A 67,249-nucleotide genomic window follows, 5' to 3' on the forward strand; every position below is an offset into this window, starting at 1 on the left:
CACACACACACACACATATATATATATTTAATTTTTTTTTGGAAATAGGTGATGTCACAGTGGTTTTGGATCAGAAGTGGGCGGAGCTTATACGGCCTTTTTAAGTAGTTGCGCCACCTAACACTCTCACAAGTCCGTCTGAGTGGTTGATTGATCGCTGCTTTTATTGATTGTATCTATTTCTTCAACAGAATCGTTTTAAACAAGGTAACTTTTGAATTAGTAAATTCATAAGATGCACGATAAGCAATATATTAAAACATAAACCATGTAATTGGATAATGCAATAGTTCAATTATTAAAATCGATTTATCACCTAGTTTACTGCTCCTAAAACCATTGAGACCATTAAACAGCGTGAGTCGTTGGGTTTTGTGCCTGAGTGAATCATAGGAAATGTAGTTAGGAAACAAACTCACGCTTAAGATGAAACGCGCATATGCTCTCACATAAAAACTACAAATACCACTAATCCTGACCATAACAACAGTGTTCCTGACCTTTTTATTCCCACAGGCGATTTTTATAAACTTAGCCTATAGTCTTTATTTTCGTTTTAGTTTTAACTATTTGACGAACTTCTAACTCCTATACACACACACACACACACACACACACACACACACACACACATATATTTAATTTTTTTTTGGAAATAGGTGATGTCACAGTGGTTTTGGATCAGAAGTGGGCGGAGCTTATACGGCCTTTTTAAGTAGTTGCGCCACCTAACACTCTCACAAGTCCGTCTGAGTGGTTGATTGATCGCTGCTTTTATTGATTGTATCTATTTCTTCAACAGAATCGTTTTAAACAAGGTAACTTTTGAATTAGTAAATTCATAAGATGCACGATAAGCAATATATTAAAACATAAACCATGTAATTGGATAATGCAATAGTTCAATTATTAAAATCGATTTATCACCTAGTTGACTGCTCCTAAAACCATTGAGACCATTAAACAACGTGAGTCGTTGGGTTTTGTGCCTGAGTGAATCATAGGAAATGTAGTTAGGAAACAAACTCACGCTTAAGATGAAACGCATATGCTCTCACATAAAAACTACAAATACCACTAATCCTGACCATAACAACAGTGTTCCTGACCTTTTTATTCCCACAGGCGATTTTTATAAACTTAGCCTAAAGTCTTTATTTTCGTTTTAGTTTTAACTATTTGACGAACTTCTAACTCCTATACACACACACACACACATATATATATTTAATTTTTTTTTGGAAATAGGTGATGTCACAGTGGTTTTGGATCAGAAGTGGGCGGAGCTTATACGGCCTTTTTAAGTAGTTGCCACCTAACACTCTCACAAGTCCGTCTGAGTGGTTGATTGATCGCTGCTTTTATTGATTGTATCTATTTCTTCAACAGAATCGTTTTAAACAAGGTAACTTTTGAATTAGTAAATTCATAAGATGCACGATAAGCAATATATTAAAACATAAACCATGTAATTGGATAATGCAATAGTTCAATTATTAAAATCGATTTATCACCTAGTTTACTGCTCCTAAAACCATTGAGACCATTAAACAGCGTGAGTCGTTGGGTTTTGTGCCTGAGTGAATCATAGGAAATGTAGTTAGGAAACAAACTCACGCTTAAGATGAAACGCATATGCTCTCACATAAAAACTACAAATACCACTAATCCTGACCATAACAACAGTGTTCCTGACCTTTTATTCCACAGGCGATTTTTATAAACTTAGCCTAAAGTCTTTATTTTCGTTTTAGTTTTAACTATTTGACTAACTTCTAACTCCCATACACACACACACATATATATTTAATTTTTTGGAAATAGGTGATGTCACAGTGGTTTTGGATCAGAAGTGGGCGGAGCTTATACGGCCTTTTTAAGTAGTTGCCACCTAACACTCTCACAAGTCCGTCTGAGTGGTTGATTGATCGCTGCTTTTATTGATTGTATCTATTTCTTCAACAGAATCGTTTTAAACAAGGTAACTTTTGAATTAGTAAATTCATAAGATGCACGATAAGCAATATATTAAAACATAAACCATGTAATTGGATAATGCAATAGTTCAATTATTAAAATCGATTTATCACCTAGTTGACTGCTCCTAAAACCATTGAGACCATTAAACAGCGTGAGTCGTTGGGTTTTGTGCCTGAGTGAATCATAGGAAATGTAGTTAGGAAACAAACTCACGCTTAAGATGAAACGCATATGCTCTCACATAAAAACTACAAATACCACTAATCCTGACCATAACAACAGTGTTCCTGACCTTTTTATTCCCACAGGCGATTTTTATAAACTTAGCCTAAAGTCTTTATTTTCGTTTTAGTTTTAACTATTTGACGAACTTCTAACTCCTATACACACACACACACATATATATATTTAATTTTTTTTTGGAAATAGGTGATGTCACAGTGGTTTTGGATCAGAAGTGGGCGGAGCTTATACGGCCTTTTTAAGTAGTTGCGCCACCTAACACTCTCACAAGTCCGTCTGAGTGGTTGATTGATCGCTGCTTTTATTGATTGTATCTATTTCTTCAACAGAATCGTTTTAAACAAGGTAACTTTTGAATTAGTAAATTCATAAGATGCACGATAAGCAATATATTAAAACATAAACCATGTAATTGGATAATGCAATAGTTCAATTATTAAAATCGATTTATCACCTAGTTTACTGCTCCTAAAACCATTGAGACCATTAAACAGCGTGAGTCGTTGGGTTTTGTGCCTGAGTGAATCATAGGAAATGTAGTTAGGAAACAAACTCACGCTTAAGATGAAACGCGCATATGCTCTCACATAAAAACTACAAATACCACTAATCCTGACCATAACAACAGTGTTCCTGACCTTTTTATTCCCACAGGCGATTTTTATAAACTTAGCCTATAGTCTTTATTTTCGTTTTAGTTTTAACTATTTGACGAACTTCTAACTCCTATACACACACACACACACACACACACACACACACACACACACACACACATATATTTAATTTTTTTTTGGAAATAGGTGATGTCACAGTGGTTTTGGATCAGAAGTGGGCGGAGCTTATACGGCCTTTTTAAGTAGTTGCGCCACCTAACACTCTCACAAGTCCGTCTGAGTGGTTGATTGATCGCTGCTTTTATTGATTGTATCTATTTCTTCAACAGAATCGTTTTAAACAAGGTAACTTTTGAATTAGTAAATTCATAAGATGCACGATAAGCAATATATTAAAACATAAACCATGTAATTGGATAATGCAATAGTTCAATTATTAAAATCGATTTATCACCTAGTTTACTGCTCCTAAAACCATTGAGACCATTAAACAGCGTGAGTCGTTGGGTTTTGTGCCTGAGTGAATCATAGGAAATGTAGTTAGGAAACAAACTCACGCTTAAGATGAAACGCGCATATGCTCTCACATAAAACTACAAATACCACTAATCCTGACCATAACAACAGTGTTCCTGACCTTTTATTCCACAGGCGATTTTTATAAACTTAGCCTATAGTCTTTATTTTCGTTTTAGTTTTAACTATTTGACGAACTTCTAACTCCTATACACACACACACACACACACACACACACACACACACACACACACATATATTTAATTTTTTTTTGGAAATAGGTGATGTCACAGTGGTTTTGGATCAGAAGTGGGCGGAGCTTATACGGCCTTTTTAAGTAGTTGCGCCACCTAACACTCTCACAAGTCCGTCTGAGTGGTTGATTGATCGCTGCTTTTATTGATTGTATCTATTTCTTCAACAGAATCGTTTTAAACAAGGTAACTTTTGAATTAGTAAATTCATAAGATGCACGATAAGCAATATATTAAAACATAAACCATGTAATTGGATAATGCAATAGTTCAATTATTAAAATCGATTTATCACCTAGTTGACTGCTCCTAAAACCATTGAGACCATTAAACAACGTGAGTCGTTGGGTTTTGTGCCTGAGTGAATCATAGGAAATGTAGTTAGGAAACAAACTCACGCTTAAGATGAAACGCGCATATGCTCTCACATAAAAACTACAAATACCACTAATCCTGACCATAACAACAGTGTTCCTGACCTTTTATTCCACAGGCGATTTTTATAAACTTAGCCTAAAGTCTTTATTTTCGTTTTAGTTTTAACTATTTGACGAACTTCTAACTCCTATACACACACACACACACATATATATATTTAATTTTTTTTTGGAAATAGGTGATGTCACAGTGGTTTTGGATCAGAAGTGGGCGGAGCTTATACGGCCTTTTTAAGTAGTTGCGCCACCTAACACTCTCACAAGTCCGTCTGAGTGGTTGATTGATCGCTGCTTTTATTGATTGTATCTATTTCTTCAACAGAATCGTTTTAAACAAGGTAACTTTTGAATTAGTAAATTCATAAGATGCACGATAAGCAATATATTAAAACATAAACCATGTAATTGGATAATGCAATAGTTCAATTATTAAAATCGATTTATCACCTAGTTTACTGCTCCTAAAACCATTGAGACCATTAAACAGCGTGAGTCGTTGGGTTTTGTGCCTGAGTGAATCATAGGAAATGTAGTTAGGAAACAAACTCACGCTTAAGATGAAACGCGACATGCTCTCACATAAAACTACAAATACCACTAATCCTGACCATAACAACAGTGTTCCTGACCTTTTTATTCCCACAGGCGATTTTTATAAACTTAGCCTATAGTCTTTATTTTCGTTTTAGTTTTAACTATTTGACGAACTTCTAACTCCTATACACACACACACACACACACACACACACACACACACACACACATATATTTAATTTTTTTTTGGAAATAGGTGATGTCACAGTGGTTTTGGATCAGAAGTGGGCGGAGCTTATACGGCCTTTTTAAGTAGTTGCGCCACCTAACACTCTCACAAGTCCGTCTGAGTGGTTGATTGATCGCTGCTTTTATTGATTGTATCTATTTCTTCAACAGAATCGTTTTAAACAAGGTAACTTTTGAATTAGTAAATTCATAAGATGCACGATAAGCAATATATTAAAACATAAACCATGTAATTGGATAATGCAATAGTTCAATTATTAAAATCGATTTATCACCTAGTTGACTGCTCCTAAAACCATTGAGACCATTAAACAACGTGAGTCGTTGGGTTTTGTGCCTGAGTGAATCATAGGAAATGTAGTTAGGAAACAAACTCACGCTTAAGATGAAACGCATATGCTCTCACATAAAACTACAAATACCACTAATCCTGACCATAACAACAGTGTTCCTGACCTTTTTATTCCCACAGGCGATTTTTATAAACTTAGCCTAAAGTCTTTATTTTCGTTTTAGTTTTAACTATTTGACGAACTTCTAACTCCTATACACACACACACACACATATATATATTTAATTTTTTTTTGGAAATAGGTGATGTCACAGTGGTTTTGGATCAGAAGTGGGCGGAGCTTATACGGCCTTTTTAAGTAGTTGCGCCACCTAACACTCTCACAAGTCCGTCTGAGTGGTTGATTGATCGCTGCTTTTATTGATTGTATCTATTTCTTCAACAGAATCGTTTTAAACAAGGTAACTTTTGAATTAGTAAATTCATAAGATGCACGATAAGCAATATATTAAAACATAAACCATGTAATTGGATAATGCAATAGTTCAATTATTAAAATCGATTTATCACCTAGTTTACTGCTCCTAAAACCATTGAGACCATTAAACAGCGTGAGTCGTTGGGTTTTGTGCCTGAGTGAATCATAGGAAATGTAGTTAGGAAACAAACTCACGCTTAAGATGAAACGCGCATATGCTCTCACATAAAAACTACAAATACCACTAATCCTGACCATAACAACAGTGTTCCTGACCTTTTTATTCCCACAGGCGATTTTTATAAACTTAGCCTTTATAGTCTTTATTTTCGTTTTTTTCCACAGTGGAGGACGACTGCACAATGCAGGTTGATGGGATGTCAGACAGTGGCTACCTGGAATCCCAGGCCAATGACATGGAACAAGTGACGGTAAGATGCCTGCACTCGAAAACAAAAGCATGTACATCCTTTTTAAATTATAACCCTATGTGAACTTATATTACATAACAATAGAGATTTTTCAAATTTTACATTTGTAAATAATATTTGAATATCAAATTGAAGGAAAAACCACTAGGAGCATGTGTACTGTGTGTAAATATATATATATATATATATATATATATATATATATATATATATATATATATATATGTGTATATATACATTTTTAGGCTTTTTGTGGCTAAATGTTATAGTAATCACTGTTCATTATGTATATAGAGTGCACCATGGATGTTCTCCAGGGTTGTCTTATAATGAACATACTTTAATACTTTAATTAACCGAGGTCTTGTGCTTTATTTGTCAGGGTGGTGTTATAACCGAGGACATGACCCAGATGATCTTCTCCAGTTTTAAAGAACAGCAGATTGAGGGAATGCAATGCTTCAGGAAGCTTATGTGTGAAGGTTAGAGGAAAAAAAAATCTCACACACACTTATGTCTTATTATACTTGTGAAGACCTTTCACTGACATTTATCCTCATGGGGTCAGCCACATAACAACATACACACACACTGTGTATGTAAAATAACAGTGTATGTATGTAGTGTATAGATGCTCATGTAAGTGATGTCTGTCCCATTGTTAGAGCCCAACCCCCCCATTGATGAAGTCATAGCCACTCCTGGTGTAGTGGAGCGCTTTGTGGAGTTCCTGAAGACAAAGGAGGAACCCAGGCTACAGGTGAAACCCACACAAAAATATCAGTGACTCTTTAGTGATGCCCCAGTTACAGATCAAATTATATCAATACGAGATGTCAAGATGTTTCTTTAAATGTCCTTTAAAGCTTTGCTTTTGGCCCCACTTCAGTAGGGCTTTTTTTTATAAAAAATTATGTATTTCCTGTTATTATTGAAACAACTAGTATAAATAGTATAAAAAATAAATATATCAGTGCTGTTAAATAATCCAATAAAATGCATGAGTGGAGCCATAGGATATTTAAACTGAATATTTGTGTATAGCTTGCTACTGGGTAAATGTAGGGTGCATCTGACAATAAACACACCACGCCAGCTCATGCCTCCTTCATGCTGGAGGAATGTGTGTGTGTGATCTGCTTGGTCTAAAAAAGGTCATGCCATTGTGGCAACTGTGTGTTGTATCTCCACAGTTTGATGCAGCATGTGTTTTGACAAAAATCATCTCCGGCACATCTGAACAGACAGGCGTGGTGATCCAGGCTGGTGCTGTGCCCATCTTCATAGAGTTGGTTAGCTCAGAAAATGTGGATGTCAAGGACAAGGTACAATCAACCATACTGCAGTCTTACTTAAGCATGTTTCCAGACTGACTTCATTGAATATTGAATATACAGTAATTGTAGTGGTCCGGGTCATGGGGGATTCGGGATAGTGGTGAATTTGGCAATACTGATAATGCACACACTCATTCACACATGGAATGATTTAACATGGACAAGCCACCCACCAGAATGTTTTTGTGAGGTAGGAGGAAACCCACACAGCCATGGGGAGAACATGTGAAACACCACACAGACAATAATCTGACCTTCAGGATCTGTGACCCTCGAGCTGTGAGACGGCAACATTGCCTGCTGCACCGTCATGCAGCATGTATCTGGACAAGTGTATTGCATATGTGTAGAAACAGAACAATACAAAATGTTTACATATTGCTGCCAAAAAGCCAAACACGTGTCTTGTCCTAAAGGGGAATCCTGAATCCTATTGCATTTGAATTTGTTCTATTGTGTGAATGAGTGGAACTGTCTGGGAGTGTCTCTGTCTGTCTGTCTGTCTGTCTGTCTGTCTGTCTGTCTGTCTGTCTGTATGTCCCTCTCTGTCTGTTTGTGGCTTGTCTCTTGCTTTTGACTCTCTTTGTCTGTGTCTTTCTCTTAAGACAGAGAGAGAGACACACACACATAATTGTCTCTGTGGACCTCTGTCCTCCTTTCTTTTTGTTTTAAATTTTGATTCATGCTCTATCCTTCCGTTTTTTTTTTCTCATGGTCTTGTGTTCCCGTGCAGGCACTGGTGGCGTTGAGAATGATTGCAGAAGATAGCACAGAGTGTAGAGATTATGTGTTGGATTGCAACATCATTCCCTCTATTGTACAGTAGGTTTCTTTCAAAAATGTCCTTAATTTACTTTTTAACTTTTATCTCCAGTTTATATGCTGCAGCATCTTTCCCATGCAGTTCACATAATCATCATTACACACACACACACACACACACACACACACACACACACACACACACACACACACACACACACACACATGTGCTGTGAAAAAAAGATTTTCCCCCTTCCTGATTTTGTATCATCTCTGGTTATCTTTGTGTAATATAAACATTTTTTAAATGATCTGAATTATTTAGGTGTGACTAATATAAAGATATATATATATATATATATATATATATATATATATATATATATATATATATATATATATACACATACACACACACAAAAACTGTTAATATGTTGTGTGTATGTTATACAGGCTCTTGACCAATCAGAATCACTTGACTACTCTGAGAAAAGCAGTTCTGGTTCTGAGAAATATGTGCTCAGTCTGGAGCCAACTACCAGATTTCAACAAGGTAAGACTCCTAAAATGGGCATTTGCATTTTATGTATTCATTTTAGATTAAAATTTTATTCTACGAATTTCTATTGCAGCTTGGCAGTTTTTATAAGAGCATTATTAGACATACTTAAGTAACATATTGAATACTAACTGTATGTGTGTGTGTGTGTGTGTGTGTGTGTGTGTGTGTGTGTGTGTGTAGATGTCACCGTGCCTCGGCGTGCTCTCCTGGCTACTTCAGAATGTGAATGACATAGATGTTCTGATTAATATATGCAGGACGCTCGGCTTCCTGATGGGCCGTGAGGAAGAAAAGATCCAATCCGTTATAGACTCGGGCGTGTGCCCCAGACTGGCAGAGCTGCTACTGTAAGATATTACTCTCAGGCATAGAAGGTGGTAAAGTGTGCAGTTAGACATATAATCATGGGGATTTTTGATGTCCACAACATTGTCCACACAATGCACAATTCTACATCTACTGCAGGTGGAAGGCTGGACAGGTGGTGCATTAATTAGCTGATATTTAACTTGCAAAACCCAATAATTTTCTATAGCTGATCAAAATTCAGAAAAGGCTAGCAATGTGTAGATTCACTTTATGAATATTCTAATGACAGCAAAGTAATTTGCATATTACAATGGTATAGGCTAGACATGAGGTTGTTCTAAATGTGATTAAATAATGCATACATGTGGAAATAAAAGGTTTTATTTATTGTACACATTAGCCTGTATACAAGTGTGCAAAACACAGAAAAGACAAAAATCTCCAGCTCATATAATGATTGTAAGATCAGTGCAAAACTCCATCTTATTTTGCTGTTCAGATCTGTGATTCTTCACTCTATTCTTATTTTATTATTTTTTTGTAGACATCCATATGAAGACGTTGTCTTTTCTGCGCTTCACGCTGTAAAGAACATCATCTCAGGAAATGATGCCCAGAAAAACGTGATAAAAACAAAGTTTTACCTTTAGGAATGTGTTTCGCATACCAGTTAAAAAAGGACATTTGGGATGTTTAAAGTGTTTTTTGTGTTTTACCTGAACAGGTGATGCTGGATTGTTCGGTCCTTAGGGGTTTACATTACCGGATATATTTCTCTAGTAAACGCGTTCAAAAACAAAACTATTATGCAATCACCAAATTCACTATTGGTACCCAGTCACACATTCAGGTACGTTCTGTCAGACTCAGTATATACTCAGTTATAGTATGTTTGTACTTAATTAAGAGTCCCCTTCCTTTTTTCTTTAGAGGGTGATAGACAAAGGTATGTTTTCTGGACTTATTACAATGCTTCATCGGTACGAGATCGATTCAGAGTTTGATGCAGGATGGCCCATTGCCACTGCTGTGGTCTGGGGCTCTGCTGAGCAGATCAGGTCTGTATTACTTCAAACTAACTATTCAAACATAATTATAATTCGATTTGATTTTTGTGTAAAAAAAATTCTTCATAAAAATAAATTCAAAAAAAGTAGATGAACAGCACAATCTTTAACAAGTCACTTATTCAGCTTATAGTCTTGTGGGCGTGTATTGACCTCTGCTGTCACTCAGTGGGTGTGTACTGTCTGGTGTTATATTTTTCTTCATTTCAGTAAAACTGATCTAGAAATGCATCAAATTGAGAACATCTTATTTTCATTGTCACTTTGTTGCTTGCTGCTGTATATAAAATTATAATTATTCATTTTCTATTATGTGACTTTGAAGCTTTCTAGTGTGAATGTAGGGTCAGATATGATCACTTGCTATAGTAACAGGATCGAACCTCATCAGATAGTATGTCAAATCTGACCATAATTAGTTAAATATTGGAATTATTCACTTACACAAAAGGGAGAGAGCAAAACTTGTAATTCAATAAGTGCTGAACTGCAGCCATTATAGACCACATGGGGAAAAAGGCACCTTTGACCTTTAAATAAAGATGCCTGTTTTTTTCATTCTGTCAAGGCAAAAGGAAAATTAAAAGGATTTTCTTTATACCTTTCTTTAAACAGGCATTTGGTGGAGCTGGGTTGTATCGGGTCTCTCTGTTACCTTCTGGGATGCAGTAACTCCGATATGGTGCATTTTGCACTGTTTGGCTTGGAGAAAATACTCACACTGGGAGAGATGGAGGCCGAGGAAGGAGGAGGAATCAATCCGTACCTTGACCTCTTCATGGCAGAAAACAGTTACTCCACACATTCAGGTTTCTATTTTTATAATTCCTAATAAAAATATGAAACTTTTCACAAGGTTTTAGTCTTAAATTATTAAGGACTCATTTGCTCCCTTTCACCTTGCAGTCCACCTAACGCTGGAGAGCCTAAAAAGCCATGAAGAGGAGGTAATCCGTCGGATTGCATTTAGACTGATTGAGAATTATTTCAGCCCCGAAGATGAGGACGCAGACCCGGCACCTGCTGTCAACCTGCAGCAGGGCGATGCACCGATGGAGAACTCAGAGCTCCGAGAACCAGAAGAGCCACAGCAAGAGAGTGCTTAATATGTATATAATGATATTAAAGCATGTCACATTGCAAGAGCCTGTGTTGCTGGTCAACTTCTTTAACTTTCATCTTTCCTGCTCCTTTCATATTTGCTGTAACTTATTTTTAAAGAGCGACTTCAGGAATATAGAGCTAGATTAACCGGCAAAAAAAAAAGACCACCATTGCAGCATTGGAACACTCGAAAGACTCCCATATTGCCCACCTTACGGTAATTCCTACCACCGAACCCAAAAAAGATCCCCCATCCAACATAAACAAGCATTAAAAACTAAAAGTTGCATCCAGCTAAGAGTCTGTTAGGTCCCGGTTAAGTTCAATTTCAGTACAGTTAGGGGGAAGAAATGCGAGACATACAATCGCTTGTTGTTTTTTTATGAACATTTATTAATATTTGTGAACATCAAAAGTTGACATTTTTTTTACATTTTTTAATAATTTGAAATAAAATTCCTGCTTAATTAAAAAAAAAAAATAATAATAATAATAATAATAATAATAAAAAGAAAAGAAAAGAAAAATAAATATATATATATATAAATATAATATAATAAATCTAATTAATACAATATTTTTATTACATTAATTAAATTAATTAAAATATTAAATTGCCACAAATTAAATTGATTAAATAATGAAAAGATTTTATTAAAAAAACATTTGGGTGACAGGAATGTGTATATAATTTGTGTTTTTATAAAATATGTATTTTTAAGTAACTGTTCTACTTATTTCTGCATTTGAAAAACATAAGATATTCATTTATTAATTGAATTTATTTATTTATAAATGAATTTATTCTGTCCTACCTTCATTCAGAATCGGAATCAGAAATTGTTTTATTGTGTAATGTATGTTTGCACTCGTGATAGATTTGTTTTGGTGACAGAAGTATTCAGTTTTCAAACATTTCTTTTATAAATGAAAAGTGGTATTGCACATTTTTTCTAAGAAATTAAATAAAAGGTATTATTGCATGGAAAAATACAAAAATAAATAAATAAAAATATATATAAAAAATATATCTTAAAAATATTGCACATATTTTTATTGCACAATAGAAGTTGTGGGAAGAAGCTTTTCCTGTGCCTGGCTGTCCTGCTTGTGGCTTGGATGTGAGGGGCTGCTGCCACAAGGCTGTTCATGGTGAGTGGAGTGAGTGTGGGGGTTTCTCCTGAAATCAACGTTTCGATCAAATCCATTTGAACAGGATGCTGATGATGGCCGCAGTGGCTGCAGCTCTCTGTGATGGCCTGGTCAAGCTCCACCGAGGTGAAGTCTTCCTGGTTATCTTCTATTCCAGCCCAGGTTTCGGCACCAGTGTAGTAGAGCTTTTTGTTCTGTGCTGGAAGGAAGACAAACGATGGTGAATCACCAAGCACTTTGTTGTTTTTAAATGCCCTAGTTATTTTGTGGAAAAGGTGTTCTGGTAGCATGGTATAGACAGGACAAAAACTCCTTCAACTGTTGAGCAGTGAAGATGACATTATTTCAGAATTGTTCAATTGTTTATAAATTGTTCTCTAATTATGATCGCCAGTGTATATATATATATATATATATATATATATATATATATATATATATATATATATATATATGTGTGTGTGTGTGTGTGTGTGTGTGTATAAACGTGAATATTGTTTAATGTTGGGATATTTAAATCGCCAGAGATCTACTCAATTTTGAGTGTGACATAAGTCAATTAACACAGGGTTGTAAGAACTGTGATGACACCTGGACGGATATCTTTCAAGCCATTCATCACTAAGCATGTTAAAATCACCACCCATAATTATAATCACAGTTTGATAAATGAGTTTAAGGCTTCTGATGCCATTGGAAACGTCGGAAGTCAACTGTCTGTTCTGAATTGCATTATTAAAACCGTAAACATTGACCAAAATATAGTACTGATCATCCATATTCATGACACAAATTAGCCAGTGACCATATTAATAAATCTAGAGGTCACTGATTTCCCAGGTGAGTTACAAAACAAGATAGCCACACCTGCTGATCTAGTGGACCAATGGTCAAAGATCAGTTTCTCTCCCCACTGGTTTACCCTATAATTTTCATCCTCTTGTTCTGAGTGCGTCATGCAACTAAATAAAGTGTGCTTTTTCGCCCTTGCAAAACAAAAATCACGATTTAAACTCAGGGATCTCTCTTAAGCCCTAGCATTAAGTGAAATACAAGAAAAAAAAAGGATTCATAACAAACAAATTTGCAACCGCCAGCAAATATTATCAACAGTCGCACAGACTAAGCTTTGAAGAGAATTAATTGGTCGTCCTGTGAACTGAACAATGACCTGCCTTTTGTTTTCTTTACGTCAACCCATTCGATGAACCACAATGAGTCCACAATGTGATTGATGCTTGAGGACTACACTGGGGAAATTTTCCCCAGTAGTACAGCAACTTCCTGACGTATTTCTTCCCCTTTCCTTTATTTTCAGACCACGAATCCTAAGATTCCACAGGCTTTTGTATCACTCAAGCTTTAAGACACATTCCATTAACTCTGCATTGTCTTTCTTCAAAGCCGAAACTTCCCGAACAGAAGATTGTAACTGAGTCTTGCAGTCTGTGATTTCTGCTTAACATCATTGAGTTGTGCTGCAGCTGAGAGCCGAGTGTATCCACTTTATCAGTTGGCTGCTTAATTGCTTCCAAGACCGAATTCATACCTTCTTCTCCTTCTGTCCCTGAATCCTTCTTTTTAGCTGTTGGTGTGTTCTTTAGCGGCGAGAAGTAATCTTTTCTTTTTAATTTTTCTGTAGAATCTTTCAACTTTATTGCATAGTCATGACAGTCAGTTGCATCGTTGCAAAGAGATAGAGCAAGACTCTTTTTCTAGTCTTTATGGTGCTCATTTCTTTCTGGTGTTTTACAGTTGTCTACTAATTGTCAATTCAAAAGGAGCAAATGTTGGTGATTGGATGTCGAATTATTGACAAACAAATTGGGACAGGCCTGGAGAGCTCAAAATATGACATTACCTGACTTACTTGAACCATACTTGACATTACCTGATCCATACAGGAAATAGTTATTTACTAGTAATTCTCTGAATATAAATACTTATTTTGTATTTATACATTTGGATTGATTAAATTGAGTAATTGATTAAACTGGCACAAACTAAATAGATTAAATAAAAATAAAAGGGAAAGTTAAATGAAATAGTTTACATTTGTTTTCATACTGATCCATTTGGGCCATACAGATGTGTGTGTGTGTGTGTGTGTGTGTGTGTGTTTTACATTTAATATTTAATTTAGTAAAAATACTTTCTACTTAATGTTTTACTTATTTCAGCATATTTTAACAGAGGTATACATTTAAGAAACACAAAAAGACTCGCGCTTTTCCACTTACTGTTTTAATTGCACACGTGCAGCGATCTTTGGGTTGCCAGGTATTCATTCCGGAATGAATGACCAGTAAGAAACGATTTTTTTTAAATGTATTTATGTATTTTATACATTTTGGCGGCCGCGACGACACGTTATAGAAGTTTCCCTGCAAAAAAACGCAAACTGCAACCCCGTATGTTTTCCCACAACCGCATTTTACAAATAGCCAAAATGTGCGGTAAAACCGCGATCCTGGCAACACTGCCGTCGGCGCAAGTCAGTCAACGGCGCTACTACTTCCGGCGGAAATTGTTTCATTAATCGTTTATTACAGCGCCCGCAGGAAACGCGTGGATTTTTTTTTGTTTTGGAACGTCACAGAGGTTTTAGTTTATACGTGGGCGGAGCTTATACAATGCCCATAAATAGTTGCACTTTCCGATACGCATACATTGTGCTTTTTGTGCGTCTGAGCTGTTAAACGTACATTTTATTCCATCGATATCTAAAACAAAATCCATTTAAATAAGGTATATTTTCAATTCACAATTGCATAATCTAAACATTCCATTTCCATTTTAGAAAAGAGAGTTTTGAAAAATTAAAAAGGACAGTTGTTTTTAATTTCTTTTAAAACTTAAAAACTTTTAAAACAAACAACAGAAAACATAGTAATTTTCCTGTTTCTTTTTGGATGCATGGTAAAGAGAAACTAAAATAACAAAAAAAAATTTATTTCAGTTTGTCTAATTGTGAAACTGCAGAATCAATACATAATCAATATGACAATTGTTTTTATGAGCTACTTTGTAGAGTTCACTCACTTACTCATTAAGTTTGATAAAACATTTGAGCATTTGTGTGGCTTTACAGCTGTTCAAACGGAGAAATGTGGCCACAGAGGAGGAAGATCTCACACTGGAGGATGACGGGATGTCAGACAGGGTCCGATAACGTGGAACCAATCAGGGTAAGCGTGTACATCCTTCTTAAATTGTAACCCCTTGTGAACTAACAATAGTGATTATTCATGTAATGGATTTGTAATTTATATTTGAATATTGGAAAGAAAAAAAAAATCCTGTTTATGCGTGCTGAAATTCGTATCGCTGAAATGTTGCCCAACCACAATGTGCTTTACATTAGAAACATCTTAAGAAGCAGATAATGTTCATACAGTATATTTGTTTGTTTTTCCCCTCGGTCTGTATTAATACACCAACTGGCACGTAATATGTTATTATAATTAATTTTAGCTCTAACTTTGTTTCACTTAAGTCAGCCATAGGGGTTTCCCCGAATAATCAAAACTTCGATAGGAGGAGCCTGATTCCATTATAAATACACATTTGTATCTTTTCTCAGGTGTTATAAAACCAGGATCATGCCATTTTGGTTGTATGGGTGTGCACAATATCTGATTTTACATAGAACTACCGTTTTCCTCTCAATAAGTTAATAAACAGCCTATTATGATAATGCTGTAAATAAAAATGTGAATAGACAGACACTTTTGATTTGAATTTTCAGCATGCGTGAATAAATTCAACCTAATTCCTCCCCAGTGACAGATTTGAGTTTCACTTTACATTTATTTAAATACAATATTTTACAATGTCTGGGAGATTTAGTAAAAGTATATTCTGTCCTAATTTAATACTGTAATTTTTTTTATTGTTTTTTAGTTCATTGATGTTGTGCTGTACTTATACTACAATGTCGCTGATTTAATTTGATTTGCCAACGTGAAATGCAAATCTGCAGTGTGGCGTTTCTACAGTTATTTGTTTCATATATACAGTATATATATGTGTGTGTGTGTTTTTATTCTATATCTTTGTGCGATGTTTTGTACATGGTGGCCTTAAAATGTTATGAGGAATCATTTTACGACATCTTCCAGCCACCTCGAGAGAGAGACACACACACACACACACACACACACACACACACACACACACACACACACACACACACACACACACACACACGACTATAGGCAAGACTTGACAATTCTGATTCGACTATGTAAATCATTAATTAGGGACACCTTTAGTCAAAACACAGGACTGGGCAACACAGAGCAGTTTATTCAGGTCTTGTGTTTTATTCATCAGAGTGTTGTTATAACTGAGGACATGACACGGATGATCTTCTCCAGCTCTCCACAACAGCAGCTTATGGGAACGCAACGTTTCAGGAACCTTCTGTGTAGAGGTTAGAGGAGAAATCACATACACCTTTCTCTTACTTTACTTCTAAAGACCTTTCACTGACAAAATGTAATAGCAATCTAATTATTGCTATTCCAACATTCCAATATAACCCTAACATTAATAATTAAATGAAATATGTCTGTGTTCTTGTTAAAATGCAGTTTTATTTATCAGCCACATCTTGTCTGACATTCATATCCATATATAAACTACATGCCAAAACACACACTGTGTATATAATTTAACTGTGTATGTATGTATGTAATGTAGGGCTGCAACTAATGATTATTTTGATAATCTTTTAATCGAGTGTTTTTTTCTTCCGATTAATCAGATAAAACATTAATTTTTTTAATTAGATGTTTCGCATATAATAATTATATAAAACCCCAATTCCAGGTATTTATGTATAAAAGTAAAAAAAAAAATCAAAGGCCCACATATTGAGTTGAAGTATCTTTAATTAAGACATTTTAAAGCTTATAGTGGCTGCTTGTTGAGTGCATGAGTAATTTCTCCTTTGAACAAATTCACTCAGGTTGTTTCTTTCTGTAAAAATGAAATGAGTATGCAAGTTGAAGCAATTTGTGTAAATCAACATCTGTTTTTTGTATTTGGAAGATGGCAAGCTGACAACCATGTTTAAAAAATAAAAAATTACACGCACGTTTTGTTCAGTTGTAAAGATATAAGCATCTAGAATATTTAATTAAGTTAGTTTTGTATAATAATTAAATGATATATGCATCAATTAAATATAAAAACGAGCATTTGAACGTAGTAAAGCCGCAGTAAATCACGTCTGAAAACAGATAAGTTACTGTTGTAGTAAAAAAATGCTATAAAAAGAGAATAGAATGGAGAAACCCAGCAATATAACAGACTTCATTAAAAAAAACTAACAATATATTGGTGTGCAAATGCATAAACATTAGCTGTAAACCCCAACAGTGACTAAAATTGTGATCGTTTACTGCTGCTGATTGCGCAACCTGATGCTCGCGAGTCACGACAGAACAGATGCAGTGCAACTGTCCTGAAGTTATCAAACAAACCGTTTACACACAAGCACTTTATTAAACTACACCATTTCACATGATGAGAATTATACAGTTTTTGCTGATGTTTCGCCTTCATACATGACATCAGTGTGTTTTCTATTCACGTGCTCGTACACATCACTGTGGTACTTCCATACCACACAAACTCCACTTTGCAAAACTTCCAGGTACAGGTTTTTTTGTTGCGTTTAATATAAAATGCTCCCATGCCTCGGATGACTTGGGACGCACACTTTTTCCTGCTGCCGATTGACCCTGTACTGTCTGCTATTTTCGCAAGTGGCTGTGTTGTCTTGCCATCATGCTAACCCCTATCTTGAACAGCCCAAATAATCAATAACAAATTTGTTGACAACGAATTTTATGATCGATTTTTTTCCAATTGTTTTATCGATTAGCTGCAGCCCTAATGTAGTGTATAGTCGCTCATGTAAGTGATGTGTGTCCTATCATTAGAGCCTGACCCCCCCATTAATGAAGTCATAGCCATACCTGGTGCAGTGGAGCATTTTGTGAAGTTCCTGGAGAGAAAGGAGGACCACAGGCTACAGGTTAAAAAAATACATACACATATCAGTGATTCTTTATGGTTAGCCAGTGATGAGATGTTGCTGCCCCCAGTTAGGATCTGTTCAGTATTAAGTTGTTATCTTTATAGTTTCCTATAAATTATAATAAATAATTTCCTGTTAGAATTGAGCTAGTCTAAATATAAAGACAACATGTACTCAAGCAAACTAAACTGCTGTTAAATAATCTGATAAAATGAGCCATTGAGTATCTAAACTGAATATTCATGTATAGCTTGCTACTGTAAATGTAGAGTCTGACTGAAAATAAAAAAAACATACCACCTCATTCTTTAGATGCTGAACAGCCAGGATCCCATTTGCATATCGCTATTGTGAAAAGCTCATGCTGGAACAATGTGTGTGTGATCTGCTTGGTCTGAAAACGACAGAAGTAGAAGGCCATTGTGGCAACGGTGTGTTGTATCTCCACAGCTTGAAGCAGTATGGGTTTTGACAAACATCGCCTCTGGCACATCTGACCAGACACGCGTGGTGATCGAGGCTGGTGCTGTGCCCATCTTCATAGAGATGCTCAACTCAGACTGTCAGGATGTCCAGGAGCAGGTAGAATCAACTATACTCCAGTTCTCTGTTTATTTTTAAAATGCAGGGCAATTCTCCATGTGTTTGCAGTATAAGTAGAATAATCGATTCTAAATTATCAAACCGTAAATCAGTCGACTCAGTCCGATCCGGTCTGGGTCATAGGGGATACAGGATAGTTGTGCATCTGGCATTACTGGGCATGGATACACTCATTTACACATGGAATGATTTAACATAGACAATCCACCCACCAAAATGTGTCCAATCTGACTTCGGGATCAGGATCTGTGACCCTGGAGCTGTTAGACGGCATTACCTGCTGCACCGTCATGCAGCATGTATCTGGACAAGCGTTTATATGCGTACGTGCAAACAAAACAATCCGAAATCAGGCTATGTTTATTTATATATTGCTGGCAAAAGGCCAAACACTTGCCTTGTCCTACAGGGGAATCCTGAATCCTGTTGCATTTGAATTTGTTCTATTGTGTGAATAATTGGCACTGTCTGGGAGTGTCTCTGTCTGTCTGTCTGTCTGTCTGTCTGTCTGTCTGTCTGTCTGTCTGTCCCTCTCTGTCTGTTTGTTTCTTGTCTCTTGCCTTGCTTTGCATATGGTTCTATGTATTTGTCTGTCTTTGTTTGTTTGTGTCTGTTTCTCAAGACACACACATAATTGTCTATGTGGATCTCTGGGCTTATTTCTTTCTGTTTTTCATTTTGATTCATGCTCTCTCTATCCTGTCACATTTTTCCTGATGGTCTCATGTTTTTGTGCAGGTTCTGTGGCCGTTGGGGAACATTGCAGGGGCCAGCACAGAGTGCAGAGATTATGTGTTGGATTGCAACATCATTCCTTCACTTTTACAGTAATTTTCTTTTCAAAAAACATCTGACCTAATTGATTTCTTTGTTACTGTTTATCACCATTTTAACACTACTGCAAATAATTAGCATTACTCACACACACACACATATATATAAATACAGTATATATACACACAGTGCTTTTTTTGCATATTTGTCACACTTAAGCACATATGAATATTACACAATGATGGCCAGAGTAAATACAAAATGCATTTTTTAAAACAATGATTTCATTTATTAAGGGAAAAAAGCTGTCCATACAGGTCTGGCCCTACACGAAAAAGTAATTGCTCCCTAAACCTAATAACTGGTTGTGCCACACTTGGAGGCAACAACGGCAATGAATTAAACATCTCAATTGGATTTAAGTCCAGACTTTGGCTATGCCACTTTAAACCTAAATTCTTTTTTAAGCCATTCAGAGATGTGTGTTTCAGATCATTGTCCTCCTGCATAATCAAACTGTGTGCTTGAGTTTGACATCATTTGGGATTTAGGATTTTCTGGTAGAGTGTAGAATTCACAGTTTTAATAAATAAATTGTCCAGGTCCTAAAGCTGCAAAGCGACCCCAGACCATCACACAACCACCACCATTTTTGACTGTTGGTATGATTTTCTTTTTATGAAATGTGGTGTCAGTTTTAAAGTTTTATAAATGTACATCTTTAGTCTCATAAGTCCACAGAATATTTATTCATGATCAGCAAGGGATTGGGTGGCAGAAGGTCAGCAATTACTTTTTTACATTGGGCCGGTCAGGTTTGGACTGCTTTTTTTATTAATACATGAAATCATAATTAATCATAATCCTTTACAGGCACTTGACCAGATGGAGTAGCTTGTCTATGATGAGAAATGCAGTGTGGGCTTTGAGAAACCTGTGCAGAGGCAAGAACCCACCTCCAGATTTCCACATGGTAAAATACCGGGATTTCAAAGATTTATTCATAAGCATTATAAAATGTAACACTGGGTGTTTAATCCTAAGTATATTTACTTAAGTGAGATATTAAATACGAAATGTGTGTGTGTGTGTGTGTGTGTGTGTAGGTGTCACCATGCCTCAGCGTTCTCTCCTGGCTAGTCTGTGTGAATGACACAGACATTCTGGTTAACACATGCTGGACACTCTCCTACCTGGCAGACGGGCCTGAAGATAAGATCCAATCTGTTATAGACTCAGGGGTGTGCAGCAGACTGGTGGACCTGCTACGGCAAGATATTACTTTTCATATATTCATTCTACTCTACATATGTTCATGGGGTTTTAGATGTATAACATTGTTTACACGATGCACAAATCTGCTGCAGGTAGAAGGCTGGACAGGTGGCGCATTAATTAGCTGTTGGGCATCTTCCATACCACAAAGATTTTCTAGGGTTAATCAACATTTAGAAAAAGCTCAGAATGTGTGGATTCACGTTATGGATATTCTAATGACAGCAAAGTAATTAGCATATTACAGCATGGTAATTGTGGTATGAACCTCATGATTTTGATGTCATTGTTCTAAATGTGATTAAATAATGCAAATACAATACAAATACAATACAAATTCTAAGTATGATCCGTTCCTGCCAATTCCTGTACACAGCCTGTATACAATTGTGCTAAAACAATGAAAAGACAAAAATCTTTCAGCTTATATAACGATTCTAAGATCAGTGCAAAATTGCTTCTTATTTTGCTGTTCAGCCCTGTTTAGTTTTTACTCTATTCTTATTTATTTATTCATATATTTTATTTTTTTGTAGACATTTAAATTATGAGGTGGTCTTACCTGCGCTTCGGGCTGTGCGGAACATTGTCAACGGAAATGACTCCCAGAAACAGGTCATAACAACAAAGGTTTACCTTTAGGAATGTGTTTAGCGTGGCAATAAAAAAGGATTTTTGGAGGTTTAACTTTTTTGTGTGTTTTAGGCGATCCTGGACTGTTCTGCCCTTCAGGGACTTCTTTACCTGCTCTGTTGCCCTCAAAAGTCCATTAAGAAAGAAGTCTGTTGTACGATCTCTAATATTACTGCTGGTAACCGGGCACAGATACAGGTGGGTCTCTGTCAGGGTCACTATATACTCAGTTATAGTGTGTTTGCACTTGATTAAAAGTTTTCCACCTCTTCTACCTTAATTAAGATGGTGATAAATGCAGGGCTGCTTCCTACTCTTATCTATACTCTTGAAGTGGCCGATCTCGAGACGAGGGAGGCGGCAGCAAGGGCCATCACAAATGCTGTGGTCGGGGGCTCTGCTGAGCAGATCAGGTCGGTATTATCTAAATCGAACTATGCAAACATGAATACAATTTTATTTAATTTCTCTCACCATGACCCTTGCTGTCACTCAGTGGGTGTGCACTGTCTTGCGTTTTCTTTCTTCTTCTTTTTCTCGCTTTTAGTTTTCTGATTTTTTAATGCATTAAATTGAAAATCTCAATTTCATTGTCACTTTGTTGCGTTCTGCTGTATCTATTATAGATGATCATTCATTTTCGATTATGTGACTGCTGCTTTCTATTGTGAATGTAGGGTCAGGTATGAGCACTTGCTATAGAAACAGGATTTATTCTCATCAGACCATAACGAATTAAATATGGGAATTTTTTTACTTTCACAAACGGTAGAGAGCAAAACTTGTGATTCCATAAGTGCTGAACTGCATCCATTATAGACCACAAGAAGTATCTTGTAGATAACCAACAATATTTCAGCATGGGACAAGTGCAACTTCTATCTGTTGCAAGCAGAACCCCACAATGTGAACAAAATTCTAGGGTTAAATGAAGATGCCTGGATTTGTCATTCTTTTAGGGCAAAAGGAAAATTAAAAGGATTTTCTTAAAACTTTTCTCTTTAAAACAGGCATCTGGTGAAGCTGGGTTGCATCAATCCTCTCTGTGACCTTCTGACCCTGAAGGACTCCAACATTGTGCAGGTGGCACTAAATGGCTTGGAGAACATCCTCAGACTGGGAGAGAAGGAAGCCCAGCAAGGAGGATTCAACCCGTACGAGGGTGTATACGGTAACACGACACATTCAGGCTTCTATTTTTCTAATTAAAAAAAAAAATCGAATCATCTCATAGATTTCAGTCTTACATTATTAAGGTCTCATTCGCTCCCTTTAATCTTGCAGGTCTGATTGATCACTACTTTAGCCCTGAGGATGAGGATCCAGCCCCGTACCCCCCCTGTCGACCTGCAGCAGCAGTGTAAGGCTCCCATTGACTGTTTTCAGCTCTGAGCACCAGAGAAGAGTTCTCAATAACACTATAATTATTAAAGCATGTGATGTTGCAATAGCCTGTGTTGCTGGTTGACTTCTTTAAGCTTCACCTTTCCTGCTTCCATCACATCACTGGGTTCAAAGAGCGACTTCAGAAAAAGAGATCTCTGCTGGCAGATCTTTCTCTGAATGCAACTTATATCTGCGAATGATCCCAAATGCAGCTGTGTGAGGTTTTTTTCAACCACTTGTTTCACACCTCCCCACTACTGCTCCCTCCACTGGCTTTCGGTAGCTGCACACATTAGATTCAAAACCCGGATGCTTTCCTACAAAGCAAAAAATGGACCAGCACCCTCTTACCTCAAATCTCTCATGACTCTTTGCAATGCACCACACTCCCTCAGATCTTCTAGCACTGCTCAAACGGTCCTACCATCTCTAAGAATCATTTTATAAGCAATGCTTTTCAGAGTTTTAGAAAGAAAGGAGAGAAGTGATACTGCTCTGTAGTTGTTGATGTCTGATTAGATCCACAGCAGGTTTCTTCAGGGTGGGAATAACTCTTGCGCTCTTAAAGGTATTTGTAGATGGTCAGATGCTAAGGATCCTTTGCCAATTGCGGTGATGAACGACAGGAGGTCTTGTAAGATGTTTTTTTTACGTTTTTTTCACTTCAGTTAACATTGATAATGCTTCATGCGACATTTGTCAAAAGATATAACACTGTGGCAATACCACAAATATGACAAAGCATCTAAATGTAAAACACGCTATAGACAGAGCGCAGCTGAGGCAAGCAGAGGAAGTGACACAGACACGACCTCCATCTTATCATTTTAGAGAGACCTTCAGAGACATTATCCAGGTACAAAGTGGTGATTAGGTTATTTAAATACAAAAAGTCGAGTTATATTTATGTATAGGTATACTTTGTACCATACAGATATGTATGTATCAGATATGCATAATGTTTCAGATATGACGATATTACAGAATTTCATGTGGAGCAGAATATTACACTGTATATAAGTATAAATATTCAAACTGGACATTTAGTTTTAGACAACAATAATTTTATTAAAACATTTTGTACGTAATTCATAGAAGTATCGGTATAGATGTTCACGATACTTGTCTTAAAAGTACTTGTTATCGGATCGAAATAAAAATAATTGGTATCGCTTTTCCCTATTCATGAGTCAACCGATTCGGTTAAGTCTAAAGACTCGGCGAGTGCCCTCTAGTGGAATTCGATGGCAAAGCAGGCAGAATCGTTAGACTCGGATCCGTTTACTGAGTGATTCAGAAAAATTTGAATCCGTGAATTGATTCGGAGTTGTCGTCTTTATGCCCGAGTGTCTCATGGGAAATGTAGTTAGTAGGCGAACTAGTTAGTACACAGAAATATTCTCGCATAAAACTACAAACCCCATTAATCCTGTCAAATGTCCTGCGGACATTTTTCCTTCACCGGCGGGATTTTATAAACACAACCCAGTATCTTTCATATTCGTTATCGCCCGAACCGAGCAAGCGGGTTATTGATGACGTAATAAACGTGCGACGCCTCGTTTGGATTCATTCATAAACTTGCGACTTGAAGTACTTCTGTTCACGTGCCTTTTAGGTAAGCAGAGGAAGTTCAAATAATCCCGTTTATAATCATTTGACAAATAGATGCAGATTGTGTTTATGTAGTTTATGAGCATTTATATATCTAGTAGTGTTTATACATCTTTTTGATAGCTTTAGAAAATGATCTATAGCTGAAGAGGTACCGGAAGCCGTATGTGTTATATATACACAATTTTAAATAAAATGACTGCTTGTTTATATAATACATACAATATTTTACATTGAATAAAAAAGGAAATGGATCAAATCAAATTAATCAAATACAATCTAATTATACCTGTAGTGTATGACTTCCATTTTCTTTTTGTATTTGATTCGTATTCTGTTATGAAATAAACAACTTGCTTGAACAGGTGAATAATAATAATAATAATAATAATAATAATAATAATAATAATAAAACTAGATTTACTGAGCAGTGCTACTCCTGTATTACATTTAAATCCATATTCCACAAGTCATTTCTTTTCAATGAACATCACGTTTATTAATATGGAAATATTTTGATATTGTACTATTAATTTCTCTTTATGCAAAACAATTAGATGTCTAAAAGTTTTATGTATTACAGTTATATATGAACTGTTGTCAGAGCAGCCCACTGAGCTGCTTACTTGATGAATGACTCTCGTCTGCAGCAGTGCCATGAAGCTGAAGTTGTCTAAGCTGGTGCACGGTTGTCGTCTGGGACTTTTGACCGGTATCGGACAAACCGAGCGACATTCCCTGGAAGTCCCAGGCTGTCTCCTGTACACCCGCTGTGCCAGTGTGCCCCATCTGACCCAGGACACGCTTTACACACTCAGCAACCTGCCTGCGGTTACACAGGTCACACTGGAGAGCCTGTAAGTATCTGCTGATCTTCTTTTCTGCTTGTTTTATGTGGCTGAGATATTTTGATTTATGCATCAGATCCGGATGTCATCATCCCTTTGTGCTAAGATGCTTTCTCTTTTAGCGCAGAACACCAGGAAATCCTGGAGGAGTTTAAACACGGTGTAAGAAAGTTTGCAGGTTAGTAAAGTTCTTGAATATCCTGCAAATAAAATACGTTGCTGTGCCTCTTGTAAAACCTGCCAAAGTTGTCATTCAGTTCATCCCAGAGCAGTTCAATAGGATTTAGGTTTGGTGACTGGGAAGGCCATTCCATGATAGGCAACATTCCAAACTTTCTACAGACTTTAACTACAGAACCTTCTTCCACTCATTCAATGTCCAGTTCTTGTGTATTTTTGTCTTTGACTTTTTTTTTGTCACAAAGAAACTTAAGGTGTCTCAAAACTCGTAAAAGACTAGATGTTTCTACACATTTGACAGCCTTTGTATACTTACCTGGAAAAGGTTTGAGAAAAGCATCAATATATTTCACCACCATGACGTGGAAAAGATTTTATTTACTTTTTAATATTGTCTCTGTCTGTTATTCTTTATAAATAAATGCGAGGCCCATGGTGTCAGTATTCATCCTATTGTTCATAAGAACGTATTAAGTTTCTGTCAAACGTGCCTGTATATTTACAAGCACAAAGCCCACGAGAAACAAAGGCTTTTTATAATGAGAGCCAGTCAAATTCAGTGAGCCCTGACACACCTGCTGCACACACACGAGAAATGGAATTGTTGCAGCAAGTCACCTGTGTAGGGAATTAAATGGAATAATAAATGACGTTTTTCTAAATGCTGTCAAACACCTTTCGCTTCTTCTTTTCTTTATTTCACCATCAGTTGTCTTGAGGTTTGTTTAAACTGATGACTTAGTTCTCATTCAGATATATTTCTTATACACATCATGAGCCAAACAGCTCGTATCCCTCATTCAGATATGCACCATCACACTCGCACTCTTCAATGGATTCATTTTCCTCCAGGGTTCTGCTGAGATCCGTGAGCACTTGTAGTTTTCCTTCTCCCTGACCAAGCAGTGGTGCTGTACTGACCAACGTTCCTGCTTTATTGACCACAGCTATTCGTTTTTTCATTCGCTGTCCACTTCATGTGTGTTGATAAAGTATCTAGAGATCATTACTGGTTCCAGACAGCAGCTGGATTTGCAGCTGGATTTAGTCAATAACTTGTGCGCTGATCAGCAGAGTGCAAATACCACTTCCAGTTTATTCAGGGTTCACACTGAAGTCCTAACCTGATTAATTTCTAACCTTTTCCAAAAGGGAATTGTTGACTTTTGAATAAATGGGGTTTTTTTTTTGGCTTGTTTTTTTTAAGATGAATTAAATATCTTTAGATATATAAATGATATATATTTTTTATTTTATTTTACATTAGGGAAGAGTGTTCTTTGGCTGATAACTAGTCTTGTTTTTGCACTAAACATATCTTGGAATTATGCCCACAACATTTCTACCTTGGTCTCATCGGACAATTAATCATTTTGCCACATAGTAGGATGGTTCAGGGTTTATTTATTTTTTATTTTTTTTATTTATTTTTTTGGGAAAGGGGGCATCGCTTCTGTCCAGCCACCATGCCCTACAGCATAGATATAAAAATAACAGACTGTTGTCACATGTATGGGACAGTACTTAACAGATATTCTTGCAGCTTCTTTAGTTTTGCTGTAAATTTTTGGTAAACTAATTTACTTCTTGGTTTCATTTCATTAAATAAAACGAGTATAGTCGGGATTTGAGTCTGTAGCAGGTTACAAAAGACTTATTTCAAAGATGACTACTGCCTGTATTGAGATAGAAAGTGTCTTTTTCTTTTATTAAGTAGGCAGTTAGCAAGCTAATGAATAATAAATAAGACTGGAGTTTACTTTATGAATGGTAATGATTACTGGGTGTTTTCAAAGAGGTGTGTCTGTAAGTAAATGATGCAGAAAAAGGCACTTTTATGATTTATTTATTTTTTAATACAGACATCGGCATTTACATTATAATATATTTAAAAAAAAAAAATTGACTCTATTAGCCAAATGTAATTGTTGTTTTGTTGAAATGTTTTATTATAACATTTTGAATGAATGTTAATGATTTCACTGAGAGATCTTTTTATTAAGAGATTTTTTTAATATTATTTTTATATATATTTTTAATATGGTTTTATGCCAGGTGTTTGTCCTTTGGCTCAGAATGAAGCCATCTCTTCGATTTACACCGTTAACAGCCTCCAACCTCGTGTTGATAGAAAGCCAGGAAAACGATGCACCCCAGGCAGCTACATTAACTACTTTTAAAAAAGTATTCGTACGACTGAAAATTCTAACTCTCGATATTATTCTTTATTTAATCAGGTCTTCACAACACAGTGCTCTTCTGCTCCCTCCATGACCCCGCCACGACCCATCCCGCTGGCCACGTCACCAACAAGGTCACTGCCGCGTGTGCCGTTAAAGTGGAACTCGGCCGTTTCAGTAGTGATTAGTTTGAGTTATAAAGATGGAGACCTATTTTATGTTCCTTTCAATTTCAATGCCAAGCCATTAGTTTAGGATTGTGTTTGTGTGGATGTGGCTTTGCAGACGGTGTCCGTGTGGGGAAGTGGAGGAAGAATAGAGCTGTCAGTGGCCAAGTTTATGGCCCTGCAGGCAGCTATCCAGCCAGACTGTTATGAGAGCATGGCGGATGGGGAGACGTGGCAGGAGACAACGTCCCGGAAGAGGGTGCGTAAAGCAGTGGAGCGCACTCTCGCACATTTGGATGCGTGTCTCGAATTGCACCACAAAACGCAGGTACAGTACACTACATCGGCTCACTCCAGTACAACAGACTCTGAGGTGAAATCGTCCCTCTCCACAGTAATTGTGCCAATTACAGCAAGCAATTTTTGAGCAACATTTTTGTTGCTTCCAGCAAAATGTTAATGAGTTCAAATTAGTTTCATTAACACAACCTGGATTAGGAGCTTACTTTGGGCTCTTTACTGCTCCGGGCATCAATATTGCTTTGCATTTGTTGGATCGTTTCCTGCTAAATCATGGCAGCATTTGCTTTATTAATTATAGAATATTGCATATATATTCTTGCATATCATTTGGTGGCAATAAAAAAAAAAATCCCATCCTCGGTTATAATTTATTTATTTATTTTTTTGCATTTTTGCACAAACTGTCATAAAAATATTACATTTTAAAAGGCATCGCAAGCCGGATTTGACAAATGACCTAAACCAAAGGGTTAGTAAATATCAGGCGTACAAAAGCTCTCTTCGATTTGCAGGCAGGTTTGAGTTCACTTATGCTTTAAGACAGTTTGTGGCCTAATTTTGAAGTGCTGGGTGGTGCAGGGTAACATTTTTATTCCTTAAAACCTTCTTCAAGTTTATGTCGAGTTTAATAATTACAGTTTCTTTCATTAACCTGAAAGGATTACACATATGCATATTCTCCATCCACCATGTGCAATGTATGTGATATTACAACAGAATTTTGACTAGCATAGCTGTATATGAATCAGGTACCACTTATATTTTGTACTTCCTTAACTCACTTACGATGGAAGTCAAGGGGCGGCTGTTGCTAAACAAATGATCATTCTCAAGTAAATAGCAGAATTAGAACAATACTGTGAGAGTTTTCAGCAACATTTCTGAATAATTCTAGTTGCTGATATTTTCCATAAGGTTTTGTAGTATCAACCTCTGACAAAGTAGTTTATTTTTTTATTTTTTTTTAAACCAGACTGGATACCGATACAGGTTTTTGATCGTAATTCAGAACAAGCTTAACCGTCTACGGACTGATTGCTTTATCTTCAATTTATTTATCATCGATCATAATTATTTTTCAATAGGAACTAAAAGGGTCGGAGATATTCGGCGTGGTGGAGGGAGGTGATATCTTGGAGGAGAGAACGAGGTCAGCACGTGAGACGGCCAAGCGGCCCGTGGCTGGATTTGTCCTGGATGGCTTCCAGTCCACCTCCATGGAGCAAAAGCTGAGGGAGCAGCTGATCACAGCAGTGACTGCTGAGCTGCCTCAGGATAAACCGAGGTATAACTCACCCTAAAGCCCCACTCTCGTATCACATGCTTTGTGTACATGTTTCTCTCGGCTGGAGACCGAGTGCTTGTGCTCTGTGCTTCACTTCTCTCCCATCACTGATTGCATGCCCTCAGACCCTGCACAGCCGCTCCTCACTCCAGGGGCCTCAGTGGCCATGATGCAGAAGGAGGGAGCAGAGTTTTAAGAACAAACTTTGACAATGTTCTGACGGTGGAATGTAGGACAACGCTTCAGTCATCTCAGTCATAAGCCAGCAGGCTGTGCAGGGAGTCGGAATGACAAAATATGTTATGTCTCTTTTAGAAATATCTAGTACCAAAACTGGGCGGTGATTAAATTAATTTTTTATATCCAAATATAATTTGGAACTTTACAACAGAGCTGGTCGAGGAGTGTTTGTACTGAAGCTCCTGCCTTCCGCTTCCCAATAACGAGCCCTCTTTCATCCCCTTGGATCTTTTTTTCAATCACCATCTAGAGCCTAATAGTTGCCACAGAGCTTGTGGGGAAGCTTCTCTGAAAAGCATCAAAACCTCATCAAAAGTCCAGTCGACTCTAGACTCTAGACTAGGGCTTGTTAGCCAGACATTTTTCACATACACTTGTGGAGCCAGGTAACAGTGTGCACCACAAGCTCATGAAAAGCTGGGTCAAGTACACACATGCTCATCGTCTTTTTTTTCCAGAGCTGTGTCAAGGTCATTGTTATTCGTGCAGCTGCTTGAAGAATATATAAATGCAACAAATTATTGACAAAAAAATACAGCTATTATTGTGTATCATTAATCTGCATTAGGGATGTGCATCTCTATAAGTGTGGCCGATTCCATTTGCATCGGCCAGTTGTTATAGATACATATGAAGATTTGATTCAACACGATGTGATTTCAATGCAATAGAAGAAATATGATTCTATGCAATTTAATATGGTACAGACAGTTTTGCCGTTTGTCTGATACAAGGAAATAAAAGCGTATCATAAATGTATTTAATTTGATGCAGCTCTACCTCTGCCATGTTAATCTGTATTCTATGTGACTCCCAGGACACGCTTCGGTTTCCGTAGGGTTGTGACACGTTATATTCACGTAGTGTTTTTGTGTGGGTTTCAGGTTGGTGAAAGGCGTGGGTTGTCCAGATGAGGTCCTAGCTTGTGTGGAAGCTGGAGTGGATCTGTTTGAGGGATTTTTCCCTTTCCAGGTGACTGAGAGAGGCTGCGCCTTATGCTTCAACTACACCATCTCACCTGACCCAGAGACTGCAGGTACATCTCCCCCTACAGGTGGGCCACTGTCTACACTCCCCAGTCTGTTTTCGATCCATTTTTTTTGAGACATCAAGAAAATTGATGTCTCATCCTTTCTTTCTCTCTCTTTGTATTCTTGTCCAGTGTAAGGAGTCTTTTTAAAAACTAATAAATTCCTGTTTCGGTTTTGAAAATCACTAGACAGCCAGCTATGGTCTGGAGAGGGATATTAAAATGAAAGGCAGAAAAAAGACAAGTAGATCTGTTTTTATAAATAAAATGCCATTTATCAGTACTATACTGTTTACTATAATTATTCAGGCTATTTTAATGATTTTCTTTGCAGCTGTCATAATGTTTAATGGCAATGTTATTATGGTAAGACAGGTTTGTAATAGGTCATGCCTTAAGTTTTTAACACATTTGTTAATCACCACCTTTTACTGCTTTCTACACAAAAAGGCATGCTTGCTTCACCCTCGTGTATTTATTTGTATTTAGTATTTTTTCTTATCCCCACTGCACCTAAGGGAGATAAACCCTCTATCTGTTCAAAGCAAGTTTTGTAGCAACCAGATAAAAAGATAAATGCAAAATGGACAGCTGATTAACTTACTATCCGTGTGTCTCTGCCACTCCGAGGCTGCGCAGTCAGTCAGGTTAATGAGTTAAATCAGACTATAATGGATGAATGTCATGCCTCCTCACCTGCCTGGTCAGAAACTGCTCACTTGCACCGCCGTTGATTAATTCTGCTGGCTTTATCTGAGGCTGTTGTGTCAGTTTGTGGTTATATATAGAAAATACTGACACATCATGCCATGTGTGGAATTCATATTCATAAATGTGTGCAGGTTTCATTGTTTTAGCTATCCAGCTAGTTAATGTGACAGGATTTATTTGATGTAAAAAGACTTCTATTTCTACAATCACTCCTAACATTTGCTAGTTGGCTAATAAGTTGATAAGCGCTATCAAATAATGGTTAAAATCTTGGTTAATTACAGTTGATTATATTGTTAAACCTTTCCATGGTTTAATGTAAATTCGTAATGATTGCTAGCTAGCTAACCTAAACCAACATTTGTGATATTTCTGAGAGGAATTTATATATTTTATATATTATATACAGTACAGACCAAAGGTTTGGACACACCTTCTCATTTAAAGAGTTTTCTTTATTTTCATGACTATGAAAATTGTAGATTCACACTGAAGGCATCAAAACTATGAATTAACACGTGGAATTATATATGGAATTATATACATAACAAAAAAGTGTAAAACAACTGAAAAATGTCATATTCTGGGTTCTTCAAAGTAGCCACCTTTTGCTTTGATTACTGCTTTGCACACTCTTGGCATTCTCTTGATGAGCTTCAAGAGGTAGTCACCTGAAATGGTCTTCCAACAGTCTTGAAGGAGTTCCCCGAGAGATGCTTGGCCATCTCGATTGGGTTCAGGTCAGGTGACTGTGGAGGCCAGGTCATCTGGCGCAGCACCCCATCACTCTCCTTCTTGGTCAAATAGCCCTTGATGCCTTCAGTGTGACTCTACAATTTTCATAGTCATGAAAATAAAGAAAACTCTTTGAATGAGAAGGTGTGTCCAAACTTTTGGTCTGTACTGTATATATATTATAAAAATTAGAGCTTGTGTAACCCTTATTTCTATTATTTGATTTTTGTTTTTGGTAAATTTGTGCTAACCTGACTGGATTCCTAAAGGGTTTTTTAAAATTGTAGACGTGTGTGTGTGTGAGAGAGAGGAGATTACTTCTACAATTAGCTAATTAGATTAGATTAGATTAGATTCAACTTTGTCATTGTGCAGGGTACATGTACAGAGCCAATGAAATGCAGTTATATAATAATATAATAATAACTAACAAGTCATTAGCGGGATAATACATTAGTTTTGTAATCCTCTAGTTTCACATAAGTGGCTAGTACGTGCTGACAAGATTTCTGAGAGGATTTTTAAGTTTTAGAAATTAATAAAATATTTTTTGCAAGCTAGCTGACAATCAAACCTGAGAGGATTTTCTTTTTTAATTTTACTTAAATTTTATGATTAGCTTGTTTGCTAATACAGTATAAAGTAACCAGGCAGGAGTGGATTTCTAAGCCATATTGATGTATATATTGATATATGGCGTATTGATACACAATCAAATACTAGGAGAAATGAAGCCTTTGTCACAACAACATATTTATTACATTTTGTGTGTCTGTAAGTTCATGCCATGACCGGTGCTCTGCAGGACTTGTTGAGAAGGTCTGAATAATTTGCTTACATTAAATATGAGTGAATCTGTTTGTGAAGCTCAGTATTAAGAATTAAGCTGCAGCTGAGCCAAAGTGCCTGATGTCACTCTGCCTCCTGAGCAGGACAGAGGTGCTAATTTATTCTGTAAGCTTTCTGACCACATAAAGTCCATAAAAGATGTCTGTAATGGGCAGAACATCACACCCTCAGAGTAGAATAATTATATTCAGTGATGTGTAAAGAGGTGCTGTGTCAGGTGGAATGAATCGATTACGAGCGATGAGAGTAATGAAAATCGGAGTACTTTGCCGTTCCGCTCTGCCCCTGGGAATTCTTTAGATTTCCTCTGAGCACATTAGCAGGTTCTACAGAAGGGTTAAACCCCAGGTTGCTCCTCGCTGATTGATGCACTAACAATTTAAGCCGCGGGACACGTTTCCACCTGAATTTATTACTTTTGTATATTCTATTTCAGACTCTTTCTAAACTTTCTTGCTCATTTCACAATCCCCTGTGTTTTAGGTCTCGGTTCTGTAGTTCTCATACCTTTCTCTTTTTTTTCACTCATATTTTAGAAGTAATTAAGCAGAGATTTCACCGTTCCGGAGTGGATTTGTCTTTCCGGTGGCATTTGATTAAATATTAAAGCAAGTAACCAAACAGCAATTCTAGCTGTATGTACTTTTAATAGATATGTGTGTCTGTGCATCTGGTTTTGTATTTAATCGTGTGTGATTTAAAAAAAATTAATAAATAAAAAATAAAACAAAACTAGTTTGTGGTGGGGGCTGTCTAATTTGTTCACATTGATATTTGGTTGTGGGGGTTTTGTATCAAGGACTCTTAGTTATTTTAAATTTGTGTGTCTGTGTGTGACAGTATTGGAATTGAATGGAGAGAAGCCTGCTGTTGAAGAACTGAAGGAAAATGGAGAGAACAGCCCTAAAAATATGACACGATTTGAGATAAACCTGAAGGACACAAGGTATATGAGGGGATAATTGTCTCTTTTGTTTTGTTTTTTTCCCCTTTCTATCCTATTATGTCCACAGCGACCTCATTCTGGTAACAGTGACTCTAATCTGATCATCTCGATAAAATTGCTGGATGGCTGGAACTAATTCAGACCAATCTTATTTGGTCACTGTGGTTTTTCCACAGCAAGTCTTTCAATTGTTGAATGATATCAGATTAAGGGGTAAATAGTGGAAAAGGCTTTTGCTACAACAGTGTTCCCAGTGCAGTCAGGATGGCAGCACCATATAAAGCATGTACACTAACGGTACAGATTATTGAAGGATTAGTTGCATATAAAATCTGATTTTCTTTACCTCAGACACGATTTCTCAAGACACCATTAGTGTTTTTAGTATTGGCAATCTGCCAGCTTCTTAATTAATCCAAAACTCATTTTATACTTACTTTAAAAATTGCAGCACAACAGCAGAAAGAGTTCCTGCATGCATATGTATCTACACCAAGTGATTTTTGCACAATGCTTTATTTTTTTGTTGTTGCTCCATTTCTTCTTTTACAGTTCAAGAGGCAAGAATGACTGAAGGTCCTGCTGTGACCTATGACCTCATGCCACCTTTTATTAAATATCACATTCTAAAAGAAAAAATTTTGTTGCAGAAGTTTTAGCAGCTTGTTGTTGATATGAGTAGTACAGAAACAATGTTTAAAATGGAGTTAGCTGGTGGCTAAGTGGTTAATAAATTCATTAGGGTCTCTGTAAACGTAGCGATTCCACAGTGAGAGATTAAATGCGGGGTTTTTTTCCAGGTACCGGGATGATTTCCGCCCGCTGGTGGACGGGTGTAGCTGTTACTCCTGTAAGAATCATAAAAGGGCTTACATCCATCATTTGCTGGTGACCAACGAGCTGCTGGCAGGGGTTTTACTGATGTTGCACAACACCGCTCACTACCTGGGATTCTTCTGTGCCCTGAGGGAAGCTGTGGCCACCGACCGGCTCCAGGACTTGAAGAGCAAAGTGTTAGAGACCCATGTGGGCTAGAGAACATGGAATGAGTGTCATCAATGAGTATTCAGGGAAACAAGAAAATGTAGCTTAAATGCTCTATATCAATATGATGCCAATTTTGTATATATATTCCACCATCTGTGTAAAATGTAAACATCATTCCTGTTAATGGAGTAGAGCTTTTACCACCATTGTTCAAAGATTTTTTTTTGGTGAATTTTTCACTGGAGCATTTACAAAAAAACGCAGTATTTATGACAATCCTGTTATTTTAAAACAAGTTTGTATTCTCTGATTGTATGTAAAAGTTATACGAGTAAACGGACTACTGTTAACTGAATACGGTTTAAAAGCAATGAGTTTCTTCAGCTTTATATATGAAATGTGGTGTAAATTTTTTCATTTATTTCAGTGACAAACATTTCATGTTGTTTGTATTGATGACAAAACCATTCCATATACAATGCCTGATAAGACTAGTTATTTAATTTTCAATTTCACCCTATAAACCCTTATTAATGTTGCTGATTCACTGCAGTACTGAGCTGAGCTGCAGTACTTGAAGATTTAGAGCACACTACTGATGAGTGGATTTCAGTTTCACTGTTTGCATTTTGGCTCTCTGAGCCTTTTATATATAGTTTTGTGGGTGGGGGAACAGCAGGATAAACAGCTGTGCTATGAGCATGCAATTTACACACAATATGTATAATGATATGTATAATATACAATATGAATAATATTTTAATATATAATTGTGTATTAAATACTTGTATTCTAGATAAGGGTGAAGAATTTTTTGACAGCTTATTGTTACTACGATCCGCACAGTTCTGTGCTTTGTGTTTTTTTGTGTTGCATGTTTTTCGCGACTTAATTCTTCAGCTTTTTTAGCATTTCATTAGCGTTTCTTCTAAATGCACCAATTTTTAACCATCATATAAACAGTGGGTTCTAGGAGATTGAGCTTTGAAAATGAATTCTGTTTATCTGGCGAGAGCATAAAAACCCTTGCGTATACAGCACTTTATCACATGACACCTTGTGGGACAAAAGGACATGGATGCGTCCTTTGTTGTGATTTGTGTGTGTGATTGCCGACATGGTCTCAGAAGGCATAGTAGCCTTGGTTTTGATGTTTGTATAGTCACATGATTAGCGTGACCTTAACAGCACTGTGTGTATAAAATGACAGCAGGCAGTGTTTCTATTTAAAAGGTGCTGCGTGACTTTCGCAGCCTGATCATTTCAGCCAATTAACTTGGCAGCGAGAGTCCAGAGCGGATCATTAAAAGTCTCGCTGTGCTGCATGCTTTTCTGCAGCCTCCACACTTGCCGAATACACCTACTTCAAATTTAATAACATGGAAAGGCGTAAAGATTTATTGACTCATCGTGACTCTATTGTAAGTCAGTATCGTTTAATAAACACGTCAAAACAGTAGCCATTTTGTGTGACACTCGATGTGTCTTTCACCTCACAATTCAGTTCCATGTACATTTGTAAGAAAAATAATCTGTTTTTTATTTTATTTTTGTGTTTCTTACTGATCCATAATAAGGTTAACATAATCAGTACTAGAGTAACTCAGTATTTGCAATTATTTTGCTTCAAGACCTCTAAAGAAGTCTTTCGACCTTTAAAGATAAGAGAACGTGATGCAAAAGAGATAATATAACCCAGTAAATTAATGTTGGACACGAATGAAGGTTTCTAGTCACATTCTGAATGCTATAATATTTAACTTACTCCATTACTAGGCAAATTTGATCACCTCTTTGTTCCACTGTTGAAAAAGGCTTAGATCTTTAGGTTTAGGGTTAAATCTGACCTTTGACAGCGATTCATGTAAGTACTGTAGATGCTCATTTGAAATTTTTAATCCAATTGTGTCACTGAAGGGTATAATTAGCAAAATAATATTTTTGATCTTGCTGTCATGTTCAATTATATTTCTGTCAAAGCCTCCTCCTCTTCATCTTCCTTGTGACAAGCAATACATCAGTATTTAATCAGGGCCCGTGCTGTCATGAATTAACAAAATGTGCCAAGTTAAGTATCTGGATGAAATATAAGGTACATAATTCTTGTCCCTGGTTATTCCAGGGTAAATTTAAGATGCTTCAAGATGTGTGTTCCATTGGGAATCTGCAAGTCCTGATTTGAACTAGAGGTAATGAACATATCCAGGTTGCCTTGTACTACTTCCCTATGCCCCATTATTTTGTGTTTTCCCCCAGATGCTTGTGACGTCAGACAGAGTTTAGGTAAAGGCCACAGGCGTCGGCTGCTATGCTCTGAATAGGTCAAACAGGGTGCGTGACCTTTCCTGAAATCTGTGTTCATGTGTTATATTTTAGCAACAAATTGTTTTCATGTATATCCTGTTAGTGGTGATAAATGGAGCTTGCACTCTGTTCACATCTGGAAAGTTAAGTAAAGTCAATGTAAGGTAGGTGACTGTGACGTCTCATAAATCATAGTGGTAGATTAAAATCAACAAGGAAGGGAAAAAGTCAAAAAGGCATAAAAGTTCCCTGTTTGGCTAAATATTATGTATTTTTTTGTTCATGGTTATATCTAAAAATATTTAACATTTATGCTCAGGAGAAATTATTCCTGAACATAATCTTTAATGAAAACCAAACACCAAAATTACAAGACATTTGGCCCTAATGGTTGTGATCAAATGTTTAAAATGTGTACATAAATGTGACAATACTGAATGTGAAAATAACGGCACTTACTGTTTATATGAAGGTTTGTATTTGCAAATGACATATAATCCAAAGAACAGCTTTTAGGACTCTTAAGGCAATGTCAGAAGTTTTGACATACTATTAAAAAACAACTTTAAGGGTTATTTTGCTATGGTAAAGCTTGATGGAGTCAGCATCATACTGCAGATGATTTTCAGGCGTTTAGGCTTGTCAGGATCGATCGAAAGCTCTAAAGATCAAGGTACAGTAATGCCCTTGAGGTAAACCTGGTCCAGAGCACTAAAAATCTCCAATCGGTATGTCCAATGTGAAAATGATTGCGTTTAGGACAGGTCAGTAAACGTCCTCCAGTGGTCCCGACAGAACCTGGCCTCAAGCCTGATTGATCAGCTCCAGACAGGCCTGAAAATAGCAGTACAGTGACTCATAGAGACGGGAGAGTTTCTATAGAGAGAAAATTGGGAAGATCTGCAAGTCCAAGTTTAGAGTTAAACCCAAGAAGTATCTAGGTAACTGGCATTTAAAAATCTGCCACGGTACTTTGACAAACTACTGAGTAATGAGTCTGGATACTTTTAAATATCCCAAATCAATTTTAATACTTAAACTGTGTAAAAATAAATACACAAAAATAGACCATTCCCTGACATGAATGTCAGAATGAATATGAAAACTGAGTGAAGGCATCTGGTTGTATACCTAATGTACTTTATTTAAAATCGCTGATAAAGAAAGCTGCTATAATTATTCTATGAATGAAATCAAAGGGACGGACAGATGGACAGATGAGCTCTTTTTCCCTTTGTCGTGTAGAACCACAGCATTTTGAGCGTTCAGCTAGATATTATATTATGTTAACTGGAAGAATTCTTGACTACATTTCTGTCTGGAAAAGACAAACTGAACATCTGCTCATTAATTCAAAATCATTTCATTAGGATCTTTCTCTCCCTTCACTGACCTGTTAACTAAAATTGAGATACACAAGAACAGCTTTGGAATGATCTGGTTTCCTCAAGAACAATTCTTTGTTAATTCCAAAAAAAAAAAAAAAAAAAAAGAACAAACAAATAAAAACACGAGGTGACTCAGAAACAGCAGCTTTATTCATTCTAGCCTGAGGAACTTTTACTTATTTCAACAGAGTTTGAAACTTGGAGCCTGTGTTACAAAAGAGAGGAACTTTGGATGAACCCGAGTATCATCCCTTATAAGCGGAAAATCTGTAATGGCAGTGCCACGGATGAATAATGTGATGATTTTCAATATGGTTGGAGAAATAAGTCCACTTCCTTCATCCCCCTCATCTCCTTCAAGCCGCTACCGAAATGGACAGAAGCATGTAGTAAATAAAATCTGTATAGCCTGGAAATGAAAGCACAAATTTGTAGTAGCGTTAAATTAGATATATACCCAGGGCCTGTCATATTATGGTTAAGATTTTATCAAATCCAATCAAAATGGTGTCAAATAAGTGTCTAGCTTGGTGTGATGTTTAGGACAGGGTGGTTTTTTGTAGAATGAATTCATAAATGCTTAAAATTCACTAAGATGTTGAAGGTTTTTCGTTTTATAAGCAGGAAAAAGTTGTGGTCCAATACTTTACCTTTAGGCTGTGAGAAACTTAAATGCTTTGGATATGGCTAAAGCATTGGTATGCTGGGATGTAACAAGGCTGGATTGTGCGGTGATTGATATCCAGTGTGATAAGTGAGTGTTTGAACAAGATCTTGACTGCCTGTCGCCTCGTTCCACCTTTCCCATTACACTGACTGATGAGGAGAGGGAAGCCTCATCAAACATGTATGAGTGTCTCAGAAATAGTGTGTGTGGATTTTGGGTGGATTTGAGGCACAGCTGTGTCAATTGCCAACCATCCTGAAAGAAATTATGTGTGTGTGTGTGTGTGTGTGTGTGTGTGTGTGTGTATTGACATGCTAGATATTCCACTGATTGCATGACTTTATGTGCATAATAATGCAATGATTGAGCACTGTGGGGGGCATGTATAGTACTCTCGCCCCGATTAACACGGAGATCTAAGCACACCAATTAACTTTATGTTCTTCTTTTGTCTTCACAACATGAACCGGGTTCACAGGGTCAAGTCAAAAATCATTTTCGGTTCCCGTCTCAAATAGAAAGTCAAGCAATCTAAATAATTAAACCACTTTCCATTCAAGGCAATGGCTATAGCAAGGAATGGTTTTAGGAAAGGTCATTGAACAATTATCTCCAAAAATTCTAAAGCATTTGGAAAATAGTTCTAATACCAAGGATTGTTAACCGGATCACTGTAATAAGGTGTGGTTTTAGAGGCCAATAATCTAAAATGGTGTCTGATTACAACATTGCAATCACTCTGATTGATGTTTCTCTAGGAAAGACAAAAGTAGTTTACACAATTTGAACATGTGATGGAACCTGATGGTTTTCATCGAGCATAATGGCGCAGTCTTATAATGTACTTTATTTACTGCTTCCATGAAGCATAACCGGTCTGACATCTTATCCAAGTGTTCCTGGGAGAGGCTCCAGCTACAAGGAGATTCTGATCAGTCCTTACTCCAGATCTCCAGCTGTTTCTACCTGCTCCATCATGAAGCTTTAATTAAGCTCTAATTAATATTTTCCCTAGATGGTTAATGGCACAGCGCCACTTTGTCTCCTTTGATTTAATGTATTATTAATCATTTGCTTTAACATTACTAAATGCAGACTCTGAATGAGAGTATATGTGTGTGTGTGTGTGTGTGTATGTGTGTGTAAATAATTTTTCCTGCTAAATTAAAGTCCGCATCAGTATGTTTACACAGTGTGTTAGGGTGTTAGGGTTATTTGGCATGAATAAATTTATCTTTTCATCCATTAAGTCAATTTTTGCTGTCTATGGCTCCATTAAGCCGGCCTTCATGGCACACAACCTACCAGCTAAAAAAGCAATTACTGTGGATTAATACAGCTTTTTCTTAACACGAAAAAATTCCATCACCTACAACCCGCTGGAGCTTTAGTGAGAGAGACTGGAATGATGGCAGACTTTGGTACATGAATGAGCACTGATAATTGATGGACAGGCCTCGCTGGAGTGTGTGTCAGTGATGGTAAAACTTTTGGGACAAGAAAGAAAAAAAAAAAAAAAGTGAGACAATAGGTTTTTATATTTAATGGTGTGAATTATCTCACAGGTCAGGGCTGTTTATCTCTCCTTTTGTGCGAATCTGATCTTGATAAGTAACTACCAAGGTTGTGTATGACATAAAGCAGTCAGTGAATTAATATGATGTGATTCATGCAATTTACACTTTTATACTATTTAGGAATTTTAAGGCCACACCTCCTCCACTGGGTCTAACAGCACACAGGTCACACCTCCTCCACTGGGACTAACAGCACACAGGTCACACCTACTCCACTGGGTCTAACAGCACACAGGTCACACCTCCTCCACTGGGTCTAACAGCACACAGGCCACACCTCCTCCACTGGGACTAACAGCACACAGGCCACACCTCCTCCACTGGGTCTAACAGCACACAGGTCACACCTCCTCCACTGGGTCTAACAGCATACAGGTCACACCTCCTCCACTGGGTCTAACAGCACACAGGCCACACCTCCTCCACTGGGTCTAACAGCACACAGGCCACACCTCCTCCACTGGGACTAACAGCACACAGGCCACACCTCCTCCACTGGGTCTAACAGCACACAGGTCACACCTGAGTGTTTTTCTTACCACAGTCACCACTGTCCTGCTTATCAGTGTATAGGTATGTAACTATAGTGTATAGTTAATAATTACTTTCCCAAATATTTTTAACTGGAGTTAGAGATAAAAAGTGTCTAACTCCAAATTAAAACTGGCCAAAAAACATGCAGTCACTTCTGACCTCCACAAGAGAGCTAAACTGGATGAGTTTATGAGAAGAAAAGCAAAATTAAAAAAAATGATAGCTTGTTCTTGTTCTAGTCTCTCTTGATATATATGTTTTAAAATGCTTCTGGTTTGAGCCCATTACTATTACAGAACTTCCACAGTGACTCAGAGCAGCTCAGCAACTGCTTATAGAATATCTTTTCCCCCTGTGATCCCCCTTGTGTTCAATTTCAGCCATAAAATTTCCTCTGACTCCAATCACCAGCAGGATGTTTGGATGTCAAGGTCCTGAAACACATAGCTCTTAGATGAATCTAAGCGATCACACTGACTCAGAAATTCACACACACCATACCTTCCTATATAAAGAATAGTAAAGGTCTTGCTTAGCACTCTCACTTTCTGCAGCAGTCACACCGGCTTTGTGCTAAGGTGATAAATATACAGATGCTGACGTTGGTCAGAAAGCCTGACAGAATGAAAAGTGAGACTCAATGAGCTTAGAAATAACAATCATTGATCTTCTTCAGTGTCTCACCACTGCTGAATCAGAGCCCTGATATGGTGATAGATAGTGGCTGTAGTGAAGATGCTGAAGATAATCATTTTCTCCTTATCTCCTAGTGTTTTCATGGGCTTTTTGAAATGTTAATGCAGTCTGTGCACATCAGTCACACCATCCACAATATAACAGTTGAAATATGTAAAATAATTAAAGCATCATTAAGGTAGATAATGTGTCTATTTATATTGTAATTATTCTGGTATCGAAAACAAAACAAAAAAACATACACTTTACTTTAAATTCATGCCCATTCCCATTCCCATTAGTGCCAGTGGATTTTTTATTTGCTCTTTTACAGGAAGTTAGCATACTAAGTGTCCTACATAGGGAGGACAGTAAAATCCATTCCAGTGACAGAATGAGGATTGTTTTCAAACAAAGGGCAAGGTACATGTCGAGGACTGTACTTCTAGTGCACCATGAAGAATCTTATATTTAACCTCCCCTTATCAGACCTTTTTTGCCTTTATGTATTGGTATTGGTAGCAACTAGAAAACTAAAAGTTCTACTTGGGAAAATAAATAATCTGGAGAAAAAAAATGTAAAATAGTAGTAGTGGTTATTTTATTGCATAATTAGCACACACAAAAAAAGTAATGAAAATATGCAAGTTTAATAGGTATTAAATCCCCATTGTTACTTGCATGCAAATATAAATACTCATTAGCCATTTTTAATTGGTGTATCTACCATACAGGTGCATTTTGCTCTTACTGAGTGCTGCTTTAATCACTGGAACATCTTGATCTCATTGCAGAGGATATTTTACGAGAATCTAAATTTGCGAACCTACCCGGCGGCACTCGAGTATTTTAATAATGCCTTATCCTCATCACAGAGGTGATGGAGCCAGAGCTTATCGTAGCAACATTGGAAAGCAGGCAGGAATACAGAATGCATTACATATAAGAGGACTTTCACAAAGCTGCTCATGATTGAACTCAGAATTTTGAAATGTTGAACATCATTAACATGCCACCTATGCCAGTGTACCATCCCTATTGCAATGCGTTAATGTAATCCATTACTCCCACCCCACAACCTCAATTGCAGCATGGTGACTTGGACTTGAATTGGAGACTGCTGCCCTAAAACTTGTCTTGAATATTTTAGAAAGAAATATGAAAAATCTTGCTTCTGTGGTATCATAAATGGACTGGGTCCAAAAAGTGTCATAATCATTGCATAGAACAAAGACCAAAGATTTTACTTTAATGAAACCTACCACAGGAAAAAATATTTAGTCATAGATAAGCGAAGGGAGATAAATAAACAGATTTTGTGTGTAAATTATGGTGTAATCTATTAAGCTCTCCTTATATTTGTACAAATTACAGCAGTACACAACAGTAAAAAGACTATGTGGACATCTTGTTGTCACAATTTCCTGCAATAATGTAGAAACTATAAATGTAATTATGTAGGAACTTCAATTTGAAGTGTATGTTACACTTAATCCAAAGTACCTCGTAACATATTGTTCCTTTTAGCATCAACATCAACCTTTGGTCCGAAGAGACACCAAAAAACTTTTATTAAACCCTTTTAAACTTTTATTAACCCTTATTAAAACCCGCTCTATTGAGTTATTGTAAATGAATTGTTGTATAGTTTCTGTATGTTAGTCACGCATGGCTTCTCTTGCTCTGCTCTACTTCTTATCACACTAAAGCCAGAGGGTTTAAGCACAGCACAGGAATTGGGAATTGTGCTGAAGCGAGTTTGGTTGGGAAAACGTTTCACTCAGGTTTAAAAGAGGTAGCAGGCGTTTAGACAAATTTCCATAAGTATCTCCAGCTACGGCGCATCCACATGCTGCCGCAGCCAATAACGGCTGAAAAATGCCGGATGAGTTTGGAGATTGGACCCCAGGCGGGGGGAGTTTTCACGCTTTAGTGTCACACAGCTCATCATTTAGCACTTCAGGACAAACACATACACCTTCAGGGTTTACTCTGAATAATGAAGCCACACATTATTACAACAGAATCATGCATTTTGAATGACATACCAACCAGCCATATATGTAAGCAATTTAAGCACAGTCATGTTTTGTATGAGCGTGTGTTTGTGTGTAGACAGTAAAACGCATCATCAATCTGCCAATACTCCAATACTAAACCTCTAAAAGTCCCAGGGGCCCTGCTCTGTTCGACCGCTTCAGGTATTATGCAAAGCATGCAAGCACAAAGCTCAATTGATCCCTGCTGGAATTCGATCTCACACCTCCCTCTCATTTCTCTCCTTTATGAAGTACAATCATATAATCTATTATAATGCACATTCACTACTTTATAAGTGTTAATTCACTACTTACTGCTTTCTTTACTTTCTTGCTTCTTATGGCTTTAACTATTCCATGTCCGTACTTTTTCTTGATAAAGTACTTCATAAATTCGCATGAATGACACTGACTCCCTATGGCCCAATTAGTTCACACATTTGGAGCACTTAAAGCGCATTCTCCCTTGGATCTCTTTATTCATTCAATCACTTCCAGACTGTTTTGTAGAAATGTAAATGCCGTGAGAGGGTTAATCCGTTTAATCACTGAGTTTTCCCAGCTACAGATGAATGCATAAGTTAGTAGCCCTACCAACCCCAAGGCTACTGGGAATACTGGTCAATATATGTATTACCCTGGATGATTGTAAAGTGTTTCAAGGTTTCTTCTGTTTCTATTTATACATTTTTTTATACAAGTCTCTCCTTTATCACCTTATTTTGTATACTCTAAACTGCTTTTGGATCACTTTTTTTTTTACTACATTTTGTGTTATTTTAATTATTTACAACAAATACAAGCATACTTTACAAATGTATGCTTTTTGAGAATGTATGCATTATTCAGAGTCACACTTGTGCTTGGTCATGCACTCCGAAAACAATAAATCTTCCTGGTAAGACATCCTTTAAAAAAAAGGAAACTTATGTGTATTGACAATATCTTTGGTAAAGCAAATGCTAGCACCTTCAACAGCAGCTGGACACTGAAAATAAACTGCTATAAGACATACTGTAAAACATCTTGCATGTTGCTGTTTATACCCTTGTGCTGTTTTGAGATGCATCAGCCAACAGGGAAAGGAAAAGCGTGCACACAAACACACACACACACACACACACACACACACACACACACACACACACACACACACACACACACACACACAATCCCTCATAGAGAAATAAGTACAGGAAGCGATAAGCCACAGTGACAAGACCTCACATTTTGTAAAAGCTTAACAGAGACAAGCAGCTTGAATGAGCGAGTAAGCTGGACAGAGAAAGAACGCCACGTGACTGAAGACAAATCAAAGCAAATTCATTATCTGTCTTTTGCTATGAATGACTATTTAAACAGACAAAGAGAGAGGCAGCTGCCATCACTCACATTGTCATTCCTGTGAGACGTGTTTATACTGTGAACAACGAGGCTTCCGAAATAGGTTCACACAAAGCAGCGGCTTTTCAGAGCTAGTCTAAATTCACTTGAATGTGGTGTACATTTCCTGTCTCTCCATCCTTCTTCTCTTCTTTTCATCCATCTCCAGAGCAGGCCTCCAGCTGGTCTGATGACTTAGTGCTTTTTTGGAAAACAAACCCGCACTGATTTCATTCTTTTTAATACACTTTCACCTTGTTTTCGTCTTTCCTTTGCTTTATGGTTTCATACTTTTTACAAAAGTCTTTCTTTGTGCCTTGGCTCAAGGTCATTCTTCCTCAGTGATTCTATTTTGGACTGATCAAAACAAAGCTCATGGATTTTTTTTGCTTTAATTTTAAATATATATAAATATGTTACAAATGTAATGGCCCCCACCATGGGTTCATGCCATTTAGGACTCAAAGCATCCTGTTTAAAGAAGCTTATACCAGACTACACTTGACAAAACTTTACTTCCTTAAACACTGTCTGGATTCTTTCTGAACATTTATAAATACAGATGAAGCACCAGACCAGAAACTGAAAAAAGTAAGAAACAGTCTGGTTAGGTCCATGAAGGGTTCAGATTCTGATTGAGCCCTTGAGATCTCCTGATATGTGAACCAGACCACTTTTAGGCCATATTACACAAATTAGGTCCTCAAGTAAACAGTGTAATCCATAAGTTTTTAGTCCAGGGGATGCCGATTGTGTTCTGGAGTGTTCTCTGCTTGATCCAATCCACTTTTTTCCTTCATAGTCAGTTCAAGCATCCAAAAAATCAGAAAGGCTAACACTTTTCTCTCCTCATTTTATTACTGAATCCAGTGGCCCTTAAATGTGCAGTTTTTACAATTGGGCTCTTTGTTGGAAGCATGAAGTGATTTAGAACATGGCCAGCTGACGACCAGCTTTCAAAAGTCTAACATTTTGGCACCGATTCTACAGCAGGGATGTGTGAAAAATTACAAAATCAAGTTCAGCAGGTCAGGATTTTGATAAATGCTCGTCGAAATTCGATGTTGAAAGTGGTGTAAATGACTGGATTGAGGGCGCTGTTGACATAGCCGAGCCAGGTAAAAGCGTTGTACAGCTCGGGGGGGACATGGCACTTCCGACAGTGAGTGTTCAAGATGTGAGTCACAAAGAAAGGCAGCCAGCAGATAAGAAAGACCCCTGGGGGAAATCCACACACACACCCACACACACACACACACACACACACACACACACACACACAGACAAGGCATTTACTCTTAATTAAAACATCAAACATGGCATGCTCATTAGTCTTTATAGATAAATGTAAATACAATGTTTAAATGTTAGACCTCCAGCAGCTACTCTTTCTAACATTCACTATTCAACTTTTTCTGAACAAAAAGTAAAAAGGTCCAGTCAGACTCTGTGCTAAGGCAGCTGTCATTAACGTGATTTAAATCCCTCCCTAACTATCACAACACCTCAGATGACCCTCAATGCCATTCATCAAGTTTAGGTTATGCTGGCTTCGACACTGCAACAGAGCATTAATTCTATAAAATAGTTTTCTGGGTCCTTAGCGAGCCATCACTCTTATTTTACAGAGTCTGACTCTGAGTGTGCCTGAATGACACTGGCCACAGATCCCTTGAAAGCTTTGCTCCAGGTGGGCAGCTAGCACAGCCCAGGTACAGAGTGGTCTACGAGATGTGATCAGGCTGCTTTTAAATTCCAGGCGAGCAATGAGATGGGCAAGTGAATCAATGTATCTAAATCCCTTACTGACTTTTCTCAAAAGATTAGATTAGGTGGTAAACCCCAAAGACATTCCGATAAAGGTATATCCATGAGTTATGCAGGGGCTTCGGTGTCTGTATATTACAGTGGGCTTGCAGCCAGATTCCTAGGAGCAGGTGCACATTATCTTTCTTTCAGCAGATGATGAGTTGGAGCTTGTGCCAGGTTTTCAGCAGGAAAGTGAGATAGCAGGTAAATTACTGTGCACCAGCTAACTAAGAACTAATCTACATTGATTGGCTATTTTTTCTCCATCTGCAGCTCATCATTGATTCATGCAAATAAGCTCTCAGAATGTTTTTGTACCAATGTGGTCCAGCTATTTTTTTTTCCAGGTTCACTAGCCAGTACATATACAGTTACTGTTATTGCATGTGCAATTTTTCAGACAACCTTTATCCTGTGGCAATCAATAGAAAATGTTATTCAAGTAGTGGCTCATCAGCACAGAACGGACAAAGATATGGTAATGTGTGTAGCACCGGTACACACAATATAGCTGTGTTGGGGTTCTAACACTATAGTACACATACCAACCTTGTTGAGCCATCTTGAGACAAATGTTGAATTTTTTTAATGTACTATATTGGTTTTTGAATCCAACACTAAGTAAGTGGTCAGGGATATTCCTTTTTCATCCTTTGTGCATGAATAAGTTCATAGATACAGATAATTGGTTACTGTTACTTTGACTGATGGTAGAAAAAGTAATGTCATCCCTACCTCCCAGAGAGCACAGCAAGGTTTGATCTTCTGGAGATTTTATTTTTGCTGTTGGTGTGTAATTACAGCACTATTGCTGGCTTGAAAAGTTTGTTACATGACTTTGTACTCGGCACCGACTATTATTTCAGTTCAGTACATACAGCAGAACTCACCCAGTACAATGGCAAGCATCTGTGTTGCTTTCTTCTCTCTGGACTGTCGGTTCCTGTAGCGGCTCTGGTTGTTACACCGTGAGACTCGACGAGGCCGAGCTGTGGTGAGAGCACGTCCGTTAGACAGCTCCTTCACTTCACTACTCCTCACAGTCGCCTGCTCTTCTTCTTCTTGCCCCACCTCTTCGTCACATTTGGGCTCAGGTTCAGTACGAGCGAAAGAGGCCTGGCTGATGCTGCAGTAGTTTGGTGTGTCCGCCGGGGGAAGGAGAGAATTATCAACGGGGACGGTCTTGGGTCGTTTTCGCCGTAGGCAGCCTGAGAGCAGCTGGGGACGACCCATCTTCTCGGTGCTCTCCTGGAAATTCCATTAACAATATATGTGTCAGGATTTACCAGTGTCAGCAGCTAGATATTCCAAATTGTCAATAGAAAAGTAAATAATTAATAATTAGCAATAAACAAAACTGGAACCACCTCTATTTCAACAATCTAACAATTCTAACCTTTAAAAATTATAGCATTAGAAAATAAACCATTGAAACGCAACATTGCAAGGTTCTTCATTTAATATCAGCTCTGCCTGTAGCAATGGATATTTAAACACTTTAATGCTCTTTGATAAATTACCTGCTGAAGATATTAATTTCTTTACTTACTGGTCTAAACCAATGATACCCTATTTGGCTACTTAATTAATCCACACATCATATCAAGTCTAGAGCTCTCTGCAACTTCTGCTTTTCTCACCTCACTCCTGAGCCTCGAACGTTTTCAATGCCATATTAACTGTCATGTTCATTGCTAAGGTGTTCTTTCGGGATGAAAATTGGTGCGAAAAATCGGTATGACAGTGCAGCATTAAGACCCTGAGAGAAGAACGTTGCACCCAGCATGACATGCTGTAAGAACCTGCGCTTTGGGATTGCAGATTTCCATCCCACAGCTTGCATCCCCAGGGAGAATAATACAGTATGGCGAAATGGACTCACTGGGTTAAATAAAGAGCAAGCTTGACTGCCATTCATTAGAGAGAGGAGCCACTCGGCACACACACACCTATTTCAGTAGGGTATATTTATACCAGGTGTCAAGTGTATAACACACAAGATATACACACATTTACCACGTTGATCCTGATGGGAGACAGGTCGCGTCTGTCTTTCTGAGCGTCCTCTTGCAAACATGTCTCCTTAGGGAGAGAGTCAGAAAGAGAAGCAGAGGGAATATGTGTGAGAGGAGGAGAAAGAGAAGACGGAAAAGGAAAGAAGGTTTAAGAGCAGACTGGAAAAAAGAGCGGGAAGAAAAACAAGAGGAAAGAAAAACAATCTTTCACCTGTTACACATGACTAGATGACTTGCATAGATATATTATACATCATACAAAGACCTGATGGTTACGGTCCGTGACCTTTTCAACATGTAGTTAAAGTACTAAAAACAATCTAACACATGGGCATGGCTACGTAAGGTATAGGAATGAAATGATTAAAAAGCAGGCACAATTTAATAACAGTTACAATAGAACTTTGTTTTGCATAGGTTTGTTTCAATAAAACAGTATTTCTTAGTAAGTGTACTATGTAAACAAAAAAACATGAATTTAATTTTATGTCCTATGTACTATTCACTTCAGTCGCACTCAAATAAACCTGAGAAAATAAGATTGGGGAGAAAGAATCTGAAAAGACTAACCTTTTCTATCACAATCTTACTCCAGGTATTTTAGAAAGAAATCTTAGATGAGGCACAAATTGAAAATAGGTTAACCGAGCCATTTTCTCTGTTAAAATTCAGGTGCTGTGCTCAGGTCTAATATCTGTGTAAAAGTAATGTATAAAAATTCTCAGTGGTGGATGGGGATTAGCAAATAGCACTGATATGGCCTTGTTGAAACAGTTTCAAGGTCTCGGCAGAAAAACAGAAAAACAGAAAAACACAGAAAGCACGTCTGCTGATCAAAGATATGGCTCAGATTGATCTGCTTCAGCGATAAATAATGCTTTCTACATGCTCTGCTGGGAAATACGGATCTAAAATGGAGAAATATAATACCAGTTTGGCTAGTGATCCAAAATTGATCTGTAACATGTTATGCTGGAACACCAACACCTTATGCATGAGAGAGGCTTCTATTAATATCTTGTGGTCTGTTGTATGTTTTCACAACCTATGAACACATTGGCATGGTCAGGAATTAATTTCAGGTTGGGTAGGGCATGGTCTGTGTACAATTATATGATAAATATGACATGGCCATGGATTTTGCATGTACGTTTTTGCCAAATCTTCTTATATCAATAATGCTGCCATAAAACACCTTTATCAAAATTATTTAAACATAATGCAAGATTTCACCCCAGGCTAGTCACCTCTCACCACCAGCCAGCTCTCCCTATCGCCTGACAGCTGGCAACCAGGGAAGATGAAGACATGAACCCAGTGTAATTTCGACCAGATGCTCCTGCTGTGTCACAGGGCAGAGTATATGCACTTGGAGGAAAGTACCATCTGACTTTTTCCTCACACATGAGCTCACAGACACCTGTGATTGGTTTGGGTTGCTCTAATTGACAGGAGAAAGAGAGTATGCCCTCTCTTCCACCCACAGCTAATTTTGCTACCTTGGGTCCCTTGGCATCGTTTGAATTTGAACTTGTGATCTCCCACCAGTTAGGTGAATGCCCGTTAGAAGCCTGTGAAAATGACCTTTATTCATATAAAGACATTTTTTCCCCTGCAGTACGCTTGTAGTACTTCATCTTTGGTCAATTCAGTACCCCTGAGCTCAGTGTTTAGCTAGCTTTCAAACAGCTATGGGGAAAAATGACCCTGAGTGGTTCATTCTTTTTCTCTTGCTAGCAGCTGGAAGCCATTAAAATCTGATTAAACATATTAAGGATTCATGTTCATGTGCCTTTGACATTTGGATCGGATAAAAATTGAAGAATCATTAGGAGAACTCACCACAGTGCAATTACATAATGCGAACATTATTATTATTATTATCATTATTATTATTATTGTTATCTCAAAACATTTAGAATCATCTGCAGTAGTTGTGTGTTATGTTAACTGGTCATGAATCAGCATAAGGAACTTATTATATATAAATATTTAAACTAGGGCTGTCATTCGATTAAAATATTTAATCGCGATTAATCACATGATTGTCATGAGTTAACTTGTGATTAATTGCAACTTAATCGCATATTTTTATCTGTTCTAAATGCTTTATGCAAATGTATGTTTATTATTAGTGAAACCACACTCAACATAGAGCATGAAAAATTATCAAACAGAAATGCGTTAATAAACCTTTTGCCATTAAAATGGCCCCAAACCCATGCCTCATTTTCTGATACACATCTGCGTGAACATGTGTTCCACTTACTGCAGTTGGCAGCGTTGGTCTTGGCGGAGCTTCACTGCTGGCTTGCCGAAACATTATCCTCTTCCTCCTCCTCCTGAGGAAGATGTAAATGCGCACGTAAACTAGCAACGTCACCATGAAGGGAAGGTAGAATGACACTATAGATGAATAGATGACAAAATCAGGGTTCGATATGGAGCACACCAGTGGGTCATCTGCAAACACAAACATACCATAAATACATTTAATAATTCTTGTACTAATAATAGAAAGTGCATATAATATCTGAATAACTAAAACATCATTAGAGAATGGAGATAAACTAATGAGGCTATATTTTAGGGAATTTAGTGTGTCTATCTATTTGCCATTAATCGCAATTACCGTCCACCAGAATTTAGCTTATTTTATTTTCAGTTGCGCTTGAGACATTAAAGACATGATGTGATAACAGTCAGGGGGTGATGGAGTCAGCTAAGTCTTTATATGTAATCAATAAGCTCATCTGTACAAATCTTTGGACTGCACAGATAAATGATCTTGTTTCTAAGGTAACATAATCAAAATTCAAATACCTAATCTGCCCTGTAATGAAGACAGAGCAGGACTGATCTTCGGGAACCAATATGAGATAGCTGCTGTATTATACCTGAAAGACTTATTTATATATCATACATTGCATCTCTGCTTCAGACTAATTAACTGATTATACAGATCAAATGGCTGCAGGGTTTGCCTCTGCATATTCTGTTGGAAATACTTTTCTCAAATTGTTTGAAAGTCTCAATGATTATTTTTTTACTGTTAACTTTTGATCTAATAATTAGCTATGAAGCAGCAAATCCAAGCTCTGATCAAAATCAATCGGCATACAGTAGCATGTACGTCTCATTCCAGTATCATGACCTGGTTCTTATTGCACAATTCTGTTCAGTTGTGGATTCATTTGTTCATTCATTATAGTTCAGTTTATTATAGCCCAATAACAGTCAAATTATTAAAATAAAATTGCTTTTCTTTTTTGTTCAGATTAAGTTTAATAGAAACTATGAAAGGAACTCTTTGTAGCTGCTGTAATAACTTTGTTGCGGGAAATAACTTGTTTTGTGAACAATAATAAAATGTACCATTGGTAATTAAATGAATAAAAGAAATATGATTCTTTGATTCAAAAAACTGCAATTGTTGACAAATTGTTGTGATTCAAGAAAAAAGAGGAATAAAACTATGAGCAATGTGCTGTTGTAGGAAGATTTAAAGATTTGTTATTAATCCAAACTTGTAACATAAAAATATTGTAAAATATAAACCTGAATACAACTTTTTAAACTGTTGAACAAGTACAGAAGAGTCTTTTCTAATGGTCTTAAATCATAAAAGTTAAACACTGTGTTAAAAAGGTCAATTTCAGCAAAGTAAGAACCATTTCATTTAAGAACCACAAAAGACACACACATAACAGACCATACAACAAATGCGATTCCGAAAGAAATCTTTGAAAGAAAGGCATCCTGTGACTGATACAGGACTAGAAAAATCTGCATCCTCACATGTGGTGTTGAAGCCAAACAGTAAAGGGCATGAGACAGCAAAGGCTAGGATCCACACTGCGGCTATCATGACTGACACTCTTTTACGTGAACTGTCAGTGGTGTTGTACAGTACAGGCATCACTACGGCTGTGTACCTGCAGAGAAACAGAAAATAATACAGCAATATGAGGGAAAACATTATTTTAAGGAATAAATATATACCAGTTTCAATCCCAAAAGATTTTCAAAGCTAATATAATATTTGACCGTATGATCATACCAATGTTAATATTTTAATATAAAGTATTATATATTATGCCTGTCAAAAATATAAGCTACTGGTGGGAAAATGCACAGAATTGCCTACCTTGCATACTTTGTGCATCTCAGGTTAAGCTCCATTTTTATATTCTCAAAGTTTATTTATTCTGCTGCCACAGGGGGTTTAATTATTTATCTCTTCACTTTGCTCAAAATGAACAGGCGTGTTTTTTATTGCCCTCTAAAATATGATTACTATGGCAGAAGGATTTAGGCTTTCTTTAATAATGGTGTATAGGTATAAATAATAAATGGCATACACATCCAGGGCAGTTGTTTTTCACACATTCACCCAGCAATCTGTGTTTGAGCTTTTGGCCTACATTGCTTTAATAGAGTGATATGAAGTAAAAGGAGTAAAAGCAGAGACAAATGTGGACACATAGACTAGATACAGGAACGAATTAAAAAGAAGAAAGACAGACAAGGGATGTGTGTGAACATCTGTAATAAAAAAGATAGCCTTCTGTGTCTGAACAGAATTAATATTAATGTCTTCGTTTTGTAGTCTCACCAGCGCACTGCTTCTTTGTTGATTGCAGTTTTGCCGCTGAAATAATTGATATGATAATGACAGCGATGATAAAGGTTTGAACCGTGCCATTCAGCTCGGATTGTAATTAAAATCCCCTCAGATCCGCGGACACCCTCACTATTTCCAAATTAATTAACTTTGAAAGTTAATTAAAAGTGTCTGTTTTATTGTGGCAAGCCGTGGCTTGTTTCTAAGAAAGTCATCAAAGCGATAATTAAAATGAAAGTGAATTTATATACTTTGCCCACTCCTGGTTGCTCATGTTACTGCTATCATGAAATGTATAATGAGAAAACAACATTTTCTTTAAGGATTAACATTCATGTACATGTCTGATTCATGCATTTCAGAAACAAAGAATGGGATGTGCTCAATTGAATCAGTCGTGGCCTTGAATTGCACTCCTTTTTTTTACCAATTAAAGCAAAAGCATTGAATTAAACATGCCTCAAAAATTATTCCTATTCTTCCAAGTTTCTGGAAGAACAGGAATTGGAATTGTGACCGCATTAGTCGATTCTAAAAATCCAAAACTTTCTTACAGAAAATCTTCCCTTCTCTCTCTCTTTTCCTCTCATATACATATATACATACACACACACATATATATATATATATATATATATATATATATATATATATATATATATATAGTATATATAATTAATCTAATGCTTGAATGTTTTTTATTTTGATAATTATTTAAATGTTAGATCTTAGAATGTATGCATTTGAATATGAAACAAATACAAGTAATCTCTTTATTTAAAAAGCTTTTGTGATAGCGAAATGTTAATGAGCTTCCATACTAATGCATGAGGACATTAAGGACATTCCACTGATTTATATGAAATAATTTCTTTGTAATGAAAAGTTTACTTTTATTCAGTTATTTGGATTTATTTGGATTGAGATCAGTACTTTTAAAGTTGCAAATAGCTTGTGGAATATTCCAATTATTTCATTGGGGTGAACACTTATTTTTCTAATTTATAATGACTGAATCATAAAAAAGGATGTTTTCTGTTACTGAACTTACATATCAATATTACAATCACATGATTATTATCTTTCAGCATAATGTGTAGGCATTGTGGTCTGGGACAAGCAATACACTTGGTTTCTAAGTTCTGTATATTTATTAATGTTTTTATTAATGTATATGAAATATGTACCACACATTCTTGCTTTTACTATCATATCCGCTTAGCCTTTTAATAAGGCTGGTACAGATTCAACAAACAAATCTAGTGTAGAATCGACTGGTTTTTTGAAAGGCCATTCACACTGAATTGCAAACCACAGTTCCTACTCAGTACTAAAGAATGTAAAACTATTAGCTTTGGAGCAATCTTTTACTTGTCTTGTTAAATTCCTTACTGCAGATGAATAATCTGCATGCATTACCCCCATGAATAATCAGTGGTGATGTTACCTGTCGATGCTGATGGCACACAGATTAAGGATGCTGGCTGTACACATCATCACGTCCAGTGTCACAAAAATATTGCAGTACAAACGGCTAAAGAGCCAAGAGCCACCGACCACCTGCAAACAAAGCGGTTTTACATGCAAATGCTTTACTCAAACTCTTGCCAACATAATCACTTTACAGAAATATATCCTAAAGCGGTAAGACTACTTTCCACAACATTACTAACTAGTAAGATTTTGTAAGAAATTTTATCTGGTATAAGCTTAGTAACTTCATGGCATACTGTTTTCAGAAAATAATCCACTGTGGTATGATATCACTTACTATTTTTCATGTCAGGCTGAATCATATCACCCAGTCCCAATAACACCATGCTTCAATTGTTTTATTCCTTTCTTCTCTCCTCCTGAGTTCATTATTTCTTCCCTACCATCTCCCCCACTCATTATTGCTGTCACTTGCTGCTCTGACTTATGTTCATTGTGTCTTTAATCTGTGAATATACCCCATTGTGGAATACCTTTGTGTTTCACACAATTCAAACAAGTTTCTGACTTCCATGTGTCTTTGTTTTCTAGTTGATTGTACAAATTGCTTTGGAAATTGTCTTCTAAAATGACTTCTGCTAATTTTTTAGAAAGTCATTATGGATTTGCCTGAGAAGCAAATCCTGTGTAATTTTTTGACCTTGCCTCTGAATTACAAATTTTGCTTTTGCATCCTGTTGCCTTAGACCCCCAGCCAGATGGAGAGACAGGGACAAAACAACATCCATCGATCAACTACAATGAAATATAGACACGCTCACTCTCACTCACTCTCTTTCATTAACCACTTTGTCCTACTCAGGAACAGTACAGCTACAGTGCATGATAAATATGGTCTCTTTGTGCTCACCTCTAAATAGACAACCCAAGGCATAACCAGTGACGCCACCAGCAGATCAGCCACAGCCAGACTAACCACAAGATAATTTGTTGTGGTTTGAAGCGACTTTTCTCGAACCACTGCCAAACACACTAAAACATTCCCAAAAACAATCGCCAGGATGAGTAGTGAATAGAACATGGCGTAGTAGTTGCGAACCCCATCCTCCACAACTGGACCCAGGCTGGAGTTCGGCATCACATTGGCAGATCGCTCCGAGTCATTCCACCACCATTCACTGCTGTGTAACATTGCCATGGAGAGTAAAACCTGAGAAACAGGCATGGATTAAGGAATCTGAGAGGAAAACATCTTCAACATACTGCTACAAATGCTATCTGTAGCATGGACTTAAAGAAGCAGACTCAGAGCTATAACAGCTAAGAAGATGAACTGAAAGAGTAAAATATTTAAAAGAGAAGAGAGGAGAAAGAAGGCATGAAGAAAAACAACAGCAACCCCTAATTATACACTTTTCTTTAAACATGGTCTACAGTAAAGCATGGGCCTGCTTTCTCTTTCTCAATATGGCCTACACTTGGACCTCCTGTCTCACAGAACAGAGATTAAAGAAGATTTAGATTTTTACAGCAAAGGCTGGATCTGCTGTATGCAACTGAACAGATGCTGTTGAAAAGCCTGTTGTTCCTCACTAAGCAGATTTTACACCAGTAACCTATTATATCTCTATATGCAGTATATAAATAGTTATTTCGTTTAACAGTTGCATTTAAAAGAGTATAACAAATCAGGGCTGTTTCAACCTTCTCAATACCTCCAATTCCTGGACATGTTCTCAATGTTCTCACCTACTGTACTACAGAGAATTCTTCATCTGCAGTCTCCCAGTGTACAGGACCTACAGCTAAGCCTGGATCTGCTGTCTCCTCATTAAAGGTCTTAAAGTGATTTCAGCAGAGAATGAACCTGCTATCCTCTTCTAGTTCCTAATTAACAGTCGTGACCTGTTATTTTTCAAGGATCTGTACCTAACACAGATCTACTTAGGGTCTGTCGTGATTCTCAGTTGCTTGTTTGCTGTTTGAGCAGCACTTAAATATTATAATTAAAATTGGGCAAATGCAAAAAACCTGTAATAAGCCCCTGGCCATTTCTTTAGTATAGGGTTCTAAGTTGAAGTGTTTATTTTATAGCTCATGCTTTATAGATTGTATAGACAGAACACACTGGCTATAGACACACTAACAATCCTGTCTGACTAAAGAGAAGAGATTGCGTTATTCCCTGAATACATGTACAAAAATAAACAAGTTTAACATTATTTAATTGTCATGTTCTTTTGGTAAACTGATATTTTTTTATCCAATGAAAATCTAAGTTACCTTTAGTAAGTGCAGGAAGTTTGTGTCTTTTCTGAGTATGTTTAGCTGCATTTGTGATGTCTTGAAAGATATGCAGGTTTGGTAGCATTTTCTCTCTACTATTGTGAATTAGAAAGTGACTAAACTGGGGGAAAGAAAATGTGTAAAATCCTGAATAATTAGGGAGTACAGTTTATAACGTCTACTTGTCCATCACCATCAAAAGAACATGTAAATGACCTTCTTGCAAATACACATATAGTACATGTTAACACATATTAGCTATTATTAGTAACAATAGCTAGTATTATATTGGTAGCAGTAGTGGTCTTGTTGCAATAAATTATTTTACAACTTGAATAATGAATTATGTTCAGTTTGCTTTGTGAAAATATGCTTTTGTCAAGTCAATAAATCATCTTGAATGGAATTAGATTGAGAGTGAATTGAGGGAGAGTGAATACCACCATGTACAGTTTTAATTGTGCATCAATTTCAATTGGGTTTAATTTCGGCTTGCAGCAATAAAACTAACAATAGTGTGGGTCAGTCCTCATTCGACCTCTATTTTCTGTTTTGACGCTCTCATTTCAATTAGCCTTGAGCCAGCACAAGGGAAGAGACTGCTGTGTTCTCATTAATCTTTGGAAATTCTACAAAACACCCTAATTTATGCTGCATTGTGTGCAGAAAAAATTACTCCATTAATATAGAGTCATAGGCATTAATGGATTTGGTAAAATAAGCATCGTCCTAAAAATCTTTACATTTTCATTGATTAAAAAAATTTATATAGGATTTCCATTGGACGTTTTAGTAGTAGGTCTAGTGAAAGATTAGATGTCTGGGTAAATCCCTTATGACGTGCCTTGACAAGTCATAAAATGACTTCCTAACGTTTCTCAGGAGGAGGAGGAGAAAGTGTGTGTGTGTGTGTGTGTGTGTGTGTGTGTGTGTGTGTGTGTGTGTGTTTGTGTGGGAGGGGGTGGTTTCTGGGCTAAAGGGTGATGGCTTGTGACACCTTAGTAGGAACTAAAGAATCAACTATGCAAATAATCACTGATGTTCATTGATGAATCACCAACGATTATGGATAAATAAACTCTGATAAATAGCTTGTCCAGTGAAAAAAAATTGCATTGAGTGTTTTATATAAGTGCTAAATGAACATCCTGAATTTATCCTTCAGACAGATTTACTCAAAGACCACATTTGTATACACTTCAGTCTATTATTAGATTATGCTAGACAACAAGATGAACAAATGGCATTAGCCTCTAATATTATATTCTAATTTATCTCTGGATGAACAGCATGACACAGGACTATTTTGCTGGAATATAACAGACTGAGGCTGAGATGGTGAAAACCAGGACACGTTTCTAATGATCATATTTAATAAACTTTCTAATGAACTAAACAGTGAAGTTTTGTAACTTAATACTGCAATAAAGTCTATAATTCGTTTAATCATCTGAAACAGATTGACTCACATACACATGCACATATAGAAACCATATCAATAAATACAAAACCTCCATGCGGATGATGTTACCTTTGTTGCGCGTTCAGCTCGGGAAACACCCGCTCGTGTGCACGCGCTCAAACTTCTCCCGACTCTTCGCCTGTTCTCTTCTCCATTTTCTTCTTCAGGTTAGAGAGCATATAAAGCTTCTCCTCAATGCCCGCTGCCAGACACCCGCTGCGCTTTCTGACACCCATTAACTCCACCAAAATCCAGGAGGTTTTTGCGAGCACGTGCCGTGAGGACGCGTCTTCGTGTCGCCCCTGAGAGCGCGAGCCGAGTGCTGTCCTGCACCGTGGAGAGCATCCTGCACCAAACACACTGATAATGATAGAGTTCAGATTTGTCCATTAGCCCCGATGTCCTCAAAGCAGTATCTGAGAAAAGTAATGAGTGAGATGATCCCCCTTCTGTCCACGCTGCTACTGAATCCAGGCTGGATAATGAAGCCAAGACCGACCGCAGTACTTACTGTAAACATCACTTCTACTGAATCCTATTTAGCTACACTACCGTTTCTAACAGTGTTATTGTTGAATATTACTTGATTAATGCGCTACAGACGCTGCTTCCTCCTGTATAAAACCATCACTGTAAAAAAGAAAAGAAAGAAAAATAATAGACCCAACAGGAAACATGGAAACAAAAGAGTCTTTCTAACTCTGTTAGTTTGTTCATCTTAAGTGTGTTTCTGAATTTTAATCTGTCCATCCATCTACATTTATAACTGTCTGTTATTCCTTCTATCTATCTATCTATCTGTCTGTCTGTCTGTCTGTCTGTCTGTCTGTCTGTCTGTCTGTCTGTCTGTCTATCTATCTATCTATCTATCTATCTATCTATCTATCTATCTATCTATCTATCTGCATGGAAGTGGTAGCTCAGTGGATAAGATCATAAGATTAGACTTCTGATAGTAAATTCATGGGTTCAAATCCCAGCACCACTAAGATACCACAGCTGGGCCCTTGAGCAAGGTCCCAAACCCTTAATCTCTCAGCTGTACAGAGATAACTCTAAGTCGCTCTGGATAAGGGCGTCTGCCAAATGCTCTAAATGAAAATATCTATCTATACAACTGCTGGAAAGTATGTCAAATCTGTCAACATATCTGTTTTTCTATCCCTCTTCCATACATACATTACACAATCTCACCCATCCAACAATTGTTTCTGTTTGTATATATATATATATATATATATATATATATATATATATATATATATATATATATATATATATTTTTTATCTTTTGTGACTGTTTATCTGTTATCCTTACATTGTCTGTCCATTCATCCAACTAACTGTATGCCCATCCATCCATCCATCCATCCATCCATCCATCCATCCATCCATCCATCAATCCATCCTTTTCATGGTGTTTGCCAGTATATCTATCCAACCATCTGTATCTGCATCTGTCTTTCTGTTTATCCATTCCTCCTCTTTGCTGCCTCGACATTAATTATTGTCTGGACAGAGGGACTGAATCCACTAATTTTTAGATAAAATTAACCACAGAATTATAAGTTACATCATACTAATGACATAATGAATGATGTTCTTTGGCTTGTCTGGCATTTAATAGGAACCTATTTATCATATTAACATATAAAACAGGCAATTTGGGTGTTTTGTTTACAGCATTAGGGAACTGCAGATTGAGAGAGAGAGAGAGAGAGAGAGAGAGAGAGAGAGAGAGAGAGAATTTGTAAATTTGTATTTCATGGATTTATTTTGGGGCTGGGGTTTTTATACTGTTATCAGCCTGAGAAACTGTGAGTGACATCAACAACAACATTAACTGGAAATCTACTGAAAATCCAGAAGAATAAAAAAAATCTGGTAATTTATGAGCCCCTTTAGTCTAGAGAAACAAAGCTTTGGGATTAACTTGATTGACTAAGTGAATAGGGGAATGTCCTAGGCTAAGACTAAATAGTCAGTGGAATCAATAAATTGACTCCTGCAATTGCTTTTTTTTTCAGTGAGAGTTTGTTGCAACGCTATTTGTTAAACTTGAGCTGGAGATCTTCCTCAGTAATGTGTAGTCCTTGAATGTGACAGCAAGTGTGGCCACATCTATCCTTTGTCAGTTTAATTAGTTCCTCAGCACCTGTGGCCATGGGGCTGGTTCTATGGGTAATGATATACAGTACTAAAGTTCTTGACACTACTACAGTTCATGAAATATTAAAGTGGACCATGAATGTTGCTCTGCTGCCCCCTTCTGGCTGCTGGTTGCCAAAGTGCTACTTTATATTAAACACTGGAAAAAAAATGAGAAATTATAAAGCAGCTACCTTTCAGCACGTTTAATTTATTGCCCTACAACATTCTTACTATGCCACTGATGAGAGATATGGCACATTGCTCAAACTTAATAGCGTCATTAGTTGTCACATTGTACATTGGCAATGTACCATTGAACTATATCTCTCATCCTTTACAGTTACATTTACATTTATGCTATTTGATAGATGCCTTTATTCAGGACGACTTACAACTGAGCAGGGTTAAGGGCCTTGCTCATGGGCCCAACAAGAGTGGCAGCTTAGTGGTGGTGTTATTTGAAATCATGACCTTCAGATCCACAATCAGATGCGTTAACAATTAATCTACCACCTAAGTTTAAGTTCACCTTCATTACACCTATAGCAGTCTTTTACATGCACAATAACAGCTAATGAGGTATTAGGGATGTGTCTACAATATATCTGCCCCAATGAGTGATCCCCTGAGACCACTGAATCTGAGTGGCTGCATTAATGTACATCTGGGTGAGAAATAAATCAGCCCCAGCCAGTTCATATTGTTCTGTGTAATCTGAAATAATACATTTTATAACTGCAAATAATCTGACATGGATTCCGAAAAATGAAATCTAATACAGATGTGTTTTTTGTTATTTTTTATTTCAGTACGCATTTAAATTCTATGTTCATAAACATCAGAATCAGAATGGTGAGTACATGACAAAAACAATAGCAGGTCCATTGGTTTGTCCCCCCCAAAAAAAGGGATTTGATTAGCTACTTTTTTCTTTCTCAGCCCATTCACCGTATCCTCCTGCATAGTGACGTGCCCTGAAAAACAGAAGCAGAGAGTGTGTTTAGCACCCAAGCTTGGTATGAAGCTCAAAGTGCATACATATACTTTGCTACTTGCTTGCTGAATCCCAGACGCCATGCAGTATCCAGAGCTGTTAGACTCCTACGGCCTCTCTGGCAATGAAAAATGATATTGTCATCCTCCTTTTTGGGGGCCTTCACATTGAAAACCTTTTCGAATTGCACTGGAGGAAGTTTCAACGATTCCTCAAGCACTCCCACTGTGTAAGGAGGGGAAAAAGGGAGCATGATGATATGATGTTGCATTTAGGTGCACTTTTATACGAATAGTGGTTTTAAGAGTAAAGGAAAAAGTAAATTTTTTGTCACATGCTCAGAACCAGAAATACTAATACTAATACTAAGCCAACAAAGTATTCATTAAACAATGTATAAAACACAACATGGTGTGCTGTTATAGGAAAGTTATCCATAATAAGGTGGTGTAAAACATTACCACCACAAAATGTTTTATTTATCTTACACTACATTTGCCAAGGATTACAATATTTATTATTAATGAATGACAGTGTGCTTTTTAGTTCGTAAATTACACTTAATGTTGTGCATAATGTATAATGTATCGTATAATTGCTCAAATAAAAAGACTATAAAAATGTAAGCAAAATCTTTATCAGCTGTGTAAGCAAACTGTAGCTGCGGGAGGGCATTGGGTTACGTAAACAGAATCTAGCACCTTGAATGGATTTGCTTTTATAGAAAAAGTAGTAGTGATTATTTTTTATTAAAATGTACTTATATGTCATATAAGACAGATTACAATATTTCTCATTTTGAATGATCCGGTGTGCATTTTAGTTACTATTGCGAAACTTCCACAAGATAAGTTCCTGATATTACTGCTATTATTGCAGCTATAAACAGTTGTACCTGCCTCTCTTTTTTCTCTGTCTTTCATTTAATAAAACAGAAAACCATGACGTTACTGTTGAACCGGAATGAGCACTCAGCTTTGATATATTTTTGATATATTTTTTACATAAATAATACATAAACTGAATCGACACCTTTATCATGTAATCCAACAGCATTGTGATTTAATGATTAGTTATGATATAAAAACACTGTAGATTTAATTGAGATGGCGCTCACATGGAACATTGACAGAGCCGGGAATGCGGCCTGCCTGGAATTCATCCGGTTTTCGAACGTCAAATAACTGGACGCTGTGGTCGGCCAGCATCACCTTAAGTTGTTCATATGTCACGACAAAGTCTGAAAATGTGAAGCAAATACGGAATAAGTCATAACGGGGTAAAAGGACAGTGTCCAACACAAGCTGATCTGATTTGGACAACAGCTGTGTAAATTATTTGAGTACATGTACTTAGTTACTGTACTGAAATCATTTTCTCAAAGATATAAGCAACTTTTACTCTCTTCTCAACTACATTTATGATTTAATATACACTCCCCTACTCGCCTCTGCTGCCTGTGAGCGACTTTTTTTTAGCAACGATGTGCTTATTTTCAGTCTGAAAAGAGCTTGAATAAATTCCAACAACTTTGAGAAGCAGCTTTTGCTGAAGTTCAATAAAAAATATTGCCCCTCTCTAAAACATGAGCGGTGTATCAAATCACAGTCAGCTCTGAATATTTGCTTTTACTTTATCTAAAAGTATTTACTTTCATTTTATTTGTCCATTGAATTCTAATGGTTCTTCTACATTTTTTTTGTTAACTGAAAATCGCTTTTTAAAAGATTGCTTTACTTCTTTGTCTCTTTTTTTTTTTACTAACTTGTGTTTATCTTTGGTTTATTCAGTGTTGAGGTGTACAATTTGATTAGTATTTTTAGGAAAAAAAATCAACTGTTTGGGTCTTTTCACTAACATGTGTCTTGGTGTTGTGGACTAGTGCATCTTTAAGCCTATGTTCAATATGATACTCTAAGAATTTTAATCGTCATATTGGTATTGGTGACTTTTTAACTTGAAGTAATGGAGTAAGTTTTGCAGTAAGGTGTCTATACTTTTACTCAAGTATTATTTATAGCTACTCTTTACACATCTGAACCCGCGTCAGGACAAAAGGACAAGTATTTAGAGTTGTAAAATGCGAGTTAACCTTTGTAGTATTTCATACACGATAAGATACTTCTCTCCTGGTGACCTTTAAACCCACAGGCATTTTATTACAAATTATTACAAGCCTAAAATAAATTAGACATTTACAGTTGTGCATATTTTATAATGAGGCCATGATATGTGTGTATGCATATTGTATAATAAATAATGTTTACTGTGGCAGGGCATTAGGAAATGCAAAAAAAATATTGGCACCACACATGAGTTTGCTTGTAAAAAGAATTTAAATTTGTAACTCTAACATGCATTAATTATCATTTATTAAAATAGATATAATATCAATGTGTAATAGATAGATCACTTATAAACACATATGCAAAGCATTATTTTTTTCTTGTCTTTACCCAGATCAGATTTGTCCTGATGGATGCATGATCTCTTCAGTCCAGCACTGAGTCGCACACAGTGAACAGGTCTAAGCGCAGACACAGATACAATAACACGTCGTAAACAGGGGTACAGCGTCATAGTCACTTGAAAACCAAAATCTCACTTCTGTTACAGTTGTTGTAAATGACTGCATTCATAGGTGTGTGTGTGAACAGTCAAACCTGGTGTATGCAGAGCCACGCCCATTTTATTCTAATTCTACTGTATTATAGACAACTATGCGCAGTACGCAATTTGGACGTCAGAGGGCGCGCGCGAAACAGAGAGTAAATGCATGAAGATGATTATTAATTTCTGACTCTTTTATCTCTGTATAGTGTCTGACAAACAGTTTTACTAACTGGCTTTCAACCATGGAAAATGAGCATGTATTTAAGTGCAACACATTTTCAAGTAAAACATCCTGAATGTGATTGATTTTTGGCTTTGGAAGATGCCCCCAAGAATTTGTCAATGCAATACACAACCGCTTAAAACCCTGATTTCCCTCACTCGTTAGCCTGTATTGGCGTTTAGACCTGGGCAGAAGGGTTCCTGGGTACCTGATTAAGCCACTTTATTTACAGGAAATGTTTTTAAATCTTTTTGAGATGCTTAGACTAGACTACCAAATTCTCAGATTTCCTATATGTATTCTTTGTTATCAGAACCCTCTTTCCCTTTAAACCCTTTAAGAAAGATTTGGGAAAGGGATATGGTCCAACCATTTACTGATGACAAATAGATCTCCGTATGTGAGGAGGTTTTTCATGATCAAACTCAAGCTCTGTGCATGAGAAAAACTTTACATTTATATAAAGAATAATCTTACCCCAGTATGCCTCCATAAAATTTACCCAAATGTATCTTAGCTGTGATGCATTAAATGTAAATCTAAAATAGGAAAGTTGATTTATTTTGGGACAGTAAGAATATAAAATCTTTTTGGCATGAGGTACATGATATGGTTCAGAAAAACGCTGGCTAGAAAATTCACTGTCTCCAACTTTATATTTACTAAACTGCAAAAAAGTAAAGTCAAGCCTCTTGCTTTTATTGTTATTTCTACTATACACTGGTACACAGTACACGGTAATAACGAGACAACGTTCCTCCAGAACCCTGGTGCTACACTAAACAACACAACATAAAGCTACATAAAGTGCAACCTACTGCAAACAGTGTAGATGAAAAACAGTCCTGACTGACAGTGCAGACAGACAACACAAAACAAAGCACATAACCCAAGATAGTGCCGACCAGTAAACCTACGGTATACTCTGATTATACAGTACTGTGCAAAGAGAACTGTAAAAACTATAACTAGGAGTATTATATAAACAGACACAATGCAGTGCAAAAAACAGCAGTAGCAGCAGTCAAGAGGTGCAAAAAACCAGCAGGTAAACAGAGATCAGATTATTAGAGATTAACAGATTATTAGATTTCTCTACTGACTCACACTCTTTATTAAATGTCATTACTTATTCAGCAAAGAAATGTATACTTATTCTGTGGTCATCGCCATGGGTACCAACTGTTTCAGCACAAGTGACTAATCTTCTCCCTTTGGAAAAACTTGCATATGACTTACAGAACGAATCCGATATATTTTGGTGAATTTGGGCCCATTTGTGGAATTTACTTGAACAAGCAAGACCCTAGTCCTGACTTATTTATTTATTTATTGATTGATTGATTGATTGATTTGTTTATTTGTCCCCTCATGTTTTGATTCGCCCTTTGCCTTTCCGTTGATCACTTTCTCATATTAACAATACTTTGTTGTTATATTGTTATTAATATGCCTCAATGCATGATGTTGTTTTGTTTACATTTTAATAAGAAATCAATAAAACTATAATAATAATAATAATAATAATAATAATAATAATAATAATAATAAATAAAAAAAAAAACGATATTGGATTTTGTTTAAAGTAATACAGGTATTTAGAAGCTATCAGGTATTCGATTTGATTTAGACTACAAAAAAAAAAAATCATTAATAATTCAGAAAATCAATCATTCAGGGAATCCTTATTCAGATATCTTCTGTCAGGGTTGGAAAGGAATCTGAAATCTTGTTGGTAAAGTTGGAAAAGACTCTGAATGGGATCATTGATGGGCACCTTGCATACTACATTCACAATTTCATTCACATGAGATAATTTAACACAGAAAATGCTTCTGGTATGTGTTTGTGAGGTGTGGTGAACCTGGAAAAACTACACATGGATATGTGGATACATACACAGCTCAAGGTTGAACTAGGGACACTGCAATTGTAAATTATATGAAGGAT

General features: G+C 36.9%; 5 protein-coding genes across 15 annotated transcripts; 3 read left to right on the forward strand and 2 right to left on the reverse strand.

The window, feature by feature from the left end:
- Window positions 1-4,361: 4,361 nt before the first annotated feature.
- Window positions 4,362-11,215, forward strand: LOC124403647 (importin subunit alpha-5-like; the record flags this gene model as incomplete). Its single annotated transcript, XM_046877345.1, has 13 exons — window positions 4,362-4,386; window positions 5,948-6,033; window positions 6,416-6,515; window positions 6,699-6,793; window positions 7,227-7,358; window positions 8,104-8,192; window positions 8,586-8,685; window positions 8,875-9,041; window positions 9,548-9,626; window positions 9,728-9,853; window positions 9,934-10,061; window positions 10,686-10,879; window positions 10,977-11,215. Coding segments are annotated over 13 exons (1,521 nt in total), but the record flags the coding sequence as incomplete, so codon positions are not given.
- Window positions 11,216-14,923: 3,708 nt separating this feature from the next.
- On the forward strand, window positions 14,924-23,110 carry LOC124375397 (importin subunit alpha-5-like). Its single transcript, XM_046833709.1, has 13 exons — window positions 14,924-15,074; window positions 15,418-15,514; window positions 16,662-16,761; window positions 18,278-18,372; window positions 18,826-18,957; window positions 19,717-19,805; window positions 20,626-20,725; window positions 20,859-21,022; window positions 21,564-21,642; window positions 21,733-21,858; window positions 21,946-22,073; window positions 22,671-22,831; window positions 22,945-23,110. Exons 2-13 carry the CDS (start codon window positions 15,434-15,436, stop codon window positions 23,022-23,024), a joined length of 1,335 nt encoding a protein of 444 aa, XP_046689665.1. The 5' UTR covers window positions 14,924-15,074; window positions 15,418-15,433; the 3' UTR covers window positions 23,025-23,110.
- Window positions 23,111-24,494: 1,384 nt separating this feature from the next.
- qtrt2 (queuine tRNA-ribosyltransferase accessory subunit 2) lies at window positions 24,495-35,476 on the forward strand. Of its 6 annotated transcripts, none has more exons than XM_046834038.1 (9): window positions 24,495-24,664; window positions 25,311-25,517; window positions 25,631-25,686; window positions 27,926-28,002; window positions 28,154-28,294; window positions 29,424-29,623; window positions 30,748-30,917; window positions 34,029-34,134; window positions 34,935-35,476. In XM_046834038.1, exons 2-9 carry the CDS (start codon window positions 25,318-25,320, stop codon window positions 35,167-35,169), a joined length of 1,185 nt encoding a protein of 394 aa, XP_046689994.1. In that variant the 5' UTR covers window positions 24,495-24,664; window positions 25,311-25,317; the 3' UTR covers window positions 35,170-35,476. The 6 variants fall into 6 exon arrangements, with proteins under 6 accessions (XP_046689994.1, XP_046689993.1, XP_046689992.1 ...); XM_046834037.1 differs by having other exon boundaries at window positions 24,498-24,664; window positions 28,154-28,363; window positions 30,748-30,899; XM_046834036.1 differs by having other exon boundaries at window positions 24,498-24,664; window positions 25,314-25,517; window positions 28,154-28,363.
- Window positions 35,477-38,964: 3,488 nt separating this feature from the next.
- Window positions 38,965-59,750, reverse strand: drd3 (dopamine receptor D3). Of its 6 annotated transcripts, none has more exons than XM_046834213.1 (8): window positions 59,388-59,750; window positions 56,481-56,780; window positions 55,584-55,696; window positions 53,311-53,447; window positions 51,782-51,975; window positions 49,508-49,579; window positions 48,388-48,745; window positions 38,965-39,222 (listed from the first exon to the last, which is right to left on the reverse strand). In XM_046834213.1, the coding sequence occupies exons 2-8, from the start codon at window positions 56,766-56,768 to the stop codon at window positions 39,170-39,172; spliced, it is 1,215 nt and encodes a 404-aa protein (XP_046690169.1). In that variant the 5' UTR covers window positions 56,769-56,780; window positions 59,388-59,750; the 3' UTR covers window positions 38,965-39,169. The 6 variants fall into 6 exon arrangements, with proteins under 6 accessions (XP_046690169.1, XP_046690167.1, XP_046690165.1 ...); XM_046834211.1 differs by lacking the exon at window positions 38,965-39,222 and adding an exon at window positions 46,522-46,906 and having other exon boundaries at window positions 49,514-49,579; window positions 59,388-59,745; XM_046834209.1 differs by lacking the exon at window positions 38,965-39,222 and adding an exon at window positions 46,522-46,906 and having other exon boundaries at window positions 59,388-59,744.
- Window positions 59,751-62,253: 2,503 nt separating this feature from the next.
- On the reverse strand, window positions 62,254-65,089 carry si:ch211-161h7.8 (thiosulfate:glutathione sulfurtransferase). Its single transcript, XM_046877566.1, has 4 exons — window positions 64,920-65,089; window positions 63,581-63,703; window positions 62,526-62,688; window positions 62,254-62,443 (listed from the first exon to the last, which is right to left on the reverse strand). Exons 1-4 carry the CDS (start codon window positions 65,041-65,043, stop codon window positions 62,386-62,388), a joined length of 468 nt encoding a protein of 155 aa, XP_046733522.1. The 5' UTR covers window positions 65,044-65,089; the 3' UTR covers window positions 62,254-62,385.
- Window positions 65,090-67,249: the final 2,160 nt, after the last annotated feature.

The sequence above is a fragment of the Silurus meridionalis genome, chromosome 21 (assembly GCF_014805685.1).
Source record: "Silurus meridionalis isolate SWU-2019-XX chromosome 21, ASM1480568v1, whole genome shotgun sequence".
In the NCBI taxonomy this organism is placed as follows: Eukaryota; Metazoa; Chordata; class Actinopteri; order Siluriformes; family Siluridae; genus Silurus; species Silurus meridionalis.

What these genes read in the sequence shown, in the direction of transcription:
- LOC124375397 (XM_046833709.1), top strand. Translation starts at nt 15,434, where the DNA reads ATGTGGCCACAGAGGAGGAAGATCTCACACTGGAGGATGACGGGATGT. An exon ending in ATAACGTGGAACCAATCAGG is followed by an intron (nt 15,515 to 16,661) that starts GTAAGCGTGTAC and finishes TTTATTCATCAG; the next exon opens with AGTGTTGTTATAACTGAGGA. An exon ending in AGACTGGTGGACCTGCTACG is followed by an intron (nt 21,023 to 21,563) that starts GCAAGATATTAC and finishes ATTTTTTTGTAG; the next exon opens with ACATTTAAATTATGAGGTGG.
- qtrt2 (XM_046834036.1), top strand. Translation starts at nt 25,318, where the DNA reads ATGAAGCTGAAGTTGTCTAAGCTGGTGCACGGTTGTCGTCTGGGACTT. An exon ending in AGGTACATCTCCCCCTACAG is followed by an intron (nt 30,918 to 34,028) that starts GTGGGCCACTGT and finishes TGTGTGTGACAG; the next exon opens with TATTGGAATTGAATGGAGAG. An exon ending in ATAAACCTGAAGGACACAAG is followed by an intron (nt 34,135 to 34,934) that starts GTATATGAGGGG and finishes GTTTTTTTCCAG; the next exon opens with GTACCGGGATGATTTCCGCC.
- drd3 (XM_046834209.1), bottom strand. Translation starts at nt 56,768, where the DNA reads ATGGCAATGTTACACAGCAGTGAATGGTGGTGGAATGACTCGGAGCGA. An exon ending in CTTGGGTTGTCTATTTAGAG is followed by an intron (nt 55,697 to 56,480) that starts GTGAGCACAAAG and finishes CTTTGTTTGCAG; the next exon opens with GTGGTCGGTGGCTCTTGGCT. An exon ending in GTTTGGCTTCAACACCACAT is followed by an intron (nt 51,976 to 53,310) that starts GTGAGGATGCAG and finishes TTGTGTTTGCAG; the next exon opens with ATGACCCACTGGTGTGCTCC.
- si:ch211-161h7.8 (XM_046877566.1), bottom strand. Translation starts at nt 65,043, where the DNA reads ATGACGCTGTACCCCTGTTTACGACGTGTTATTGTATCTGTGTCTGCG. An exon ending in TCAGGACAAATCTGATCTGG is followed by an intron (nt 63,704 to 64,919) that starts GTAAAGACAAGA and finishes TCACATTTTCAG; the next exon opens with ACTTTGTCGTGACATATGAA. An exon ending in CGGCTCTGTCAATGTTCCAT is followed by an intron (nt 62,689 to 63,580) that starts GTGAGCGCCATC and finishes CTCCTTACACAG; the next exon opens with TGGGAGTGCTTGAGGAATCG.